Source organism: Bombus bifarius, unplaced genomic scaffold, assembly GCF_011952205.1.
Source record: "Bombus bifarius isolate JDL3187 unplaced genomic scaffold, Bbif_JDL3187 scf7180000009201, whole genome shotgun sequence".
NCBI lineage: Eukaryota > Metazoa > Arthropoda > Insecta > Hymenoptera > Apidae > Bombus > Bombus bifarius.
In genome coordinates, this window is record NW_022884966.1 from 283,666 (window position 1) to 355,754 (window position 72,089).

The following is a 72,089-nucleotide window of genomic DNA, read 5'->3' on the forward strand; positions in this document are numbered from 1 at the left end:
TGTTTGTCTAGCTAGTGTTTTGTATTTGTCCAATTGTTTTTGCCATAGTGCGAACATTTCTTCATACGTGTAGTTGGAGGTTCAGAATATTGAGGATCGGAGGTTAGCTTTTCGTCCAAAAGTTAGGTCAAATGTGAAAAACCGGTTGCATCGTGTATTGCTGTGTTATATCCTAAATATATGAAGTTTAATACTTCGTCCCATTCTTTGTCTGAGTCGTTCAGACTTGTTCGTATCATGTCTTTTACCGTTGTGTGTGTTTTATGTTTTATTTTATATGCTTCTTCGAACTTCGTCATGAGTTCGCTAATAATGTTCTGTCCTTGGTCTGTGTATAGTTTTAGGTGCTGAGAAGATGTAAATGTAATGATTCAATAAGACAAATATTATGGATTCGTTTCTTTGTGTCTTGAGAGGTGTTAATATCAGGTATTTGGTCAAATCATCATGAATAGAGAGTATATATTGGCTTTCTCGTTTAGTCTTTGGCATGGGACCAATTATATCCATTGCTACTTTTTCGTTTGGTTCAGTGGGGATTTGAGGTATTACGGGAATTTCCTTCGCGCGGATTCTGACAAGTTTCTGCTACACAATTGCACATGCTACACAATTTTTTATAAATTTCTCTACTTTTGAGAACGAATGTGGGATTTCAAAATCGTTCTTTGATTTTTGCGTAAGTTTGCTGTACACCTAAGTGTCCTAAAACGTCGTTATGATTTTCTTTTATAATCGCGTCAACTTGTTTGTCTGTTAAAATTTGAATCGGGTTGTATGCAAAGGTTATTTCTTCTATTTTGTCATTAACATACATCAAAAATGTTTTTATTCGTGCCTTTTCGATTTCATCGAAGTTTTTGTCTCCTGTGCCTAACTTTTTATGTTCTGTAGCTGATTCCATGATCCTCTTTAACCATTTCTCTTTGTCGTAGGGTCCTAAAGTTTCTTTTGTTATTTGGAAGATGGATTTTTCGTTGGGAACTATCTTGAGTCGTTTAGGAAGTGTGTCGGTGTCTTGTTGCCATTTGCTATACTCGTCAAGGAGATTGTCTTCAGTCGTCAAATTGTTAATAGTTTATCTCGAAAGTGCGTCAGCAGCCGTATTACCTTTACCTTTGTGGTATTGTATTTCGTAATCGTATTCTTCTAGCTTTGATCTCCATCTAATTAGTCGTGATGAGGGGTCTTTACAATTTTTAAGCCAAGTTAAAGCTCGATGGTCGGTTCTTATGAGATGGTGTACCTAGCAAATATTGTCTCAAACGTTTTACCGCCCATACGATTGCATATTTTTCAGTGGCTGAGTAATTTCTTTCGGGAGGATTTAGTGTTCTGGAGATGTAACAACAAGGATGGTCGTTTTGTGAAAGAACAGCGCCTATTCCTTCGTTAGAGGCGTCGGTTGTTAATGTAAATGTTTCGTTAAAGCTGGGATATATCAATACCGGGGCTTTGCATAATGCGTCTTTGAGAGTTTGAAAGCTATCTTGTTGTTCGCCTGTTCAATGAAAGGGTGTGTCTTTCTTTGTCAGGTCGGTTAGAGGTTTGGCTATCTTTGAAAAGTTACGTATGAATTTTCTATAATATCCTGCTAGTCCTAAGAATGTTTTTACATCGGTTGGGTTTTTGGGAATTTTGAATTCCTTGACAGCTTCTATCTTTTTGCAGTTTGGCTTTATTCCTTCGTGTGTGATAATGTGTCCAAGGTATTCTAATTCTGGTTTTAAGAATTCACATTTGTCTGGTTGAATCTTTAGTCCTGATTCTCTTAATCTCTGTAATACAATTGCAAGGTTGTTGTGTCTGTATCTAAATTGAATGCGTCAATGTAGTGTAAGAGGATTTTTTCGATAGGAATTCAGAAATTGTTTTCAATATGGCTCGTACTAATTATGTTTTTGAATTTTTGGATTTGCTCGAGATCCACTTCATTAGAGAGATCATTAGAAATTGGTATTGATTGCTCACCAGTATTGCAGAAGCATACTTGCGTTGGTTTGTTGTCCAGATAAGGTGTTTCGACTCTGGTTTGTCCTGGAGAAATTAGTTGTCGTGGCTGAAATAAGAATACATGATCGTTGAGTTGGATTTGGTCCTTTGTAATTTTGTATCGATAGTTTTCTAGCATTGGTAACACTATGATTCCGTCTTCAATTAGTGGGAAGTCGTCAGGTACTACGTAGAATTTGTTTCTTTTGTCACAGATTCTAAGGTAAACGTATTCCTCTGTCTCGTATTTGTCATTGCCCATAAAGAATGTTTTCTCGTCGTCTTTTAATGGGGTGGAAATGATTTTTGAGCGTTTGACTATGTTTATTCCGGCATCAGTGTCTACTAAATATCGCTTTAGTCCAAGTTTTGTTCCGATGGTAATTGTGAGGAGTCTTCCAGTGATGGCGTTAATTCTTATTGTTGGTTCTCTTCCATTTCTTCCTCGGGATTCATATTCTCTTCGTCCGTCGTTATATGATAATTTCTCGAAGGCGGTAAGTTTCTTTGGCTGGCTGATTGAAAATTTCGCTGTTGGGTACAAGCGTTGGCTAAATGTCCCGTTTGATTACATTTGAGACATTTGAGCGGTGGTCGTTCCGTTATCGTTCTTCTTTCCGTAGATGGATTTATTGGCTTTGGTCGTGCGGTGTTGACAAGCGTGATATTTCTTCTTGCATTTGGTGTTCCTTGGAATTGGGCGTTGGCTCTCGCAATTGGTTGATTCATTGTTCTTCCTCTCACTATGTTTTTGTTGCGTTCGATTTCCCCTATAAATAACTCTGCCTCGAAAGCTGTGTCTTGTGCTTCTTGGCGATTCTTCGGTCTTGTAGCCGATGTGCGTAATTCTATTTCGGCTTTCAAATTTACTGTAAAGATTTTGGTGGCTCGTTCATTTTCAAGATCTATAGCAACTGCTCGACGTATTGGATCGCGAATTTTGTGTTTGGAGTGCGTATATCAGTTCGTCGAGATTGTGTCGGAACCTCTTCACATAACTGTGTACCGATTCGTTAAAGTTTTGTCGCGTACGTTGCAGTTTATCGCGAGCTCCATTAGATGTAATACTCGCGGATACAAATTTTCTGACGTTTTCAAACAAGTCTTCGTAATTCTCGATTTCAATGTGGCGGATACTGCGTTCTGCCTCTCCTTCACTGTCCACATTCTCCGTTTCGTTAGGTTTTATTTCGGTCTTTTTAGAAACAGGTGGTTGCTTTTTCTGAATAGTGCTGGCACTAGCGTCTTCAGTTATAATGGAGTTAAATTCAGATGTGGAAACTGACTGAATTCCTACTCGTAGTTCAGCGAGAATTTTACCTAGGAGTTCAACTTCGCTAACGCGTTGTTCACTTTCGTTGTATATTAGTTTATGCAAGTTATTCAAAGCTAGTTCGTGTCTTTCGTTCTGTTTTTGCATAACGTCTAATATCGTCCGAATATTTGGATCCACATCTGTAGCCATAGAGCTAACAGAAGATGTGGCTCTGATCTTTTGCTCATAGTAGTTATTATACCGTCGTTGGAGTCTGTACTATTGAAGTTGTTACCACGAGTGCGATAGTGTTTAAAAGAATCCAGTTCTTTACCTGGGTATTCTTCTTTTCGTGAATGTTGCTCTGACCAGTTTCAGTTTTGGTGATGATCGTAGTCCGCTTTCCGTAGAAGTCGTTTTCACTAGCAAAGTGAGCTGATCTATACAGAGGCCCGCTGATCCTTCAATCTTCAATGATGCACGTATGCCGAAATCGTGATTTCGTTTACACTGAAGCGAATGGATCCTGGCAGGGTCGCCAAAAAACGTCACGTAATAAATGACGAGTGCTATAGAAAAATTGCTATGAGCAATAGCCCATTCGTATGCTTTGTTAGTACGACAATATTACAATTCAATTGTAGAATACAGACTGACTAACTGACTAAAGTACTACTCCTAAACCTAAACTAAGTGATTAAAGGATAGCTGCTAAACCTTCATTACTGGCGTCCGTTGTAACATAAATGTTTTCGTATAATCGGGATATTTTAATAGTGGCGCTTGGCATAGTTTTTCTTTTAATGTATCGGAGCTAAGTTGTGTTTTGTCAGTCCAGTGGAATTTTATGTCTTTCTTAGTTAGTTCTGTTAACGGCTTGGCAATTTTTGAGAAGTTTCTAATAAATTTTTTATAGTATCCAGCTAGCTCAAGGAATGAGTTTACATCTGTGGGACTTTTGGGTAATTTGAAATTCTTTACTACTTCTATCTTTTAAAGGTTAGGTTTTACTCCATCTGCTGTCACTACATGTCCTAGATATTCTGATTCGGGCTTTAAGAATTCACATTTATCTGGTTGTATTCTAAGACCTACTTCCCTGAGTCTTTGGAATATAATGGTAAGTTTTTATTATGTTCTTCCATCGATTGCCCGAATATAATGATATCATCGAGATAAACGACACGATGATTGTTAATCAAACCTCATAACGCGGTATCCATTATTCTTTGAAAGGTAGCAGGTGCGTTCTTGAGCCCGAATGGCATTCTATTGTAGTGAAAGTGTCCTTGTGGTGTGCTAAATGCAGTTTATTTCTTTGAATTCTTCTCGTCCATGGGTATTTGATGGAATCCTGAGGATAAGTCTAAAGCGGAGAAATATTTTGCGTTTCCTAGTTGTGAGAGTATATCGTTAATGTCAGGTAGTGGGTATACGTCTTGGTCTGTTAGTTCGTTTAACTTTCTAAAATCAATTACTATTCGCCACTTTTGTTTCCTTGATACGTCGATTTTCTTTGGAACGACCTAGACAGGAGAGTTATAGGGAGAGTCAGAGAGTTCTATAATCTTTTTGTTTAACATTTCAATCATCTGTTTATTTATTTCGGTTTTATGATGTTCGGTAGGACGGTAGAATTTTATGGTGATGATCTGATTTTCTTTTAACGTAATGGAATGTTTGGCAAGAGATGTACATGGTAATGTTTCGCTGTCTAAATTAAATACGTCCATGTAATAGAGAAGAATCTTCTCCGTAGGTTCTCTAACACGTTGACTGCCACGCGTGTTTTCAAAGAAATCTCTGTCAGGCCACGCGTACAGCAGTGCCAAGCGTTCTCTGCTATTTATTTTATTTATTTATGGTATGATATTTTTGTAATGCGAGTCGCTCATGTGGTGGTCTGAAGAATGATCTTTCGTTTCATTTATTCGCAACATTAAAACCACTAGCTGTTGTTGAATATAATCAAGGAAATAGGTTATTCCGACCAAATGGTTTCTTATGCCATCACAATTAGAAAAGGAATCAAATGGTACAGAAAACTTGGCATTCAACTCCTTCTGGGAATTTCTGTTGTAAACGCTTTGATGGTTTACAAAATTGCAACAAGGAAGAATATAAATATTAGCATATTTAGACAATTATTAGTTGCAAAATTATTAATGTTGTCTGAAAATACAAAAAGTCCTTGTCTTCGACGGAGTCAGCATATCAATCGCTGTTCGAAAAAACAATTCCGGAAGAAGTATTAGACGCGCATGCAAACTATTTATTTATGCAAATTTATTTGTGCAAATAAAAGACGTCGAATGGACTGAATAAAGGCACGAATGAATTTGAAGAAAACAACAACTTATTGTCCAAAATGTCCCGACCAACCTATAGAGTGCTTTAAAGTTTTACATTCTAAATAACTTTTTAAATAAACCATTTTCGTATTTTTATTTTATAACAATTCAACAGTTTTATTATTATGGAATATCTTTTTAAATACCTACGACGATCCTTCGCAAGTAGTCAAATAAACGACACCCGAATATGGGTTACGCGGCCTGACCAGAAACTTTGCTTAGCCGAATCAAAGATTTGAATTTTTCGATTTGATCTACAGTGTTTGTATTTTCACTAATGTTAGAAATTTGGACTGAGGACTTACCACCATTGATAAAGCATACTGGCGTTGGCTTTCCTTAGAGGTATACAATTTTTTGACCGGTTTCTCCTGGTGCGAGGGTTGGTTCTTGCTGCAGCAGAAGGGTGTTATTGTCTAATTTCAAAGTTTTATTGGAGAGTTCGAATCGATATTGATCTAAACCAGGTAAGCCTAATATGCCATCTTCTATAATAGGGAAATTATCGTCTACTAAGGAAAAGTCTATCTCTTTGTTGAATAAATTTAGTTTAATTTTGGAATTGGATTCCTATTTGGAATGTCCCATGGAGAATTTCTTTGTGTCTGGTATTATTGTTCTTCCTGGGTAGCATCCTCGTTTAAGCAAATTGATTCAAGCTCCCGAGTCAACGAGAAATCGCAATCCCGGTCGTCCTGGTAATTGTAGTCGTATTGTGGGTAACCTTCCTGAGGTAGCATTGTTAATTCTGATTGTTCTTGAATGTGGTTTATTCCTGGAGGGGCTTTTGTTTGAGACGGTATTCGAAAATTTTAGCATTGATTGGTAAGGTGTCCCAATCGATTGCATTTGAAACATTTCGTTAGTGTCCTTTCGTTTAATGGTCGGTTCTCAAGCTTTGTAAAATTATTTATACTTGGTTGAATGTTTTGTGTGCGTGGAGTTTTATTATTCATATTACTTGTAACAGCAAGGCGGTTACATACTGGACGAGACGTCTGGTTACGATAAGATGCTGGAGCGGTTGTTTGTCGTGTCATCCGTCTGCGAGCGCTGTGTTCGCGAAAGTATCTTTCCACGTCCATTGTTCTTTTTCTGATGATGTTTGGGGGGAATTAGCCAATAGCACTTGTCCTATTTCTAAACGAAGGCCTCTTACATATTCTGTCACAGAGTCCATGTATAGTCGATCGTTCATCGCTCGTCGAGTTAGTTTGTTTTTATATTCATTGGTAATGCTGTATCGAAATTTGTTAAAAGCACGTCGGAATCTAATGTTATAATTTTGCACGCTTTCGGTTAATCCTTGCCTTATTTCTATTAACTGATCTTGCTGTTCTCCTACTGATGCTTGAGTAGCTACGTTACGTCTTATTGCTTCGTACAGAGTTTCGAATTCGTTAACATGGATATTGCGGATTGTCATTGCGGCTTTTCCTACAGTTTTCTCTATTTTGATCATTTTTAATAATAACGTTTGTTCGCTACACATCATTCTCATTTCTTTTATTTCACGAATAAAATCTTCTACACCTATGTCATCTTCTCCGTTTAGTATCGGAATACATTTTAACGCAATTTCAGCTTTTAGATGCCCAGAGTTTGCAGCTGTTGGATGGGATGGTTGGACGTATGTTGGTGGTCTTTGTGGCATAGGCGGAGGTGGATTAGTATCGTGTTTTAATACAGATATATTATCGCCATCGTTAGTTATCATAGAACCGAATTCAGTTGATTCTACTATTCTATTTGTGATAGTTTAACACGAGAGATGTTTCTACCTAATATTTCTATTTCGTTAGCGCGTTTTCTATTTTCCTCGTTGGCTAATCTTAAAGCATTCTTTATTTCGTTGAATTGTTGTCGAAATTCTTCGTTCTGTCTCTGTACTAAGTCTAGAATTACTCTGGTAGAGGAATCGAGTGATCCCGTTTTATTTTGGGTTCCACTTGTAAAGGCTAAACTTGTCTCGGTTTTTGAGTCTTTCTTGTTGTTCATTGTGAGTGTTGTTTCTTCGCTAGAGTTGCTAGAGAAACTAACTTTTCGCGTTCTATATTGTTTAAAAGAATCTAGACTTTTCTCACCTTGATACCCAAGTTTGTAGAATGGGGTTCCTTTGCGGTGTTTTCCTCTGTGGCACTTTCAAAGGTGTTGTTTGAGTATCAAACTCGTTCTATGCTGATAGTAGTCTCGCTGATTTGATCCGCTGTGGTAAATTATTGGTAGCAGAGTTTACAACATAAGTGGTCCGAATCCTTCGATCTTCGATGATGTCCGTAGACTGAAATCGTAATTTCGTTTACACTGAAGCGATTGGATCCTGGCAGGATCGCCAAAATGTCATGTAAAAATAATGGGAAAGTAATAATTAAAAAAATGTTGGGTTCTTGAACCAGAGTTCGAGATACCTTTATTCTGTAATAGGATTACAAGTGTGCGATTAGACCATTACCGAAAAACTGAAGCCTCGATCAACATTCAGCCCTTCTAGATATTCGTTTATCTTATGCCTACGTACCGAATTTATATCGCTTTGTTTTGGGAGTCGGTGTCGTGTGCAAGGCGGTTCAGGTTTCCTGAGTCGGTTGGAGATATTTGTTGACGTTACAAAAGCATGGGGTAGTAGTGAAATTAAGAAATCACTGTTCGTTTCCTTGCGTCGTTCGAATGATTTCGCTTGGGTTTAAACGTTTTACGAGCGTGGTAAGAAAAATTCAGACTTTAGATGTGGTGGCAGAGTTTATTATGTGAATTCAACAGAGTGACGGTTAAGAACGTTAGGACAGAGTGTGATATAACGACTCTCGATTGACGGCTCTTGACTCTTCGGTGGCTAACTGAGGATCAACGGCTGCGGTGCCGAAATATATTGACGGCCGTCAGCCCCGAGGTGATTTTGGTGTAGGACGTGTAGGGTGCCAAAGAAATACTCGGTGGTGTTTAACAGTATATTTATTAACAATTCTCGCTTTCGACTCTTTAAGTATCATTCTCGATTTCGACTCTTTACGTACAACTCTCGATTCCAACTGACGATTCTCTCCTCTCGGTTACAACTTAACTGTTTTTTCAATCCGATTCGTTTCTTTTTGTCATCCGTCAATATCCCTACTACGCACGCGTTCATTACGCATCCGCCAGCATTGCCACCTACGCCTTCTTCCAAATATTCGGCGGAAGGACCGTACGGATATCGATGACTCATTAGGCCCGTCGGCACTTGCGCTTCGGTGATACCGTTGGAAAGTTTTGTTGTCGAGTGCTGCTAAGCCCTATTCAAGTTTTCCGACCCTTTCTGCTTGTCGGCATTTACGTTTTATCGCCGACATTGTCTGTATGTCGACGATCTTTTCCGCGTTACTACAATAAAGACCAAAGAAGCCGTTCTACAGTGTCACCTAGCTAGTACAGCCACGTCGTCCGTGAATGTTAGTATTTTGCTGTTGGTAGTTACACACAATCCAGCGAAACTAAATAGTTCCAAAATTGAACTAGGCTAGAAAATTAGAGTATTATGATGATACAAGTCGAAAGGGTCTGATTTCCTATACAAAAATAAGTCGAGGATGAAGTGACAATTTTTGACACAAGATTTGGTTTTCCAGAAAATCAATTATGAAGTTCCGTCCACTTGACTCGCTATTTTTTAAGTATTTTTTTTTTTTATAACGTTTATTGAACCATTAGATGAGTATTACGTTGGTACGTTGTTCACAATAAACAATGAACTTCGGTTGCGGAGTGGTTTAGGCAAAAGCCTAAGGCGACATAGCCATACAATGTTTTGTGTGTAGGAATTACATTTTTTTGTGTTTTAAATATACAACTTAAATTTAAGTCGCTGTAGAGTAGTGCTTATACATATACTATATTGTTTTTTTTCTTTCTATTTCGGTCCAGAAAGCCTGGTCGCAAAAACAGGACAGTTCGGTAGCCTACTTTTGGTTTCAGTGGGGCTGTGGGATTTTGGGAAGGGGCAGGAGAGGGCGGACGGAGAGGGGAAGGGAAGGGTGTCCTGTAGAATTATTTACAATATTTACAATGTTTACAATATTTACACTATTTTACACGGTAGGAGATTTGAACGTTGTCGCTTTGAGGCTCTTTCTCTTGTTATTTTTTTTTATTATGGTTCCGGTATCCACCAATATTTTTTAATGCTTTTTCTGTGATTGTCTTCTGTGTCTTTTTGGGGAAGGGCCATGTTGTATCTTCACCTAATGTCTACAGTCTGTCCATTTAAGCTTTTCTCGTAGAGTGTTGTTTTAATCGCTATTTTTCTTTTTATATGGTAGATTATTGGGATATTATTTTGGTCTTAGAGATAGTTTCTTTCGTCTAGGTATAAAAATGTTTCGTTTGGAAATAAGCAACCGAAGATTAAACTATTTTCTTTTATCTTTGCAGCTTGCGCGAACTGGTTTCTTGTTAGTTTTAAGATGTGGCAGTCGATGGCAGTTGGCTAAGTCGTAGATTCTTTTATTTTTAACGTATTTTTTGAATCCGTTGTGTTTGAATGTACTCAGGCAAGTACTCAGGCAAGTCCTGATGCATTTTCTTTCGAATATGCGAATTTTTTCCATTACGGAAGCTGATATGTTGTACCAGATGGGACCAGGTTATAATCGGTCTGATTAGTACTTGGTAGCACAGAATTTTTACTTTGCTGTTGAGGAGTTTGGAGTAGAATAATCTTTTTGTTTTCCAGAATGCTTTGCTGGCTTTGGAGAGTTGAATTTCGATGTGCTGCTTGTAGTTTAATTTTTCGTCTATATTTACGCCTAGATATTTTACGCAGTTTTTGTGTGGTATGAGCTCCTCTTCGTTTGCTTTTTCTCTTAGTTGAAATTTTTTACAGTGTTCTCTTTCTATTGGACCGATTTCACTTGATTTGAGTCTAAACAGTATGGTTTCGCATTTGCTTGCATTGATTTTTAGTTTCCATATATAATAGTAATCGTTAATTTTGCCAAAAAGTTCTTGGAGTTCTGTTCTTATTGTTTTGGTTTTGCGGCCTGTTACGTAGATGATTAGGTCATCTGCGAAGGATATGGCTACTTTTTAAGTATGCACGTACCTACATGATGGAACTTCACGATCCATTGTCTGGGAAACGAAGCCAGGAATAATTTTATATATCTGAATGGACGTCTCAAAATACTATTTATCCTCATGCATACATGTATGTTTTTTTAAATATTTGTAGAGGTTTATCTGTAGAGGGCGGTTGGTGAGGTTTAATGTGCGAGATTGCTCGTTGTTGAAACCGTCGAATATATTTAAAATGATAAATTAGTATACAGATAATGCTCGCAAAGACGCTCGTACTAACCGATTCGCTAAGGCAGTGTATAAGTCGTAAAATAGGATCGTTATTGACTCGTTAATTAGATCGCTGATGACTGGTTGATAACTGATCGACAACTGACTGTAACTTCTTTCCTTGCGATCGCGTCCGTTTATTTATACTGGTCGAGGGAAAACCGGAAAATTCGAATTCGTCTACGTTTGACGGTTGTATGTAGCGGCGACATTCTTTTGCCCGGAGTTTATTTGTTCTTACATTACTTGTAACCTAACGGTCTTGATACTTCGAGGCAAAACAACAACATGACTTGAATTGTTCTCTAAATCATGTGCCCCTATATCTTTTATCTATTGGATAACATGAAATAACAAAACTGATTACTTCAGCCAACGCCCATACCGCGTTGAAAATACTCGTTCTCGTCCGATCACGAAAGTCAAGCAGCGCTGGGCACGGTTAGTACTTAGATGGGTGACCGCTTGGGAATTCCGTGTGGTGTTGGCTCTCTTTTTACTTTTCTTAACATTTAGCCAAGCGAGCCATCGGATCTCCCCTCTGTGAAGAACATCGCTGTGTGACCGTACGGGGAGATCTCCCTTTTTGACTTTAGTAAAGCGTTTTCTTTTTCGTTGTTATTGTTATTATCAGTTATTGTTTACCTGGAATTATTCCCAATTAATTGCGACTCTTTTTCTGCTTTTATTAAGTGCAATATGTCATAAAATACACCAATTTAGTGGTCTTAAAATTAATTGAAAAGTTACACTATCAGTTATGACTAAATAAAGTTATAGTCGAACGATATCACACTATAAAAAATATTAAAATGCATTATGAATTTTTAACTTCACGTTCAAGTCGTGTCATTTATCTTTAGTCATCTTTAATGTTTTTAATTTTACCTATATCTTTTTATACTTTTAATATATACTTTTAATTTGATGTTTTGTATAAATAATATGTGAAATCGTTAAACAAAATCATTACTACAAAATATAATTGACCACTTAAATAATTTTAGACTTCTTTGTTTTTGAGATATTAGTGAATATTAGTCCTCGTTACTTAGAAAAACGCACGGTGGACAGCGTATAGCTGGCTCTGGCGCACGCGGTTGGCTAAATGTTAATAAGCTATGGTCGTATACATCAAGAAAATATCTTTTCAGCATTAAACGATTGTCACCATACGTTGTATCATTCTTGCATACACGCTTACTTATATATTGCTCTGTTTATATCATCCGGTAATGTTACATGTATTCAATATTCGAAATTAGAGAATGTACAAGTATTATATATACGTATGTCGTTTGAAAGAATGCAAAAATACATGTGCTGAAAATTATGATACAAACCGAAGGGCGATGATTCCCTGCGCGCGATGAAAATGAGGTCGAAAATGTAAAATGACATTTTTCGCTTTGTTTTCGCGAAAATCTACCTCATTGACGTCACCCAAAAGTCAGACATCTGCCGACCTCCGGATATGTCGATAACACTTAGTCATGCGATAGCGATAAAAATAAACAATAACCGAACTCCCACTCATAAGGTATGTGAATCATAATGAAGATATAAAACCCCCAGTCCTTTAGTCAGTTAGTCAGTCTGTATTCTACAATTGAATTGTATTAATAAAGCATACGAATGGGCTATTGCTCATTCGCCTTTTTTTTATAACACCTCGTCATTTATTACGTGACACTGACGCCCTATCCAGAGTACACGCGATGACACAAACTGACGTTTTATTAATACGATTCAGAGACTGGGAAGAATCGGAAGAGATACCAAAATTATTGAAACTAACATCTAACAAAGACAACTTTTTCCAATTGACAAAAACATATCTAGGCCCATATAACGAAACCGTATGGTTACAGAAAATATCAAACATACTTAAAACAAATAGAAAGATAGGAACAGGAGACAACAACTTAAACGCACAAGACAAAGCACACATAAAAAAAACTTCGTTTATTTTTCAATGACCAACACGACAACATAGAATTTGCTTACGAACCAATACAGAGTTTAAGAGAAGAAGAGATAGAATAAATACTAAAAGAAAATCATGACTTAATAGGACATCACGGAATACAAAAGACGTACGACAGAATCAGAGACAAATGTAAAATCCCTAATGGACAGAATAAAAACTAGAATAGAAACTTACGCCACATGTCAAACATCAAAGACTACTCGGATAAGAGGAAAGGAAGAACCACAAATAACTGACATCCCATTAGAACCTTACGACAAAATCGCTATGGATTTGATAGGTCCGTTGAAAAAGACCAAGATATTAAATCAATACATTCTCTCTATACATGATGAATCAACCAAATACCAAATTTAATACTTGTACCCTTAAAAACACAACAGACCTAATCAGTCTGGAATGCTTTACTGAAGCATTACATTTATATATTCTCCTCACCCAAACGTATATTAACTGACAGGGGACAAAATATTATTAGCGAACTAATGCAACGATACGAAGAAGCATTTAGAATCAAACACATAAAAACCACCTCATTCCATGCACAATCTAACGGAAGGCTAGAACGAACACATGCTGTAATATCCGACATGTTAAAAGCTATACAAAACGACAATGAAACAGAATAGGATCAAAACCTAAATTTTGTGTGTCTAGCATATAACACTATGATTCATGATGCCACTGGATGTACCCCTTTCGAACTAACATTTGGACATGAGGCCAATCTCTCCTCTACCATATCCCAAAATCCCCAAAGAACATACGCTGATGAAGTTAGCTTCAGGAAACGAGAATGGGATGCCAAACTACTTAAAGCCAGAGAAACCCTAATAAAGAGTAAACAAAGATATCAAACAGATCAAAGAAGAAAAATTATTAAACCTCAATCTATTTTTAGAGTAGGAGATTCAGTATTAGTTCATAACGATCATAAAGAACACAAGTTAGATACTGAATGGCTAGGGTCATACACCATTGAAAAACTAAAAACCCCTTATTATGAAATAATAGTAAATGACTCGATTAGGAAAATACATGGTAATCGTATTAAACCTTACTTTCCAGGACGGTCTTCACCTTCTTTATAGGTAGCCAAGTTAAACGTTATACTTCTTAACGATACTTCTATATATCAGGACAAATTAGCTTATGCATACTTATATAGCGAATCTGTAAACGCAATATTATAGGAGATAAAGCGACATTAAGGTATTTCCTTATGTGGTCACTTTATTTCTAAGAAAAGAAATGAAAATTTCGTGATCGATATCAAAGAATGCAGCACGATAGTGCTTACCAATTATTTGTTTACTGATTTTGCGATTAATATAATTATTGATCCTATTGTCCAAATTTATTTTTTTTCTCTTTCATTATACGATAACTATAGTAAGGATATATTGAGAATGTCTCACTCCAGCATGAAGCGTGCATTTTTACGACCAAATGTATTTTACTTCTTTTTTTATTTCCTACAGGTTTCTATTAATTTCTACGTGTATGTTTCAGCTCTTATAAATTTGTTTATAATTTTGTAATGATCACAGTTTCTCTAGTACTTTTGTAGATTGAGTTTATTATTCTATCTAAAATATATCAATTCAGTAGTGAATTGAAAAGACACCTTCCAACGAGTATAGAACCAGACGTCATGTTCACTTAAGCCCTAAAAGGAACGTAAGCGTGAAATATCACCGTTCACCTCCTGTACATTTCCTGTAAAATCGGTTACTTGTACGCATATAAGTAGTAGCTGTGTTATGTATTCTCTAGTTGTACATACCAGAGAGAACGGAATTTGTATGTGTATGTATGCGTGTATATCGCGATGAATTTTTTCAAGAACCCGATAAAAAAATTTTTTTTTCCATAAAGGATCAAGACAAAGAAGAAAAGTATACTTTTAACCAATTAGCGTCCATAAAACAATCTTGAAGAAACACTAAGATTTTGGAGGACCAAAATCAATCTAAGGAGGGGGGATGTAACGTCAATTCACATCAGAGACCATGTCACACATCGCGGGCAGGATGGCGCCCAGATGTCTGTACATCCTTGGCGCGTACCCTCAATAGTCTTAAGTACTCACCAGGGGTCTTGGAATTTTCATAGTTAAGGTCCTTCAGACCAAGCGAGTATCTCTTGTCCTAGGTTTCCTTTTACGTTTATTGTTTACTACGGATTAACACGGAAAGTTAGTTTTCCTCACGTCTGGTATGTTCCGTTAGCAACTTTCTCACGAGGGCGGCTAAAACCCTTCCTGGTCCACCAACCTTCTTATTATCCAATCGGAAGCGGTATCTACTGCCCTCACTTCCCTAACCAAAATTGTCATCAACAAATCCGATAGTCCCGTGTCCTTAGACACACCCACCCTAGCTTTCCTCAGACACAGTATCGTCAGTAAAACTTCACTTATTCTGTATCCTTAGATTAGTCAACATATCTTTTTACCGAGTTTCTACCCTTAAATCAGTTGCGTACTTAACGTATCAGTGTAACTAGGTTTTACATAACGTGGTTGTAGTGAATTGTGATTTATGTGTGTTAATTCAGTGTGTATTCCATTGTGATTGCTGAATTCATAGCAAAGTATAATTAAAACAAAATTAATAGTTGTGTTACAACTCAGCTGTTTTATTTTATCATCCAATCTTCAAGTTTACGTGACAGGCGATTGGTTGTCGCCTCGAGCCCAAGCTCATTATCACGAATCTCGAACAAATACAATCGGATTGAATGACGACAATTGCTTAATTACGGCTATGGTAGAATCTAAATTACAGTGTTAAGGGATTTTCCCAAAGTTCCAAAGGGAAGGCTCCGGTGTCCTTTCATCTCCGACATATATATTAAACAGCCGTAGGTTATGATCGGTCTAACTAATGCTTGGTAACAGAGGACTTTTACTCTGTTGTTCAGATGTTTGGGATAGAATAATCTTTTTGCTTTTCAGAACGCTTTGCTTGCTCTGGTAAGTTGAATTTCGATGTGCTGTTTGAAGTTTAGTTTGTCGTGTATATTTACGCCTAAGTATTTTACACAATTTTTGTGGGAAATGAAATCCCCTTCATTTGCTTGTTCTCTTAATTGAAATCTTTCGCCGCGTTCTCTTTCTAGTGCACCGAGCTCAATTAATTTACGTCTAAACAGTATAGTTTGATCTGGTCGGTTTTCGGAGACTTTGTTTCGGCTTATTCCTTGTCTTAGGATGTCTGAGAACTACGAGATGAATTTGCAACTTATTTCAGCAATGCGTTTGTTTTTAATTCTTTGCATTTGTTGATATTTTCGCAAAGTTTTTTTGCAAAGTTCAACGAGTTTTGGGTATCCTTTACACAAAGCAGGATATCCGTAGTTTTTACAATTCATGCAGTGCACTTTGTCTTTGTTTACCGCGTCTACCTTTTTGATTTTGCAATCGCTTGGTTCGTGCGGCTCCATGCAGTTTACATTTGTGACATTGCGTCGCGGAAAAAATTGCATTTTTTCTGACTTTTTCCCATTTTACCCTAAAGTCATTTAGACGGTTCATTTTTAGAGTAGGTTACTAATATAAAATTGCTTTGTGGGGATACTTCGATTATGTAAATTGGGAGCAATACATTGTTCTCTATTGATCTTTTTGTTGAGGAGCGCCAATCTTTTGTCAATTGGACGTCCGATATCTGTAGTGCTTGCAACTCTGCTACTATCTCTGTCTCGGAGAAGTTATTGTTTAAAACCTTTAGTGAGACCGTGTGGTGCTTCTCCGATTTGGGTGTATATACGTAAAATGCTGTTTTAACTGCAATTAGGATTTCTTTCGCTTTGTTAAAGTCTGATATACTTCGTAGGAATAGCACATGTTTATCTGCGTGTATTCGTTTAATGTGGAATAACTTTGTATTTAGAGTCTCTTCAATGAGTTCCACTGTCTCCTTCGTGTCTTGGTGGGTGATGTGTATTGGTGGTAAGCGGTTTGTCTTTTTTTGTGGGGGCTGTGGTGTCAGCGTTCTTCCTTGTAGAAGCTACTGGCCTGTCCGGGTTGTGTCTGGCTTCTCGGTAGCGTTATCGCTGGAGATTGGTTTAATTTCTATGTTTTTGTTCTTTTTCCTTATCAGTTCTAAAGTAGAGTTTGGTCTTGTGGATTCTTTTATTGTTTTTATTTGAGAGTGTTACTATGTCTAAGATATGCTGAATTCTTGTGATTGTAATACGTAGAATCTATTCTTCGTTGGTATTGCTGATAACAGGGAGCTTTCTGCCGAATTCATGAATTCGTTTCTTTTTGTTCGCGTCTCCTGTTGTGCTCTCTTCTTTGCTTTCTTCTTCCTGGAACGCTGTCTGCTCTTTCGTTTCTGTTCCACCAGGTTTGGCGGAGGGTTGAGTTTCCGCGTCTTTTGGGAGCCTTGTGTTGCTAAGAAAGTTTTTGGCCGATTTTTGCAGTAGTACTTTTCTCTAGATTGCTCTGTTTATGGGAGGTTTCGATTCACTGCCTTGAGCACTACGATTTAAGCGAAATGTTTATGTTTATAGCGGTATAATCGTTGGCTGAAATAGCTAGTTTTCTTATTCGTTTTTGATGTCCAAAAAAATAGAATATTTAAAGAAACATAAGTGTGTGCAAAAATCAGAATGATATAATGTGTGGTAATAGTCGTGTAATACCAAAACATTTCTTTTTCTCCATGCTTAGGTTATAGATTATTAAAAGTTGATTATTAAGGAAAGTAAAGGAGATTGGGTAAATAAAAAAAGCCAACACACACGGAGTTCCCAGGCGGTCACCCATCCAAGTACCTCTATCCGTGCCCGGCGCTGCTTAACTTTCGTGATCGGACGAGAACGAGTGCTTTTTTTTTTTTAAGATATTTATTAAACCCAAAATACAATTTTAAATACATTTTGGTATTCACAATAAACAGTGAATTTATGTAATGATGTTTTAGGCAAAGGTACCGATACGCAACGGTACGACGTAGCCATGCTATATGTGTCAGCGCTTTACATTTTTCGTGTTTAATATAATTTTTTGGTTTAAGCCGCTGGGGGAGCGGAGCTTCTATGTGATTTGTTTTTATTTGTTTTTACTGTCCTGAAAACTTGGTCGCAAAACAAGACGCTTCGGTAGTATATTTTTGGGTGCTGTGAAATTTTGGGGAGGGGCGGGATGAGGAGGAGGGGGAGGGGGATGTTAAATAGGTTTCTTTTAAAAGAAAGAGAATTACAATAATTACAATGTTTGCACCTGTGTTGTACGGGGGCAGAATTGAGTTTTATCGGTTTAATGGAATTTTCTCTATTATTTTATTAAGGATTCAGTATCCACCAATATTTTTTTGTGTTTTTTCTATGTTTGTCTTTAGTGTCTTTCAGAGGGAGTGCCATGTTGTATCTCCACCTAATGTCTGCGGTCTGTCCATTTAGGTTTTCTTCATAAAGTATAGTTTTGATCCCTATTTTTCTTTTTATGTGATAGATTATTGGAATATTATTTTGGTCCTGGAGGTAGTTTTTTTCGTCAAGGTATAGGAAAGCTTCTGGGGGGATGTAGCCTGTTGTCAGAGTGTTTTTGTAATATGCGTCGTTTGGAAATAAGCAACTGAAGATTAAACTATTTTCTTTTATCTTTGCCGCTTGCGCGAAATGGTTTCTTATTAGCTTTAGGATATGACGGTCTATGCGGTGAATGTTGGTTAGGTCGTAGATTTTTTTGTTTTTTACGTATTTTTTGAATCCGCTGTGTTCGGATCTGTATGTACTCAGGCAAACCCTGGTGCATTTTCTTTCGAATATGCGGATTTTTTCCATCTGGGAGGCTGATATGTTGTACCAGAGTGGGCAGCCGTAGGTAATGATCGGTCTGATTAGTGCTTTGTAGCATAGTATTTTTACTTTGCTGTCGAGATGTTTGGAGTAGAATAGTCTTTTTATTCTCCAGAATGCTTTATTGGCCTTAGCAAGTTGGGTTTCGGTGTGCTGCTTGAAGTTTAGTTTGTAGTCTATATTTACTCCTAGATATTTTACGCAGTTTTTGTGTGGTATGAGTGCCCCTTTGTTTGCTTTTTCTCTTAGTTGGAATTTTTTGCAGTATTCTCTTTCTATTGGGCCGATTTCACTTGACTTTGGTCTAAACAGTATTTTTGCATTTGCTTGTGTTGATTTTTAGTTTCCATGTGTGGTAGTAATTGTTAATTTTCTCAAAAAATTCTTGGAGTTCCGTTTTTATTGTTTTGGTTTTGCGGCCTGTTACGTAGATGATTAAGTCATCTGCGAAAGCTATGGAGCGTTTGTGAGTGGATGTATTGAGATTAAAGAGATTTAGTAAGTCACTGTTGTAAATACTGAAAAGTAGCGGGGAATTTATTGCAGACCGTTTGTTATGGAGAATTCTTTGCTTGATGTGTTTGAACCTTCGGTCATTACGAATGTTCTGCTTGTGATCATGTCCCAGGCTGTTTTAATTAGGTGTTTGGGAAAGGTTTTCTTGATCAATTTGTATATGAGACCTGGGATCCAGACTGTGTCGAAAGCTTTTTCGAGGTCTATTAAGCAGGCGGCTACTCGTTGTTTTGCGTTTAGGGCCCAGCAGATGTCCGACGTAAGTTTGTTTATTGCGTGAATTGTGGAGTGTTTGTGCCGGAAGCCAAATTGATTTTCTGAGATCATGTCATTTTTTGTGCAGAAGGAGGTTAGGAGGTTGTTTATGATTATTTCAAATTCTTTGCTTATGTTGGGGAAGAGACTTATGGGTCGTAGGTTTGCGGGTGATGAGCCGTCTTTATCTTTTTTTTGTTATAGCTATCAATTTGGCTTTTTTCCATTTTCTGGGGAAATATGTGTTGTTTAGAGCATTGTTGAAGAGTACTGTGTAGTACCATTTTATTTTGTTCGGTAGGCGCTTGAGTAAAATGTTTGGGATGCCGTCGAAGCCGGAGGATTTTTTGTTGTTTAGTTTGGAGAAGATTGTGTTTAGTTGGTTGTAATTTGTGAAGTAGTTTATTTCTGGATCTGGTTGTTTGGGGTTGTCTGCGGTCTTTTCGTTTGAGAATGTGCAGATAGTTTTGTTTAGCGTTTTGTCTTGTTCCATTTCATTTTTGAGTTTGTTTGTTTCGGCGATGATAATTCTGTTTAGTTGTTCTCGGCCCATGTGTTCGTTTTGTGTGTGTATTTTGGAAAAGTGGGTGCCGATAATGTCTAGTTTTTCTGTTGTTTTAGATATTATGAAGTTACCCTCGGTGTCTTTGATGGTGTTGTGTATCGTTATATCTGCTTCTTGAATGAGGGAGGCATTTTCTGGAGGCGATTTGAGAGGTGGGATGGGGTTTTGTTCTTTTGGTCTAAAGATTTGATTTATTTGTGGGAACATATTGGCTGAGTCGTTTTTGGAGATGTTTTTTATTTTGTTTGTCCAGTAATGGTTTACAGAGTTTGCGAATTCTTGTTTCAGTTGTGCTTTTATTTTGTATAGTTGTTATGAGAGTTGTTATAGTTGTTATTTTGTATAGTTGTTATGAGAGTATGTAGCTTTTATCTCGATGCAGATCTTTTATTTTATTGTTGATATAGGGCTCGCATGAATTTTTTTGTTTTATGTTTGGCACGGATTTTTGGGGAGCGATTTGTGTATGTTTTTCTATTTCGTCTATGAATGAGTCGATTTGTCTATTTGTTAGGTTGACGTTGTTGTAGATCTTTAGGTCGCAATTTTGTTCGAGTATGTTTTGGAACTTTTTCCAGTCTGTCTTTTTGTAATTGTACCTGGGTGTCTCGGTCTGAGTTTCGAGTGTTAGGAAGTCAGATGTATTTTTGTTTACGTGAAATATTAGGGCGTTATGGTCACTGTCATAGGCTAAGGTTTTGAGAGTGTTATTTGGACGTAGGTTTTGAAATTTTAGTCGCGCATCTTCTAGGCATATGTCCAGGTATGAGCCTCCTTTTGGGTAAGAGGGTAGCTCGGAACTGTATAAGTTTGTTTTGTAATGGATGCTTTTATTGTCTAGCCAGTTTCTAATGAAGTTGCCTCTCGTGTTGTTTGTTTCGTTTTTCCAGCTTGTATGTTTTGCGTTAAGGTCTCCTGCTATTAGTAGGATTATATAGTAGTTCCCCGGTTTGTTGTGCTGTAAGAGTTCGAAAAGATTATTGAATTCGTAGTTAAATTCTTTCTGGTTTCCGTAGGTTGCGTAGGCTGCAGTGATGAATAAATTTTCCTTATTGCTTATTTTTATTTTTATGGTCGTTGTTTCTAAGGTTTTGAAACTTGTTATTTTGTCAATTAGAATTGTTTTGTATTTTATAGGGTTTTTTATGAGGATCGCTGTTCCTCCTCCTTGGCTGGCGTTCGGTCTGTCGTGTCTTATCATGGAGTAGTTTTTGAAGTGTACATTGTGTCTTTTGTTTAGTTTTGTTTCTGAGATGAGTACCATATCGGGGGTTTCTTTATTTATTAGGGTTAGCATACTGTATCTTTTTTGGTTTGAAATTAAAGAGTTAGCATTTATTGCAATTATTTTCAGATGCTTTAGGTTAAATTTATGTGTTTTTTGCTGTAATTGTTGGTTTAGTGGATTTTGGTTATTCGTCATCTGTACTATTGAAAGTGCTGAAGATGGTCGAACCTTTCTTCGTGCGTTGATAGTGTATTTGTTATTTTATTTAATTGTATTTGTTGTTCTTTTAACGCTTGGAGAATACCTTTTTTAAAGTCTTCAATAACGTTTATAATGTTTAGATGGGGGGAGTTATCGATTGTAATTGAGCTTTGGCTTGAGCACGGATCTAAGTTTGTTAATTGTGATGTGTTTTCGATTATTTGATTTAATTTTGTTTGTTGTTTCACTACATCAGAGGACTTTAGTTCTGGGACGTATTCACGGCTTATTTGGGCAATTCGTTTTATCTTTGTTTCTTTGTCTTTTTTTATTTTATCGGCCATCTTTTTACGAAGCTCTACGAGTTTGGGGCAACCTTTGTATGACGCGGTGTGTCCGTAGTTTTGGCAGTTAACGCAGAATATTTTGTCTATGGTTACTGCGTTTTCTTTTTTTATTTTGCAGTCGCCTGGACCATGGGGCTCAATGCATTTAACACAGCGGTAGTTTAGGTTACAGTTTTGTGCTGCGTGATATAGTCGCTGGCATTTGTGGCATTGAGTTATGTTATCATTTTTTTTTATTATTTTTTCCCATTTTATCCTGAAGTAGTTAAAATGGTTAATTTTTAACAGGTTACTTATATTGCTGTCGGGGGATAATTGTATTATGTAAATTGGGAGCAATATATTGTTCTCCCTTGATCTTTTTGTCGTAAATCGTGAGACTTTTGTAAATTGGACGTCGTCTATTTGTAAAGCTTGTAGGTCTGTGAGTATTTCTGTTTCAGTGTAACTATTGTCTAAACCTTTTAACAAGTATGTATGGTGTTTCTCTGTTTTGGGTGTGTACGTGTAAAAGGTTATGTTAGCTGAGAGGAGTATTTGTTTTGCTTTGTGGAAATCAGGTAGGTTTTGGAGGTAGAGTGCATGTTTACCTGAGTGTATTCTTTTAATGTGGAACTGTTTGATGCCCGCTACTTTCTCTATAAGCGTTATCGTGTCCTTTGGGTTTTGTAGCGTTATGTTGATAGGCGGCGGTTTGGTTTCCCTTGTAGTGGATGGGGCGTTCGTACGCTCCTCTGCGGTGTATCTGGTGGGGCGTCCGTCCGGTGCTCGGTCCCCCCTTGGTGATGCTGGTGGCGCTGGGCATCCTGGGTTGTACGATGAGGTCTGTCGCCCCTGCGGTGTTGATTGTTTTGGTGGTATGGTGGGACTGTGTTTGCCCATTTTGCCAACGAGAACGAGTGCTTTCAACGCGGTTTGAGCGTTGGCTGAAACAAGTAGTTTTGTTATTCAATATTAATATACAGAAAACTATTTAAAAGGACATACGAATGTGTGTGGAGATGAACGTATTTGAATCCAGATGTCTAAAATTTTACCTGCCTCCGTTTTCAAATACTAGGTTTTGTCAAAAACAAAACACGCTTCTTGTTCACAACTGATCTCTGAGAACTCTTCATTTCTTTTTATCACCTCTCAATATCCCCACTACGGACGCGTTCATTAGACGTCCGCGACCATGGTCACGTACGCCTTCTTCAGAAGATTTGGTGGAAAAACCGTAGGGATATCGATGAGTCATTAGACCTGTCGGCACTTACGTTTCGTCAGTCTCTCGTAAACAGTCTATCAACGGTGGTATACTACGTACCGACGAAACCATTAGAAAGTTCCTTGCTGTTGGGTGTGTAACGTTAATCCACATCAGAGACCAGGCCACACATCGCGGGCAAGATGGCAGCCAGATGTCTGCACATCCTTGGCGCGTATCCTCAATAGTCTTAGGGACCCACCATGGGTCTTGGCATTTTCATAGTTAAGGTCCTTCAGACCATGCAAATATCTTTTGTTTCAGGTTTCCTTTCACATTTATTGTTTACTACGGGTCAACACCGGAAAGTTGGTTGGAAAGTTCGGTATCTTCCGTTAGCAACTTTCTCTCGAGGGCGCCTAAAACCCTTCCTCGACCACCAACCCTCTTATTATCCAATCGGAAGCGGTGTCTACTGCCCTCACTTCCCTAACCAAAATTGTCATCAACAAATCCGATAGTCCCGTGTCCTTAGACACACCCACCCTAGCTTTCCTCAGAAGCTATCTTTTTACCAAGTTTCTACCCTTAGATCAGTCGCGTACTTAACGTATCAGTGTAACTAGGTTTTACATAAAGTTGTTGAGTAAATTGTGATTTATGTGTGTTAATTCAGTGTGTATTCCATTGTGATTGCTGAATTCATAATAAAGTTTAATTAAAACAAAATTGATAGTTGTGTTACGACTCAGCTATTTTATTTTATCATCCAACCCTCAAGTTTACGTGACAAGTGCCGCTACAACATTTTTAATCTCGTTTTACATGGCGAATCACTCCAGTTCGACCTTTATCACGATTTTCAGTGCACTCTGTATATCGTACATTATACTGGTTGTTTCATGATAAGCAGAAAATATTTAAGGAATGAATTTAACTCCAAAGAAAAAAAAAAAAAGGTTGATACCGACATATATGCTATTTGATCTCGTTTAGGAGGTTTAACGGCTTCTATAGCCTATTATTTCGTGTCTGATTACCTTCACACGAGTTGCTCCAAATGACTTTCTTGTATTTCGACACATACATGGAGACATCCTGCCATCGATGTAATGACTCTTTCAATACTTTTTCATATTTCTTGAACTTGTTAAAAACGTTTATTCAATTTTCTTTTTTATTTTATTTATTAAAATTACAATCAATTCTCGCGTTGAGAATTTTCAGTAATTTTCATTCAATTTTCTGACGAAGTATTCCGATAATCGGTAGGAGTCTTGTATACAATAAATTTCAAGTAATTCCGCAAGAAAAAATCTAATTCATTTTCAGCATCCTTTATGAAAATAGTCAGAGACGAGATGGTAGAACACAGAATTCGCTACATCTCGTAAACGAGATAAAACAGAATATATGTTGATCTAAACTGTTTTTATTGTTTTCGGATACCAAATTTGTCTTTTAAATACTGATCACTTATTATAAAACACCCTGTATATTGCAAAAAGGTTTCTGCAAGTGTCTAAATATTTTCGTGAGCCGTTATGCATACACGAACAAAAACAGAGGTCTGTTAAATCGGCTTTCACAGGTAGTATATCAAATGAATATTTAAAACCATTTTCTCAAAACAAAGCGTTATACGCTAAAATTTTATTTTTCACTTATGATCTATTTTTTCACGACAAATAACCTTCATCCTGATCATATCGTGGCATTACGATTGCAGAAATACCTTCTATAAAGACAAATACGTTTTATTCATATTTGTGCGTACCTCCATTTTTCTGGCAAGCTGGAATTCATGTGCGCATATATACGTTTCGTAACTGCAACGGGTTTATCGCAAGCCCAGCTGGCGTGGTTCCATAAACTACGCTCGTAAAAACTATGCTGGTTTCCCCTGGTGAGCTTAAAACTGCTGCTGCAACGAGAAAGTATAAGCTTGGTCGGAAGGAATGGAATTAAGTTCTTCGATGTATACGTACGCATAGGTTAACTCAATCGGAAACGGTCCAGGATTCCTCCTCCCAGTAGCGCGTATGTGTATGTAGGTCAAAGGGGAATCATTCCTTTACATACTTTCCTCTCGAGGATACTTAATCGTGCTCCATCGATCCAGCCCGGTTCTCCTGCGAAAGCGACTCCAATAACTTCTTGAGTAGCTCATCTTTTGCCCGACATAATTATGTAGAGCTACATAGAATGGAGAGCTAGTGCGCCAATCCTTGTATCGTGCGAACTTTTAAAAGTTTGACACCCTTATTTCAGAGATTAAGATAAAGATCCTTTATAATTTGACTTTTCCTATTCGATCGCTGTTAATAATGTCCTTGATATTATACGTAGGTCAGTCAATAAATAACTTACTTCTTCCTTTAATTTCTAAAAAAGACTATTGGCTTCTGTACATTAACACTGGGTAGCACAGCGGTGCCTGGCGAAAGCCTGCGCGTGACGTCATCGGTAGTTGCAAGATGGCCATCGGTATTCGTGCACGTGCTTGACGTTTCCATGGTAAATATAGTTTATATAATTATTTGTAAGTGATTCAGCCTAAACAAAGGACAAACGTTAACACATTTTGTTATACGTTACCTGATGTGTGTGAGACCCAACAAAGACATTTAATTGTTACTAGATGATTGCATAGATGCAATATTGTTATTGGTAGTAGTACGTGCTAACTTGATCTATCTGATATTATACGTTAGATACGAAGCATTAAATAACAAATGCGTTCAAGTTTGAGATACGTGTTGTTGTATGATCCTTGTGGACAAATTCTATTGCCCAAAGTTCAGTAGCAATAATGGGGAAACTTATCTTACAATCCACGCTTATCACCATGTTATTTTCATGTTTGCTTGAATGAAGCAACACGTTTTTTTTTATTTATTTAATTTGTACTTTACAATTTATCCAGCTGGACATTTGGTAAATTTTTTTAACTTTATTACTAAATAACACGTGGATGACTACCTCCAGCAGGATATCATCTTTGAGTTTGTCTATTTTATTTCTTCAGTGAGGTTAATGGCATGTTTCCTTTTTAGTCTTCTTTTTATATGAGTTTTGTTTGCTTCAGCAGCCAGCTGGTTTGGATGTGTTGTCATTCTTTCCTTGTATTTTTCTGCGTATCTGCCGATTTCTTTTTTGATCATTGGTATTTTTAGATCTTTGCGTATATCCTTGTTTCTAACATACCATGGAATGTTGTCTCTTGTTTTGAGTATCTTCGGTTGTAATGACTCTAATTTATTTATGTGACTCATTGCTGCTGTCCCCCATAGTGGTATTCTGTATGCACAAATTGGTTTTATTATCGTTTTGTAAATATTTAGTTTATTTTCCATGCTGAGTTTATAGTTTCGACTAGTTAGCCAATACATCCATCTTGTTTTTACCTGTATTTTGTCTATAAGTGATTTAGTATATTGCTTCCATATAAGTTGTGTGTCTAAGTGGAGTCTTAGGTATTTAACGTACTTTGTTTGTGTTAAGTGCGTGCCCATTAGATATTTGATAGTTTCTGTTTTCATAGTGTAAATATGGTTGCATTTATTGAGGTTTGCTTTTATTTGTTTACCTTGCAGTCACTTTTATATTTGTGTGATATGTTCTTGTAGTAATGTGACTGGTGTTTATGGATTAGTGTGCCTGAGTAGTACAGCTGTGTCGTCCGCGAATGTCAGTATTTTGCTGTTGGTAATTGTTGGTATGTTGGCCGTGTATAGTATGTATAGTATTGGTCCTAAGATGCTTCCTTGCGGGACCCCTGCCTTGATGTCTTTAACTTCAGAGTATGTGTCCTTAATTTTTACTACGAAGGTTCTGCTGCTTAAGTAAGATTTTAATAAATGGTGTATCTGCTCCGGGTATTGTTTTCTGATTGATTGAAGTAAGCTTTCGTGGTTTATTTTGTCAAATGCTTTCTCGATGTCCATAAAGAGGGCTGTGCAGTATTGTTTGTTTTCTAATGCTAGTATTATTTCATTTGTGAGTCTATGCATTTGCTCTATCGTGGAGTGTTTGTTTCTGAATCCAAATTGGTGATCTGGTAATAATTTTTCCTTCTCTATTATTGGTTTTAAGCGGGCGTAAATTATTTTTTCTAGTATTTTTGAAAACACAGGAAGTAATGATATTGGCCTGTAAGATGTAATTTGATGTGGCCTGGTCTTTGCTTGGCTTAGGTAACATTATGATCTGTGCTAGTTTTCATAAATTAGGGAAGTATTGAATTCTTAAAATTGCATTGGATATTATTGTCATTAATCGTATTGCTTTTGGGGGAAGGTTTTTTAAGATTTTATTATCGATTAGGTTAATTTCTGGTGCTTTATTGTTTTTTGTTTTCTTGATTATGATTCTAATTTCTTGTGCTGCTGTATTAGGTATGGAGTAGTGCTTGTCAGTTGAGGTACTAGTATTTTATGCATCTATGTCTGAATGACATTTGGAGTTAATGTTGTTAACATTATATGGAGTAAATGTGTTACAAAGGTGGTTGGAAAATTCTTCAGCTCGCTCTTTGTTGCTTCTGGCACATGTGTTGTCTGTTTTTCTGATTGCTGGGATCAGTTTTATTGGCTTCTTTATTTTGTTTGTGGCTTTCCATAGAGAGTAGTTGGCATTTTCATTCGCAAAGAGTGTTTCTATGTATTTTGGGAATTCGTTATTATTATGATCTTTTATTTTACTCTTTATTTCCTTTGCGAGTTTGTTTAGATGTTTTCTGTTTTCATGTGTTCTATGTTTTTGCCATTTTGCTTTCGCTTTCCTTTTTTATCTGATCTTGTCAAGGATGTCTGTTGGAATTATTTTTGTTTGCCTGTTGTTTGGTTCATAATTAGTAGTTGCCCATACTGCTTTTTCTATAATTTCTGTCAGTGTTGTTACTGCCTGTTTGATGTGTTCAGGTGTTTAGTGAAATATTGTAGTTGATTTTGCCCTCGATTAGTTCTTTAAATGTTTATCATTTGGTGGTTTTATTGCAAAGCGACTTTGATTTGCTATAAAGTATTGGTTTGGTTGTGTATTCTATTATTACCGGTGTATGGTTGGAGCTAAGCTGAAGACTGAGCGTTGTCTTTAATGTGTTCGCGTTTAGTCCTTTTATAACTGCAAAATAAAGCAAGTCAGGTATTTTGTTTAGATCTGTTGGCCAGTATATTGGCCTACCTGTGGATAATATGCAGAGATTACTAGTTCTAATATATCTTGCTAGTGTTCTACCTCAAGGTGTGTTAATTCTTAAGCCCCATAACGTGTGCTTTGCATTGAAGTCTTCTGCTGTGATATATTTGTCACCTAAGGATTAAAAATACTGTTCCCATTTTTATAATGTCATTTTGTGTTGCGGTGGTGCATATACTGCTGACATCTGGAAGTAATTGCTGTTAGTTTGTATTGTAACGGTAGTTGCTTGAACGTGTTCCTGACCAATTTGACTATGTAAGTGGTGTTTGATATCGTTTCTTATTATCACTGCTACCTTTTTGTGTGCTTTTCCTAAGGGTGTCTGGTATCATAGATGGTGTAATATTGTATTTTCATATAGCTTTTTGGTGTAAAATGTGTTTCTGAAACAAGTAATATATCAATATTATTGTTATACAGAAATGTTTTAGTTTTAAGGGCCCGTTGTTGTTTAGACCATTGGAGTTCCAAGCTGCCATTTTCAGTGTGTCCATTTTTATCTTTTACTTAACATGTTTGTAAGTAGTTGTAGCATGACTGTAATTTGTTGTGTTTGTTGTCTGAGTACTGCATTTTGCTCACTTATCATTTTTGTTAGCATTTCAGTGTTTTTGATGGATTGCTTGAGCAGTTCCTTGATTTCTGTAGCATTGTTATTGTTGTTTTGGTTGTTTAAGGGTAGAGTTTTGTTAGTTACATCCTCTATCAGTGAACTGAAAGAATTTTGGAGTGGGATGTCTTGTAACCACTGTTGCTTTTCTGTATCTGAAATTTTCATAGCACTTGTGCCTGGTATTATTTTATGCTTTTTGTGAGCTGTTGCTACCTTCCAGTTTTCATCATTTCCTTTTGCAATGTTTCCACTTCTTTTATAGCTGAACTTTCCTGTTCTCTGTTGACTGGTTTAATAAAGTTTTTCTCGTTATGTTATTTCTATCGCATATTTTTATTGCTTTCATTATTTTTATATTTCATCTTCTTACTACATGTTTGCTTTTCATAGTATTCACAACTTTTGATTATTTAAATTGCATAAATATGAAGGTAAGTTAGGGACAAAAATGTAAGGCATTGTACTATTTTGTCAATTTATATTTAATATATAACATAAATAAAGTTTATTCTATATACATATATCGTTTTACACTGTTATTGTTTGTGGTCCAGTTGATTAGACTAAAATATTGATATTTAACATAATTTATCAATACAAACTTATCTCAGAAAATGTAAATATTTAAGAAAGTTGGTGAAAGAAAATCAGAGAACATATCTTTAAAACAGGGAAGGTACAAAAGATTTAGTAGCTTTGTTTAATTTTCAGTACTTTGTTGCATCTGTTATTATTTATCCGCCTTGGTAAAGATTTATATAACTTCTTAATCGTTTCTTGGATCTATTGGTGCCATTCATGTTCAATGCATTGTTTTATCTCGTCGATAGTTAGAAATTGTCGGTCGTTGGCATATACCGCAAGATATCCCCAAATATTTTCGATAATGTTGAGAGCCAGAGATCTTGCTGAGTAATTTAGAATTTGAACTTCTTTATTTGCGAAAAATGTTTTTGCTACTTTGGTCGTGTGAACGGAGGTATTGTCATGTTGAAATATGAAATTATTTCCAGCAATTCTTTACCCTCTTAACCCCTTGGCCTATAACCACGAGCGAGACTCGTGGTAAAGAATTTGTGCCATAAACGGAACCTACGAGTCTGACTCGTGGTAATTTACAAATTGCTAGTGATTCATTATCCACTTTGAAATAATAAATTGTTTTTGTTAACTGATCAATTGATCATGATTACGCCTTAGACGTCTTAAAACACTATTTGTCCTCAAACGTTGTTTATTATTTCACAATTCCTTTTGTAGCCCCTAAATATACATGTCATAAGTATACATTTTGCGTCAGTTCGGGCACACGGCTGAACAGATGAATGGGACGGCGCGCGACCGAACTTCTTGCTTACTATGGCCAAGGGGTTAATTAAGTTTGAATTTTTTTGACAACGCCCTAATAATTGAGTATTATAGAATATGATGAGCATACTTAACATAGTTGTGCAAAAGGACTGGATTGCACTAAGAGGAACGCTGAGCAGCCGCTGTGCCTTTGAGTACTACTATCGGCACTTCAGCATCTGTGGAGCTATTTTGCTTTCTAATATGATGAAGAAATATGTGATGCAACTTTTCTTGAGCGTTTCTTCAAGATAAAAGTCTGCTTTATCGTGTGGTATGATTTCACTTAACGCTAGACTCTTATGTTCTAAGATAAATTGAAAAATATCTGAACATTGGTGCAAAATCGGTATTCTTCCACTTTTAATCATAGTTTAAACATACATTCATAACGTATCGAAAACCGATAGCAGTGTATTCAGGAAAGTGTACAGAATCTTCCGACGTAAACAGAAATTGAACAACTGTTACAGCTATGCCACAAAATTTGTTTAAAGCTGAAAACTATGAATGGTTTTCAAAATCTCCAGAAACTAGATTTACTAGAGAAAAACGATCTGTAGATTTAAAATTAGCGCAAAAAACATTATGAAAACACTTAATAGCAATGGGAACATCGAGAAAAGTTGAAATTTGTTGGACAGTGTTATATTATACCTATACATGGCTAACAAATTGATTCTCCCATCTCAAGTGTCTTACATTTGCACCCATCACTCTTTAAAGAATTTTCTGATCGGCATATTCTGTATAAAGAATATCATCATTTAAAGAATAATGTCACCTAAAATCTCTCTCTCTCTCTCTCTCTCTCTCTTCATAATATTATTTATTAATATTTCTCTCTCTTTACTTTAAACTACCAGTATGATTACATATGAAATATGCCATCTAAACTTACTGTATTGAATTAACGATATCTTTGTATTCAAATCTATTTTTCCTAAAAACTAGGACAGTAATTGAAAAATTATAATTATAAAATTATACTTATATTTTTTATTTATAGGTATTAGTTTTGCAAGCAATCTATGTTTTACCATGTTTTACCGGACACCCTATGTAAGAATTATTCAATAAAATAATAAAATAACTTCCAGAAATAAAATAACATATACATGTCATTGAATCACGATAAATAATTATTAACTGAGAATATCGGTAATAGCTGAATAAATTTCTTATAAATTTCTTAATTTTGATGACTAACAATTACATTGTCATAGAAAACTATGATCACCGAGCTATTTATCATTTCACCAAAAATTGTTTATACATATAACACAATCTTACCCTATATGCAATTGGTAATTATTTAGTGGTTAGGCCTCCTCGCAGATTTCGATTCCCTTAAAATTTTAAAAACGTTGCAATTGATCAGAATCGCGAAGAGAAAATTTAAGATTGCGTTTTACGACTTTCTTTATCTGGGCCTGTTATGAAAATTTAAACACAGTTTGAAAATTTATGTCAGGTGTATACATATATGCTGAAAATTTTATCGAAATCGATTGTTCGATAAGTGGCGAAAATCTGCGATTTTTACCACTTTTAACCATTTGTAGCTTATAGCAACGTTAATCGATTTCGATGAAATTTTTAATGTATATATAACTGGCATAAATCTTCAAAATGTGTTGTTTAAATTTCCATTACACATCCAGATGAAAAAATAGATCTTTGAAATAGTTGATGAGAGATTTGATAAAAAGTGCTTTTTTTTGACTGATATTGTTCTTAGCAATTGCGACCAATTGCGACTTGAAAAATTTTTTTTATACGTCATCTAGTAAACTATTTCTTCTAATTTCTTAAAAAAAAGCTCAAATTGTTTGGTTCAATTTTAAAAAAGCTACCCTTAGGTGTCCGAATATCAATAGGAATAACTGTATCTTGGAAATTAAAGCAGGGCGGCTATTATTTGCACTGGAAAAAGTTGTTCAAAATGATTACATTGACAATGTATTTCAAGGGCATCGAAATCAGCGAGAAGACAGAACTTCTAAACGATTAACATGTAATTTTGTTTACTAGAAAAGATAAGTGCATATTGCAAATAATTTAAACAAAATTGCATCAAGCAGATGAAATCGCACGAAAAGTTGTTCACCGCATTTACATAACATTGGAACAGAAATAGGGATCGGAATTATTGAGCGAAGGCAGTCATTGATGTTGGGATAGAGAAATTTCCTGAGCGTACGATACGCAAACGAAAATAATCGACACGGTTGAAATCATTGGTGATTATCGTTTCCAACCGAGATACAGCTGCGTTTCTATGGAGCGGCAATCAGGAAGATTAAACAGTGAAACGAGAACTGTCGGCTTCACCGAAATGCAAATTTGGTCACATCAAATTAAACTGACCACCACGAAGGCGCCAGTCGTGCACTCTCGCAGTGGAAATGTCAATCGAAATGCTCGAAACATGTTTTCAGAGACAATTAAACGTTGAAAGGATGAACTATGACATCGAGAATTATTTGCCATTTTGTATTGTATATTGTATATACATACACAGATATGTTATATATACACTACGGATCATAAATATTGTGATATCTGTTAATTTTACATAAAATGTGATAATCGACTGACATTACCAGAAAAATGGTTAATCGGACAGAATTAAAAACAGAGTAAGAAGCGTAAACATTGCCTCTATAATTTCCTGCTTTTTAAAGCTAATCAGTATACGATAAAAAGATTTGTACGATCATTTTGAGACCACAGTTATGAGGTCCTGTAATCAATTTTTCATACAAATTCTTTCCAGTTGCTCTAATTCACGAAATTTTACTTCTGTATATAAAAATCCAGAAGCAAATTGCAAATAACATAGAAATAAATCATAGATTGGTAGCCGTAGAGCACCATGGAATGCAATGCATGGAATCCATTTAAAATATAATGCAAAAAGGAGAAGTATACTTCCTTTATTTTAATCTTAAATATTCGGTATTTCCATACATTTTTGGAACTTGAAATAAATGAAATAAATAAAATGAGTAAATACACAAATCAGATAATAATTTTCCCACGATTCTCAGGTTTACCTCACTTTTCATAAATATTCTAATATTTAGGAACAGTGTAAGTATCTAAGTAATAAAAGCAAAACGGCACAAAATAAATAAAGTTTATAGATTTGTATGAAATACGTTTAATGTGCGAGCGCGTCTTTAGGAAGAGTTACAGCAGCACGCTTTGTATTACTGAAGTATGGTTGAACATTGAACAGGGATCACATTGTCAGAGACACGTTCCCACGTGTCTGCTACTACAATTAAACGTGCGCAACCGCCTATTTATTTAGTCCCTCCGAAAACCACAACACAGGATCACGCAAAATCAAAAGAAATTTTAAATCGACCACTGCCTCAGATTAACGACATTACGACGCTGAAAGCAGTGAAAGACAAATTTAATACGTACTTTTTGCAAAACAAGAATATTCGAAAGAGAATTTTCGAAAGATTTAACTCAAGAGTATACCGATGGACAAAAATGTTGATTCATCTGTTACGGCGAATTCGTCTGACACGTTAGACGAAACGTGCGATTACGGCACTCGTTAAAAGTAAATCTAATTTGTGCTCGTATTATCATTAGCGTGAGCAATATAGAAACGTCAGAGCGTTCAAATCTAACACTCGATTTGATCGCGGAGAAAACGACACGCTTGCTATGCAAGGAGATAATAAATCACAATTAGACCAACCGTGTGTATAAACAAATTGAGACTTCTTAAAGCATTTCCAAGAATAAGAAGCCGCAAAAGAAAAGGACCTGTACGCAGAAAAGAAAGAACAGTGCGCAATGCAACCGATGTGATCTTCATAGACGTTCGGATTCGAATAGCTGCCCTGCGCTTCGACGAACTTGTCACAAATGCAAGAAAATCGGATATTGGGATCGAGTGTGTAAATCGAATAGCGTTCAACGATTGGAGAAAGATGTTCGCGACGCGGTGTTTTTAGGATCGATAAGTGGAGATGCGTCAGCTGGAAAATGCGATTTTTTAATTAACTTGGGAATATTGGATTTTGCCGAAAATGCATATTCTTCTATGGATATTTTATAGATATTTTACAGATATAGATTGACGTAGAGTTATTTACGGGGCAAATGGTAAGAAACTATTAGTTGATGTTTCCCCAACCTTAATTTTGCGAGAAATTCTGTCGTTGGTAAATTCAAAGTTTGTCTCTTGCAAAATCTACTCGAAAACCCCGAAATGCGAAAATTGAAGTTAGAAAAGGAGGTAAATAATCTTTGAACAGTTGATTCTGCAAGTGCGAAAATAATTCGCGAGTTTGATCAAGGTCTTAGTGGTCTTGATCAATTCAAAGAAGAACTAAATCTATTTAAGAGAGAGTATTGAATCTTTTTCTTAATCCACTCCGCATGCCAGTAAAGTAGCCATATATACCGTTATTTCCGAAACTAAAAGAAGAACTAGATGTTATTAAATAGGTTTGGGAGTTTGATATTTAATTGATCCACACAGATTCAGTTTTTACGTTCTGTATTTCACCTTCCCTTTGAAACTTTGGGAAAATCCCTTAACACTGTAATCTAGATTTTACCATAGCCGTAATTAAGCAATTGTCGTCATTCATGTTGTTAAATATAGGTTTGGGGTTGATATTTAATAGATTCACACAGATTGAATTTTACTTTCTATATTTCACCACCTCGTACAACCGTCTGAACACACCGGATACACTTAGATAATTAACACGTGGTCGACGCCTAAGCAAAGAAGCGTCGTTAGGAGTTGTACCAACTTATCTTGTAGGAACTAGTGATCATACCAACTTAATATTTCTCAACACTAGATAAGTTTATTAGGCAGAGGGTGATAAAACTGGCAAGTTGTCCGGCGGATGATGTAACCCGATGGCAGTCGTAAAAAGAACACCGACGAAATTCATTCCTGCGATTACACAAAGCTTAATAGTAACGCGATTCACCCGTTACCTAAGGTAGATGACATTAACACTAAACCTATCAACACATCGTGTATACCTATTCATACCATGTGCGGTCAAAATGACCGTTGACTAAAGAAGTAATAGTTTTTATGATTTAACTTAGATAATGGTTAATCTATAACTAAATATATGTCGGGTTTACGTTAGAATTAGGGTTAGGGGCGTGAAACGAATCTTCGTTTGGGTTACACGTTGTCGTTATGCAATAGAGAAGACATTGACTAGTGCAAATACGATTATTATAGAACCGGACAAGTAACCGCGGTAGTTAGGTACTCGAGAAACTTAATGACAATGATCCTAGGTTCAATAACGAATCCGCGGTCGACGGGATGATAGATGAACGTACTCACAAAATCTAAGTCGGACGCGTAATATTCACTGATCGTAAAGAGTTACTCCTTTCATCAATGAGATCGCGAGCGAGAATGCCTTTCCCGTCCCGATGATGCCACAGAGGAAAACTATAATGGGGTGTGTCTAAGGATACGAGATCATCGGATTCGTAGAGAAAAGCCTTCGTTCAGAAAGTAAGGGAAATTGACGTTGCTGCTAATTGGTCAATCTCCATATCGGTGGTTAGAAAAAAATGCTAGCCGCCCTCGAGGGAAAGTTGCTAGTGGGAGACGCCGCTCGTTGAAAAATATGTCTCCCCTATCTTCCCGTAGTTGGGACAAAGACTGTTTGTCTGTTTGAAGGACTTTAGTTAACTAAACCTTAAGATTTATAACGGGCCCTCGGGCTAGCCGAACATGTACTGCGGAGACGCATCGACATCTGGCAATCATCTTACTCGAAGAATAGGGTCTGCGTGTGGCGAGCCAGGGGACAGAAACCGTTGGAATGTTTACTGTCGCGTGTCGCCACGAATATTTCTTTTAAGGAGAGCTATAGAATTACTCCATACCTTTGTTAGGCAAAGCGTTCATCCCGTGACCGCGGCTACGTTCGGCGACTGACTGTCGCCTCGAGCCCAAGCTCATTATCACAACTCTCGAACAATTACAATCGGATTGAATAACTACAATTGTTCGATTACAGCTATAGTAGACTCTAGGTTACAATGTTGCGGGATTATCCAAAATTCCAAAGGCTCCGGTGTTCTTTCATCTCCGACATATATATAAAATAATTAATTTTCATAAAATTTTGTCCAAATTTATTTTTGTTTAATTTCAATTATAGACTTAAATAGAATTTTTTTACATTTTTATTTATATAGAGATATATCTTATTCAACTTCGCTGCATTTTTTACAAATTATCTTATTAGCAAACGTACATTTGCCGCATAAATATTTCCCGAGTCTTAAACAAATTTTCATAATATTGTAACCTTTACAATTTTTTACTTGACAAGATTTTTGCAGTAATAAATCTGAACTTGTTGATAGTTTTATTGCATGGTTTTTTCCCGTGATTCTTTATATAAAAGTAATGTATGCACCAGGTTTATAACAATTTTGTGAATTCTCTGTAAATTGGCCCCGTACTGTAGATACTATTACAAATTTATTGGCTCGTAAACGTTGGCTTCTTTCGCTCTTCTTATCAAATCGTATAAATCTCATAATTTCAGCAAAGTCATTCCTGCTCATTGTTTTTGAAAAAAAATGCAGGTCTCCAAATTTTATTCCACAAATATGAGGCATCTAAATTTTTTTCCTGATATGCATCGCGGGCATATAGCAGAGCAATGAATGCATCTAGTTTTGTTGCATCTTTTATAGTTCCCTGTTAGTCCCAAATACTCTAAATGCTTCTTCTTCCGTACATTTTATTATATGATCCCTTATACGGTGATCAATGAGGAAGTAAAATGTGTATTATGTATGTATGATGTCCTGGCAGGTTTGGAACTTGCATCTATTTCTTTCCAAACTGTCCCATCGGGCGCAGTTTCGATACATTGTTTCTTTAAATCAGTCTCACTCTCTGCTGTCAACAATTTCTTTCTTTTTTGCTCTGGACGTGAACGCTTATTTATAAATAATATTCAACTCTGTTTAGGTTGTAAATAGCTTTTTATGTGTTTCCATGCCGTTTTCAGTTGCTGAAGTTTCTTGTTCATCGCACACTGAACAATCTTCTATGTCTATAATTTTATTTTTAATTTTTTTTTAAAAGTCTTGATATTTCTCACGGAACTTTCCAACGGTTTCGCGACACAAAGCGCTATACCTTCAAAGCGTAAGGCCGACATGCCTAATGTACCATTGATATCCCTACGGTTCTTTCGCCGAATATTCGGAAGAATGCATACGCGGCAACTGTCGCGGACATCTAATAAACGCGTGCGTAGTAGGGATATCGAAGGGCAACAAAGAAAAGAATCCGTTTGGTTTCGAACAATAGATTCTGCCTCGAGCTGCAAAGTACGAAAGGTTTAGCGTCATAGCGAAGCAAACACAATTCGAGATACGTGATTATTAACTCTTGATTATTAATCGTTGATCGTTAATTGTTGATTGTTGATTGTTAATAGTTTAATAAACTTTTTTTGTTGAACATCGAGAGTAGTTATTGTTGGCACCTTCACCAACAACCACCTCATAAATATTTGTCACAGAATACTATGTACGGAATATAAAATTATTGTCAAATTTGATATGCTTTACTTTTCCTTTTATAACAATTTTACACAAAACGCTCTGATATGCTTTCTGTCTCAGTTTTAGAGATAACAAGTTTAGATGTCGACTGATTGACTAACAAACTGAGATGTATTCTAGTCGAAAGGACAATAACAAGTAAGAATATGGTCTGTGACTGCGATGTTTACACGAAAATATTGATGAGTATTGGCTGTTCTCCACCGACGGTTATTCGAGGGTGGAGTTGGGAAAGTTTCTCCCGTGTTTTATTGCAATGAGCAATAACCCTAAGAAACTTGTCGATTTTTAAAATGTTTGCAGCAATGGGCTGAAAACAATGCTAAATTTTATGGTGATTCCTTAGGATTATTATAGACCTGAGTTATGTTTTATGAGAAGATTACGGATGTAACAGCTGTTATTATTTGTTATTATTGATTTTGTTTGTCATTTGACCTTGAGATATCCTTTCTTTGTATTGATTGCATTTATTTTAAGAATAACGAAAATATTTTGTCGGGCTGTCAAATTGGTAGCTCGCGGTAGGCAAGGCAGAATACAAATTTTTCTTAGAAAATAAAAGAGCAAATTAAAAGTAAATACCGAAAAATACATTGTGTACATGTTTTAGGAAAAGTCAAAAATTATGAAGCGATATGATAACGTTTAAATATGGTTAAATTTTTAGGTTAAATAAGTTCGAGAGCGGTCAATTTGACCGGCGCTAGTAGGTTTAGTGTTAAAAGAGGCGAAAATATTTTCTAGATTGGATGCAAATGCGGGGCACCACCACATTAAGCTAGATAAGAAAAGTCAACTTTTAAGTATGTTCGTAACTTTCCTTTGCAGGTACATGTTTACCGTTTGGCAGAAGCTGCCTATCACATTATTTTTCAAAAATGTGTTCAGGTTTGTCTTCAACCATATTGAATGTAGACAACAAGACCTTAAAAATCGTTTTCGCACGTTTGCAAAAAGGAGTCATTCTAAACAAAAATAAATTTTCGCTTGTGAAATCGATCGAATGGTCGAACATTATCGATATTCTGCCGGAGCGCGTGTCACGCAGGAGACACAAGAAATCACGAAAATGATAGATCGTCAGTGATCTCTTTGCGTCGCAATATGATTGATAATAATTTTCCGGCCTGGATTCTCCGTTGTTTGGTTTACTCGAGGTGGGGTCGTTCCTTGGTTGCCGAATGGGAAATTTCGAGAGTAGCACATCTCGGCTGTGTGTCCGATTCGTGAGCACTTGGAACAATTTAATTTCATTCGGTCACTTGATGGTTGGCTAAAAGTTTGTGGCTGTAGATTGGTAGTACTCCGTTTAAATACGTGCGTAGTGTTATTAGATTGATTTTTTGGGCGGTGGGAGACACGATTTGCTTCTCGTAACCATTGTTCTTTATCGGCTGCTAATTGTTGGGCGAGGTTCAGGTTATTCGGATCGCTAGCTAATAACACCTGTCCTATTTCGTATCGTAAATTGAGCAAATATGTCTTTACTGCTTCGCGTTCTTCAATATCCAAAGCTACGCGTCGTTCAGTCGGCTCGCGGTTTTCGTGTTGAACTGCATAATTTAATTCATTGAGCTGTCGTCGAAATCTGGAGTTGAAAGATTGTACGCTTTCTGTTGTTCCTTGTTTTAAATTTTTCAATTTGTTCCTGCAGTAGTTGGTACTAATTGCTAGTGGTTGGTACTAATACGTATTGTCTTAGACATGAATATGTCTTCAAACGAATTAATCTTTATACTTAATTCTTATATTCCTTTTCGCGTTATCGGTCATCTTTTCAGTAAGTATAAGATCTAATAGGAAGTCTCTAGCACTTGCCTTTGCACTTGGCTCTTGCTTTGGGGAGTGATAAAATCTTCAACACCTACGTCGTCTCGACCCCGTAGTGTCTCAATAGTACGTATGGCCTCTCCTGCTTGGAGGCCTTGTTGTTTGCCGCAGTCGTTTCTTTGTCTAATCGTGACGTGACTAATTCGTGGTCTTTGTAAAGCGTCTGGTCCGTCGGTTCCGTCGTCTGTCACGTTCTCGGCACCGGTTTTTAAGTGGGTGCTGATCTGTGGCTGGTGGGTTTCAGTGTCGTATTTCACTCCTATAGTTTTTGCAAGGTTACGTATGAGGTGGATAGGAGGATGATAGTTGTTAGATGATAGTACTAATGCTCGTGTAGAGGCCGAGATAGGTTCTGCTGCGGGTGTAGATGTCGCTGCTGGGGTACTTTGTATTTTCTTCTTATTTAGATATCGTGGAAGAAAAATCGGACTACGAGCGCCAGGACTTGAATCTGGGTCCCGAACATTCGTAACCTAAGGCGCTAACCACTGCGCTGCCGTTGTCCGGTGTTAGCTGGTGTCGAGTGGTGGTAATTGTGCTGTCGTATGCCGCCACACGTATTTCCTTGGCCCGGTTTTTATCACTAGTTTCCGTAAATTCTTTTATTTTGTTAATGTTTTGCTCAATATTGCTTCTAAAGTTTCTAAATTCGTGAGCTAGACTTTGAAGTTGTTCGAAAATAGTAGCAATTAGTTCGTTTTGCTTTGCCGTACTCTTGTCAGTTGGATTCATGTTGATAGATACGATACTTTCAGCAGAAGAAGAGTTACTATCTTCAGAACGTATTTCGGGTCTACTGATTCGATAATGTTTGAAAGCCAGCTTACCGGGATTCTTTGTGGATCCTTCTTTTGATCAAGGAGGTGGCCGTGGTCCTTCGCTGTAGAATCCGTAGAGTTCCCGTTGAAGTTTCCTCTTGATGCGTTGAATGGATCCTGGCAAGGATCGCTAATTTTGTCACGTAGGAGACACAAGAAATTACGAAAATGATAGATCGCTGGTGATCTTGTGATATCAACCACATCTTAATCTACACCAGAGATAAGGCACACCTTATCGTCATAGCCTACACCGAGGCTGTGACACACTTTAATCCACATCAGAGGTAAAACATCGACCCCCGAGCTTCGGACTCTTTTGTACACGTCACCACCCTATCCTCATAGCCTACACCGAGGCTATGACACTCTTTAGTCTACATCATAGATAAGACATCGACCTCCTACCTTCGGACACTTTTGCACATCATAACCTACACCGAGCCCCTCAACATCCCCAAACCAAAACTATATAAGCCGAGACTTCAGCTAGCTCGAGCAGTTCTTGTTCAGCCTTTGTCTGATTTAGTATTATTCTACCTCTGTAAAACCATTGTATTTATAATAAAGTTTGATAAAAGAAAGTTAATAATTGGGTTGCGGCTCAACCTTCTTTTTTTTATAATCTAAGTCTCAAGTTTACGTGACAATCTCCTCGCGTCGCAGTTCGAACGTTTCACAAGTAAGATGAAGAAATTGAACTTTGTATATGGTAATAGAATTTATTATGCAAATCCAACAGAGTGACGGTTCAAAATCTTACAATAGAATGATGTCGAGCGCATATTTTCCGGTACTATTTGGTTATTGTTTCGCTGGCTGTGGCATGGATGTTTAGCCTATCCTATTACTGTTTCTGAGCGTGTGACTTTCTTGAGCGTATCAGCAAATACATCGGCAACTACATCGGCAAATAGAATACCGAATAAATCGTAAATCCTCAAACAGCTTATTTCTTCCCTAACAGATAACGTTCGTTTCGTGTGGCCTGAAGTTCAAAAACGAGTGTTCGAAGAGATACAGAATTGTGTAAAAAGAACATTAACTCTAGCACATTTTGACTTTTCCAGAAATATTATAATTTAAGCAGATGCATCGAGTTATATTGTAGGCAAAGCTCTGCTGCAAGAAGACGAAAACAAAAGTCGGAAGGTTGTGATGTATGCTTCAAAAACGTTGATCTCGCGCGAGGGAAAATACAGCCAAATTGAAAAAGAAACTCTGACTTCCATTTGCTATCGAGCGTTTTAAAGAATATATGAGTACTTTAACCGTTTGAGTCCTAAGCAACGCGATCGCGCTGTTTAGATTTTGTGTCGAAAAGTTTCAGTACATTTGAACGCTACGGGCGATTAATGATATTTTGTATTTCATTGTTGTCTTTTCAATAATTTTTGTTGAACAAAACTTGAAATATTTATAAACTAATAGTACGCATATAAAATAATATAAATGTATTTCATAAAGTAACAAATATCATGAGCCGAAAATATTGTGCGGTTTGTTTCTCTTCGCAATCGATTGCGACAAGCGCTATCGCGCTGTTCGGGATTTTTCGACCCTGTTTTTTCAGTGACCCCTGGGACTCAAACGGTTAACGTTACATTGTAAACCGCTGTTGCAGACAGTTTCAGACGAAACCGTCAGCCATCGTTCATACCCAAATCGCGTAGATTACGCATACGTTTAATACGGTGCTGTTATAAAGTGACCTATATTCTGAGGCAACAGTTAGTTCTCGTGGACTCTTTGCCCAGTATAAAACTCTCTAAACTCTAGGCCAAAGTGAGAATAATGCCGATAGTTGGCGTAAGAAAAAGAGTTTGTTAAGTAGAATCAACAGCGAGCAAGAAGCTGTACATTGTACACAAGGTGTATCGTGTAGATGCTTTCTCAGCAGAAAGCGTTCGTACCGAAACTTCATACTAATGTTCTGTCATTGCGAAAGAAGGTCTTTTGAATGTTCTCTATGGAGTCTTTTAGGTAGATTAACTGTGTACACATACTTGGCCGAGTTATTGGGATGATTCGCTAGTCTGGATTTATATCTTCTTCTTGGGCTATTTCTTCGGCTATTGTTGGCATTTCTAAGTCCTTTATAAGCTCGTTATTGCGTACGTATCGCGGTGCGTTACTTATATTTGTTAGGATTATGGATCATAGTGCTTCGAACTTAGCAATGTGATCTTTTGCAGCCATAAACAACTTGTTTTCTATATTTAGTTTAGGGTATGAAGGGATTGCAAGGGCTTGTTGCTATTACACAATAATTCTGTGATATGTCTTTACTTCGATAGCGGATAACATATTTTCTTCCGGGCATACACGATCGTAATTTCTTACTAATTATCGCCTCGCAGTTTTTCGCTTTCTTCAAGATTCGAAGGCACTCCTTTTTTTATTTAATTGACTAACTCCCATTCTGGCTCAGCTAATTAGGTATTTGTTTATCACTCTTATCACACTTTTTTCTTAGTACGTTTCAAAATCAGAGTGCTGCTTGGCGGGAAATTTGCAGATGTACACTCGGTGACGCCGTGGGATTTCTTCCGGGCTCGAGCCACTTGACGTAGTTTGCTCTGGTCAGCGGACCAGTAGGGTCCTTAGGGTCATCGACAAGTAGGGTCTTTAGAAACTCGGAATTTATGACTCTTGCAAACACTATCGAGGCTAGTAACAAAACTTGATCGGAAAAATGCATACGCGCAAAAGTAATGAAAGCGACAGATAAAAAATAGCTCCCTCGAAAATAGCTTTGCTGGCGCCTGTGTCATAAATTGTACCGATCATTGGTACACAAAAGATATTTGCTTGTGCATGTCCTTGGTCATCACAGGTATTTCCCAAAGAGTCAGTATAAATTTTTTCTTTTGATAGTTTGATCTGCAGGTTGATCTATAAAGCAATGTTCACTAGATTTGATATTCCAGAAGTCTCGAAAACCGACAGCAGTAAGCAATTTTTAACCGATCTTGGTCGGTTTGCGAGTGATTTAGACTTTGAACAAGTTTATCAACAACGTAGCAAGTTTCCAAGATTCTCGTAGAGCAATGGCGTTGCCAAAGCAGCGGCGGAGATTGCTAAAAGCATCATAAAAAATGCGAAGGTATTAGGGTAGGACTTTTATCTTCCATAAAAACGCCACTAGAACTCTTATTCGTCTGCACAGTTAATAATTCGAGAAGAAGTCGGTCTCATATTCCTATTTTTCCGAAAAACTCGGGCTCTTTCGTAGAACACGATAAAGTAGCTCTCAAAGAAAATATGAGAAAAGAGGTGCAGGGGAAATTGTACGATAAGCGACACCGTTTGAAGAAGCTACCCGAATCGAGTAAAGACGACAAAGACTGAGTGGTAGACATGAGATTGTATGGCGAAGATGTATATCAGGATAATAATCCTAATCCGTATATAACCAGAACGGAAGAAAGTAACACAGTTCGACGAAATGGATGACTCGTTGTTCTTGCTGCTTACCAACACGATCTGGAGCAATGTGATTGTGCACGAATAATTCGTAATCTTATGCAAACCAGCGCACCGTGCAAAATGGAAAGCAATGTAAATCGTCTGCAGTCAGGCATCTCCAGACATTGCGAATCAGCGATCAGCGGAAGCTGAGCCAACTCCACCGAGTATAAACAATGCATCGATCGTAACCGACAACCGAGCTAAGAACAGCGAAACCCATCGCGAGTGCAGCGATGATGTTGCAGGTGATAAGCTCAATGGCGAAGAAAAATTTACTTCTTTTGTATAATCGTGCAACTCCTATTTATATACCTTCAAATAAACGAAAGAAACTGCGCTCTGGCTGATTAGCCTATGGCTGAATCACGATCATATAAGCAGGTCTCGATATTCATATACCGAAGCTTAGGGAAAACCATTAAAAAATTGAGTCGTGGCTAGTTGTGAAAAATCAACATGGAAGACAAAGATGTCTCAGACAGAGACACTCTACTCTGTCTATATCGCAAGAACGCAAAATTTGTTGTCTTCCAGGTTGATTTTTTACAATTAGTGACGACCCAATTTCTGGACGGCTTTTCCTAGCGAGTATTGAGACCTGTTTATACAGGGTGGTTGGTAACTGGTGGTACAAGCGGAAAGGGGGTGATTCTACGCGAAAAAAGAACCCGAAAATATAGAATAAAAAATTTTTTTTCTAATTTTTTTTTTAATTTTTTCATCGAGACAACGTTCTACAGTGAAATCCGTTATAACGTACCGCACGCGTACCGAGCGAAAATTCAAAGTCAATTTTCTTGAAAACAAAGCCTCAAACGAAAAATTGTTATTCTATATTTTCGATTTCTTTTTTCGTATAGAATCACCCCCTTTCCGCTTGTATCACCAGTTACCAACCACCCTGTATAATCGCCAGCTGAACACTGGACACGAGTCGCTTCGTTAGAGACGCATCCCTATGTGCCTGTGGCTGCAGTTAAATATGCGTAACTGCCTATTTACTTATTCCCCTTCGAAAATCACAACAAGCTTGTATAGCAACTGAGCGACAATGCGACAACACTGCGTGGCAGAGAGGGGACGATTTGTTGTTGTTCTGGCTTCAATTATGTTTGTTATTTTATTATGGTAGATGAATCACTGGCAAATAACAACGAGGCATACCAAAAGCAATTTTAATAACGAATCTCTAAAGATTATAAAAACAAACCTCTCAAAATATGGAAAAAAGTGGGGAAACAGTGTAATTGTACGGACGACATAATGTTTATTTTATTTCCATATTGTTACATAATTAAATTAGCAACATGAGTATTAACGTTTTGAAAATACTTAAAGTATTTTAAACGCGTTTGTACGGAAAAATTAATGTTCAAAATCATAAAAAAAGGAAGAAAATTATACTAAATGGCACCGATGGCCGCTAATCGGGACGAAAATGGATATGATTCTTCGAGACAGCAGACGTGAGATATAGAATATTAGCTTCGGGAAATGCATTTCAAAGATACGTCTCTATATGACGTTCTTTTTCGAGAAAATTAACCTTTAAAATTTGACAAATTTGACGCTTAAACTTAATTAAGTACCGACGAAAATCATCGCTAGGAGATTATTCAACGTGCAAAAATAACTCAAAGCATCAAAAACGTAAAATAAAATTTGTCCGTTTAAGGCCTTGTGGTGGATGATTTAAACGTGTTGTTTTATATAATAACGAGACTAGTTGATATTTGATATTGTCAAATATATTTAAAATTATTCTAAGTATAGAATACCGAGTTAATTGTCGTTCGCTCAATGTCACTCGATATACTCGCTATAAGAATGCTCGATACTCGTATACTAGGTAATGCTTACGTTCCTTCGATGCTAACTAGCGTTGGCAACGCCAAAAATATTTATTATATGTATTCACGGATCTTACTCAGCAAGCTCCGTTCCTGGAAAATTTACAGATTAACTCTGTAAATGGTTTGATGAACCAGATCTCGCGAAAGTCTATAAACACCTTTGACCAGAAATCAATCGGTAGTCTAAATCTTGACCGTGATCTGCGACGTCTCGAACTCGATCGCCGACGGCGACGAATATCGAGGGTCAGAGCGTTAATTTGTACCTCTAATCGGCACAGCCTCATTTTCAAGAAAATAAAGTTTAGACATGCTTAAATTTATTCTTCACGCACGTTTTTGTAGTGGCACATGAGTCAATGGAAGATTCGAATCCGAAGAGACTCGTATTGTTGTGCCTTGGAGTGCCAACGTTGTTACATGTGAACTTTGTGTAATACCACCGGTCGATAAAAATAGACGAACGTGCTCTCTAGGACAATCATTATAGCGTGTCATATAGTCGAATAGCGAGCGTAGAGTTGAACAGTAGCATACACCATCTCTGTACTTGTATTTAAAGAGATTTTAATTTACCACTGACTGTTACAATTTTCTCATTCGTCTCTTTAATCCTTTCGCTTCGAGCGCCGCTTACAGGCGGCATCCACGAGATGACCTGTGGGTACGAGCACCGCATATAGGCGGTGACCACGCGATGACTCCTGGGTCCGGCACCCTATATATCCGGCATCCAAATGATGCATATACAAGTGCTATCTGTAGTCAATAATATATTTTTTCGTTATCAACAGAACATTTTCTGTTGACATATTGGATTGACATATTGACATATTGGATTAATTACTTTTTAAAGTTACTTATTATTGAAACAACATTAAAACGTTTCACGCAATATATTTTAAACATTCAAATGATCGTATAGTGTTTCATGCTAAAAAATCTAGTAAATCCATTGACAGTGAAACGATATTTTCTTACAAGAATTATTATTATTTAAGACTTAGGAAAACGTATATATAGCAACCACGCACACTGTGCGTATCTCTGGCGTGCGTTTCCGTTCAATGACAGTATTTCGGAGGACTGGGCTGCCGAAGCGAAAGGGTTAATAAACTAACACGTATAATAGCCCACCTCATTTTCAAATTTATTTTCCTCGAAAAGAAAATATCTTATGAAATGTTAAAGTGATTCTCACTTCTAGGGAAGAACCAGCCATTGAGTATTGCTGAAATGCTCTAAATCAATTTGAAGGGCCTCTCAGCCGCACAGCCTTTTCTAGGAACATGCCATGCACAGATGGTGCAACGGGGAGTACATTTTTTTTTATTATTATTTAAATTTTACAATTTGTCCAATAGGACATTTGGTAAAATATTATAGCTTAGTGGTATAATAATATAACATGTGGATGGTTACCCCTAGCGGGGTTCCATCTTCCAAGTTGTTTATTTTATTTCTTTTCTGAGGTCTGCGGGATGCTTCTTCTTCAGTCTTCTTTCTATTATGATTTTATTCGTTTCAGCAACCAGGTGGTTTGGGTGTGTTACAAGTCTTTTTTTATACTTTTTTGCATATCTAGCGATTTCCTCTTTGACTGTTGGAATTTTTAAATCTTTTCGTAAGTCTTCATTTCTGACGTACCATAGAGCGTTAACTATTGTCCTTAAAATTTTTGCTTGTTCTGTTTCTATTTTATTTGTGTGACTCATTGCTGCCCTCCCCCATAGTGGGACTCCATATGTCCAGATTGGTTTGATTATTGTTTTGTATATATTTAGTTTATTTATTATGCTTAATTTAGATTTTCTATTGGTTAACCAGTACATCTGCTTCCTTTTTTCACGTATTCTGTTTATTATTGATTTTATGTGATGCTTCCTTGTAAGGTATGTGTCTAAATGTATTCCTAGATATTTGACTTGATTTGTTTGTGCTATGCAGGCGCCGTTCAGTTGGATATCTGATTGCACTTACTGGTGTTCGCTTTTATTTGTTTGTTTTGCGGCCACTTTTCTATTTTTGTAATGTGTTCTTGTAGTAGTGCGGCTGCCGTTTCTGGATTTGCGTGCCTCACTAGTATGGCCGTATCGACCGCGAACGTTAGTATTTTGCTGTTGACAGTTGTTAGTATGTCTGCCGTATATAGTGTGTATAGTATTGGCCCTAGGACGCTTCCTTGCGGTACTCCTACCTTGATATCCTTAATTTCAGAATATGCATCATTTATTTTTACTACAAAGGTTCTATTGCTTAAGTAAGATTTGGGTAGTTTGTAGATTTGTTCTGGAAATTACTTTTTGAATGTTTGAAGAAGTTTTTCATGGTTAACTTTATCAAATGCTTTTTCGATGTCCATAAAGAGTGCCATGCAATATTGTTTTGCTTCCAGCGTCTGTAAGATTCCGATTGTAAAATTGACGAGTCTGTGCATTTGTTCTATTGTGGAGTGTTTATTCCTGAATCCAAATTGTTGGTCCGGTATTAGCTTTTTTCTATTGTTGGTTTTAGGCGGTTATATATTATTTTTTCTAGTAATTTGGAGAACGCAGGTAGTAATGATATTGGCCTGTAGGATGCAGTTAGATGTGGGTTTTTGTTTGGTTTGGGTAACATTACGATCTGCGCTATTTTCCATACTGCAGTAAAGTACTGTATTCTTAGAATTGCGTTGAATATTATCGTTGTTAGTCTTATTGCTTTGGGGGAAGGTTTTTTAAGATTTTTCCATTGATCAAGTCGAATTCTGGTGCTTTACTTGTCTTTTTTGCCTTAATTAAGTTTGTAATTTCTTGCGCTGTTGTGCTGAGTATGGTGTAGCGTTTATCAGTTGTGTTGCTGGCATTTTCCACTTCTTCATTTGTTTGCCATCTGGGGATGCTGTTATTAATTTCGTACGGTGAAAATATATTTTGTAGGTGCTTCGAAAATTCTTCTGCCTGCTCTTCATTGCTTTTGGTCCATGTGTTATCCATTTTTCTGATTGCTGGGATTGATTTTATTGTTTTCTTAACTTTGTTAGTGACTTTCCATAGGGAGTAGTTGGTATTCTCATGCGCGGATAGTGATTTGATGAATTTTGAGAATTCGTTATTATGATGTTCCCTTATTTTATTCTTTAATTCCTTTGTTAAGTTTATCCCTTTGTTTAAGTTTATTTAGGTTTTTCTTGTTTTCTCGTGTTCTCTATTTTGGCTTTCGCTTTTCTTTTTTCCCTGATTTTATCTAGGATGTCCTGTGGAATAATTTTTGATTGCCTGCTATGATTCATGGGTGGTGCTTGCCCACGCTGCTTCCTGTATTATTTCTGTCATTGTTGCTACTGCCTGCTCAATATGTTCAAGTGTTTTCAATGGATATTGCAGTTAATTTTTTTTTTCGATTAGCTCTTTAAAAGTTTGCTAATTGATGCTTTTATTGCAAAGCGACTCTGACTTGTTATAAAGTAGTGGTTTGCTTGTATATTCTAATATAATTGGTGTATGGTCGGAGTTAAGCTCAAGGCTGGTTGTTATTTTTAATTTGCTTACGTTTAGTCCTTTTGTTACTGCAAAATCCAACAGGTCAGGTGTTTTATCGAGGTCTGTCGGCCAGTACGTTGGTTTTCCTGTAGATAGTACATTGAGGTTGCTGCTTCTAATGTATTTTTCTAATGTTCTACCTCTCGGCGTGTTAATTCTCGAACCCTATAATGTGCGCTTTGCATTAAAGTCTCCTGCTGCTATATATTTGTCGCCTAAGGATTGGAAGTACTCTTCCCATTTTTTAAATGTCATTTTGTGTCTCGGAGGTACATATACTGCTGATATCTGGAAGTAATTGTCATTGGTTTGTGTTGTGACAGTGGTTGCTCGTAAGTGTTCTTGATTTGTTTGACTATGTAGATGATGCTTGATGTCATTTTTTATTATTACTGCAGTTCCTTCATGTGCTTTACCTGAGGGGTGTTTGGTATCGTAGATGGTGTAGTACGGTATTTTCATGTAACTTTTTAGAGTGAAATGTGTTTCTGAGACAAGTAGTATATCAATATTATTTTTATACAAAAATTTTAGTTTCACGGGGTCGCTGTTGCAAGCCATTGGAGTTCCAGGCTGCTATTTTCAACATGTCCATCTCTATTTTTTACTTAGCAAGTTTGTGAGTAGTTGTAACATGACTGTTGTTTGTTGTATTTGTTGCCTTAGTATTGTGTTTAGCTCACTTACGATTTTTCTATATCTCCGTAATATCTCCGTACTTTTAATGGATTGTTTGAGCATTCCTTTAATTTCTGTAACGTCTTCGATGTTGTTGCTTCGATTCTGATTGTTTGTGAGCGTTGCTTGGCTAATGTTTTGGGTTACTTGCGCATAGCTTCGGTTACCTTGGGGATCTATGTTTCTGTTTATAGCATTTGGTTCATATTGTGCTTTCAATGTTGTTTCATTATCCGTTATACTTTGTTGTGGTTGGTAGTTATTGATTGATCTATTGCGAAGTGGTGGAAACAGTTTACGTTGTAATTGTTTCCTGATTTCACATCCTTTATAGCTGGATGGGTGGTTTCCGTTACAATTATAACATCTAACTTCTTCTATTTTTCCTGTGTATAGGCAGTGTATTGTTAAGTGATTTTTTGCACATTTAACACACGCCGGGCTTCTGTTACAATAATTTGTTGTGTGACCGTATTGTTGGCACCGCATGCATTGTGGTATATCTTTTTTGTAGCGTGGTGGTTCCACTGTTACTATTGTGTTTAGAATTTTTTTGATTTCATAAATTTCCTTGTTATTGGTTCTGGGTTCAAGTTCTATTAAGAATAATGGTAATGGTTGCTTCGTATCGTATCTTGTCATATTGTTTATTGCTCTTGTTTAGTGGCCAAGTTTTTCTAATTCGTTACTTAGTTTTTTTGTGTTAGTTTTTGGATGTAGTCCTCTTATAACTACTTTATAGCTCCTTTCCGTTTTGAGCTGGTACGTGTTGTATATATCATTTTTTTCCTTTAATTCGTTTATCACTTTCCTATAAATTTCTGGGGTGTTTGTTTGAATTTTTACTTGTTCTAATTTTGTTTGTTTTCTTGTGTAATTATCCTTCTCGACTGTATTGTTTAGTCGATCAATAAGCGGGTCTATTATTTGGGCCTCAACAAATATTGGTGGTGGTTTTTTAATGTAAGTTGATTGAGTTGTGGTTTTGCTTGCTGGGTCATCGTCTATTTCTTCCGTTAGTGAGCTGAAGGAGTTTTTTAATGGTAATTCTTGCAGCCATCGCTGCTTTTCTGTATCTAGATTTGCTGCGGCACTTGTGCCTGGAATTATTTTACGTTTTTTGCTAGTCTTTGTTAGCTTCCAGTTTTCGTCCTGGTAACATCTTTCGTTATCGTGGCTGCGCTCCTCCTGTCTCCACTGCTCTTTCATTTCTTCTGTAGCCATATCGTTTTGATTGTTGTTATTTTGCTGCTGTTGCTTTAAGCCTGGTAAATCTACCGACCCGTTTATGTAATACTTTTCTCCTTTGGTTGCAATCTTGATTGTTAGTATCTGTGGCTGCATTGTTTTACTTCCCCTCACTATCACTATCCGTAACACTTCTCTGAATCACTTCACTGGAGCGCACGATTGCTTACACACCAGGGTGTACATGGACCAGTTTTCGTAATTATATAAATACCCATAGGTCCATGGCTTCGAAGCTCTGTTGTAATGCAACGCTGCCAGCGTGTAGATCTGGATTAGCATACATTGTGCTTGTACTTATACTTATATTTACTTAAGTATATTTCTATTACACATACATATATTTACCTCTCAACTATATACATTATTTCCACTCATATTGTTATACTAATCGCCGCACATTACATCTAATAGCAGTAAAGATCTATAGGGACCTATATCTTTTGGTGCATGATTTCCCAAAGCTAAGATTGTACGTTTCAGATCTGCTATCTCATGCCATAGTTGCTATCAAATACACGTTCAATGCATTTTCCTATTATATGGAATCGCTTACTTGAGTTTTCTCTCTGCGGAGTTACAGCTCGTGAATACGATCACAGTTAAATATTCTCGCAGGAATGCGTGCACGGTCACGCACGTACAATAGTGCTTCCATACACACAGAATTTTTTGCTGTGCAACAACGATTCACTTGTCGGATTGCTGTATCGCGTGGTGCTCTAGCATTTGTTTAAATTAAGAGAATCAAGAATTTGTGTTCCTCTTAATCGAAAATAGAAGACGGCGAGTTTCTTATCTTAGCTTTTGAATGACGACGGTGGGTATCTTTCTATTGTTGTTAATAATTGCTTTGATTATGCAATACGCTTGTTTAGTATCGAATATTTTTATTTTTTTGCGCCCCCATAATGTTAAAAAGAAAGGCGGAAGAAAAGGTAAGTTGTGAGGAAAAAGAAAGCCTGCACAAACTTTAAGAGGCTTTAAGAATGGCTATTCCACATTGTAGAAACTGAATTATCATTTTTGTTTTAGAAGAAAAATTTAAGATAACTGTATTTCGAGATCAGTTGATAGTACTCCTTCCCTGCCACACATTTAAAGCAAATTAAAAATAAAAAATCGCGCTCTGCCTGTGCCGCCAGCGTCGTCGCTCGCCTATCATTTCTTGTTTTCATATCGGGTGAACCACACGGGTTTCGAAATGTCAGGAAAAGGTAATATTATCTGAATCAGAGCATTTAAGCAGCAGCATAGAAAGAATAATCAGAAATTGCGTTAAAAGCAAGATAAATTGAAAGCGATGTAAACGAGTTTACAAGTTACGACGGATTCTTTATCGGTCTAATTTATTAGAAATCCAAAGATGCTCTTTCGGGTTCTAGCCTCATTGAGATTATATTTATTACTATAAGAAATCAAAATCATTACTTTCGTTTTCTAAAGAAGTGAAAGTTATTACTTTCCTTGCCCGCCTTATCGGAAGTTAGTACTTATCAAACGAGTTGTTTAGCTGTCTATCTATCAAGGAATCCCTTCGATTTAATTAGGGCGGTACAGTCCACCTAACTCAAGATCGTGTTTAACATATTCGCGATCAAGTGCGGATAGTGCAAAGTTAAAATTAAAAGTGTTTTTCCCAGCAACGAAACCGGGGCCACAATCAGGAAACCAGAATTTCCATAATACGAGAACGACGAGTAGAACGTTGCCGATGGATATACCGGGGAGCTGAACCGTAGTAACAGCAGGCAGCAGACTATACTAATGGAGGAGACAAGGCTGAAACAAAAGACATTAGAACACAACCAGAACGATACTACTGTTCAATCTAACCATAATCAATTTGGCGTAACAATCTCGGCAAAGTATGCAATGCTCTGGTAGTTTAAATGAGATTGTTCTTAACCGTTTGAGTCCTAAGCAGCGCGATCGCGCTGTTTAGATTTTGTGTCAAAAAGTCTCAGTACATTTGAACGCTACGGATGATTAATGATATTTTGTATTTCATTGTTATCTTTTCAACAATTTTTATTGAACAAAACTTGAAATATTTATAAACTAATAGTACGCATATATAATAATATAGATGTATTTTATAAAGTAAAATAAGCGCCGCTTGACTCTCTTCGCAATCGATTAAGACAAGCGCTGTCGCACAATTCGAGATGTTTCGACCCTGTTTTTTCAATGACCCCTGGGACTCAAGCGGTTAAGGCAACTGGTCATCGATGCATAAATAAAAGACAATTGGCAGATGCCATAAGAGTCAATATTGCATTATGATGGGAGGATATTATAAAACAATATCTTCCTAAAGAAGACATGAACGTCGTTATAAAGAAATATCCTCCTCCTAAAAATTGTTTGTTCGCTTACTTGTCAAAGTTGAATTTGGATATAAGGGATTCTCTTCAGTCAACTGGTGTCAAGAGAGACGCGAGAATTGTCGGAAAACAAGAGAAAATAATTGCTGCAGCAACAGCCGTCGGTGCTTTGCTAAATGAACTGTTCGCCGATTCATGGCGCGACGAACGTGTAATTAAAAGAAATTTGACTTTGGCCAATTTAAATAGCAATTTCAGAGATACTTTGAGAGAGGCGTTGTTGAATGAATTTCTATTTGGAAAGGGGTTCCAGGAGAGGTTAAAATATTAAGGAAAAAGACTTAAAATTCCTGTCGAATGTCAAAATACCTTTTCATTCTCAGGTTTTTTAAATTTATGGACCGTTAAATAGAAATTGGTTAATTGAAGAATTTACTATAATTATACGTATGATTAGTCAATTAGTAAGCAAATGTGCTAGAGAAAGTTAAATGAGTTCGTTCATGCCGGACATTTTAAATTAGAGTATTAGCGGACGACGTCAAAATTAATAAGTCCCGAGTGTTTTATTAGTATAACCGACTTAAAAGACGCCTAATATTTAATTTCCATAGCAAATTTCGATTCGAATAGAAAACCCTTCAGATTTAATTTCGATAACCTTTTGTGTGAATTCAACCGTTTATCGTTTAGATTAAGCGTGACATTTTTCTTATTTACGAAAATCGCGAGACCCTTAGGCCCACGCTTAAGAAATGAGGCTATTTGTTGTAAAATATATTTAAATGATTTTTTAATTTAGGCTAATTCGTTCGAGGAATGCAAAAGATTCGTTAAGTTACACGTAATAGTTTAAAGCGATTAGATTTTACCGTATATTTAGAGAAGAGTGTATTAACTCCGAGTACAATTTATAAATGTTTAGGTTTTATATCCAATTCCAACAAATTAAATATAAAATGAGCGCTACCTAAGAAGCTCAAAGTACAAAAATTGGCAAAGTACGAAAAGTACAAAAGAAAGAAAGATGTAGCTCTAGAATTGGTCGATAATAACTATGATTGAAATATGAAATTGTCAAATGAATCGAATTCGGATGTGCAATGGTGGCGCCAAAATATCTCTAATGCATGCGGATCCCTGAAATCGGCAAAATTTTTACTGAAAATTTTTTCCGATTCCTGGGAATGAGAGATTTCATGGTGTTTAGATTAACCCTTTGAGCGCTATGAACGCATATATGCGTTCTCACACAACCATTCAATTTAGGCTATGAAGGGATATATGCGTTCTCACATAACCATTCAATTTAGGCTTTGAACGGATATATGCGTTCTCACATAACCATTCAATTTAGGCCAAAAGTGGCGTTAAAGTGACGTGATAAAAGAGACGTATGGATTAATATCCACCTCACATTCTGATGATTTCGTTGAAACAAAAAAAAAAAAAAAATAAAAAAAGAATGAATTATCGAACTGACAAACCAAAGTGAAAACCAAAGTGTGTAGCAGACTACAATGCCTTGATGGGCGCCGTCGATAAAATCAATATGATTTTGAGTTCACTTCACTGCGTTCGAAAAAGCACAAAATGGTATAACAAATATTTTTTCCACCTCTTAGACCTCGCTATATATAATGCATATATTATTTACAAAAATGCTAATAATGAAACTAGAACATTTGAAAATTTTCATCTGCTTCTCATAAAAGATATTTTGCAAAGATCCCCACCACGCGGAGTAAAGGCTAAAGGAGAAGCATTTCCCTACATCCTGCATAACCGAAGAAAATAATAAACATTCTTCACGACGAAGATACGCTGTTTACACTAATCATAATCGCAGGACTGATTTGCGTTACGAATGCAAAAAATGTAACATTGGCTTATGTATTGAACCCTGCTTTGAGATTTACCATATAATACAAAATTATTAAATTTTCAATTTAAAAAATATAATTTAAAACTTTTATATTGTTCATGTTATTATTGCTTAATGAAATAAATGGTTATTAATGCTTTTGAGGTCACTGCATAATTTATTTTAGTTACAATCAATATATTTTGCAATGAAGATTCAGTCTGCTCAATTTGCGCTCTTTCGTAAAAAATACACAGTCCACGGTATGCTTCTTCGTAAAGAATGGGCAGTCCACGGCGCACGCTCAACGTCGGACAACGCAGGGTTTAACGCTCAAAGGGTTAAAGAGGAACATGAATTAGCAATAAGTGTTGTCGAGTTAAAGGCAGCCTATTTTGGATTACGTTGTTTCACCAAAGAGTCGAGAGATTGCGATACTTTACTACGATTTGATAATATAGTAGCCATCTCTTATGTTAGCGGAATGAGAGAAGTACGTTTCAGAATCTCAATAATCAATCGCGTTAAATTTCATAATCAAATCTTGACGCGAAGAGAGAAATATTTGGCTTTATGCCTCATATATAAAATCCAAAGAACATACAGAAGCTGATAGAGAATCTCGTAGACTAGAACCCGAGACAGAATAATCCTTACGCAATAAAGTCTTTAGAACTATCGTAAATTATCTCGGTAAGCCCGAGATCGACCTATTTACTAGTCGTATAAACACGGAATGTGAGCGCTATGTCTCCTGGTTTAAACACCCCAATATTAGTACAATAGACGCACTCACGTTAAATTGGAGCAATTATTTCTTTTACGCGTTTCCTCCATTTTCTATAATTTCAAGAGTTCTTTGAAAGATTAAGAGCCATTGTGTGACAGGAATAATAGTAAACCTAGACTGGTCGTCGCAGGCGTCGTATCCATTGTACCGATCAATGCTTGTAAAAGAGCCGTTAGTTATTAGGCCAAATAGTAATTTATTAATTTCTCCTAATAGAGACCCTCATCCACTATGGCGGAAATTATCCCTGGTCTTGACGATGTTGTTCGCAAACCGTTTGGGGTATGGAGTACTCCCGAAGAATAACCAGAAATTACATCTTCTTTCGATTAAGCAGTACGATAGAGCCTTAATGGTGGAGCTTTTGCCAGAGAAATCTATAGATTGGGACGTTCTTGCGTGTCTGTCTCAGGAGTTTGGAAAAGGAACTAAATACTGTTCACTCACTAGTCTTTAGTCGACGATCTCTCGTTTACTAGAACCAAAAGTATAGGGCAGGATAACAACATAAGGAGATTTTTCAAAGGTGTAGCAGAGATAAGATTACATAATCCAAAATACAACGAAACGTTGAATCCTAGAGTAGTCCTTGTCTTTTTATCTGATGAAGGTTCTAATGATTTTTTATTCTTCGAAAGGTTGACCTTCGAGACAATTACTTGCCTTGATCACTAGCCACAGCATTCACACTTTAACATTTATGAGGCTCGAGAATAGTCGAATAAAACTCGATTAGTTCGAAATAAGAATACCTGATAGGATAAAGAATTCTGCATTAAATAGAAAAAGATCTTTATTTATTGTAGCTCAATATAAGTAGAAGATAAATATTTGCTCTATGTTAACATTCAACAAAGAACTTCTTTATCTCTTTTAAAAAATAACAAATTATGATTATTAACGCATAAAACAGTACGCTGAATCGATGGGTCAAACGCGGCTTAAAGAATAGTTGTATTGATATAAACACACACACACACAACGCAACATATGCGTCGACTTCTGTTGCCAAGAAAGAAGGTGTTAATATCGATGTTATTCGTAGAGCAGCGGGATGGACGGAATGAAGCTCGCCAAATTTTATGATCTATCGATTATGCATGACGTAAATGTGTTTGCAAATGCGATTTTGGAATCTTAATTCATATAAGATAACTTTAGGATGATAAGTTAGAATGGTTTTCTCAGATATTTATTTTTAAATCTTCTCTTTGTGTAATCGCTATCTTTGTTTTAATATGTTTAGGTATAATAATAAATCTTCATTCTTCTCCTCTTGTAATAGTTGAATTTACACACTTTTTCTCGAATCTCTGGTTGCCGTTAGATGCTTTAAACATCTCTCAAATCATTTTGAGGAAGAGAATTACAATTATATAATTAAACGAACCTAAGTGAAACTTAGTTATAATTGTTTCTCGTTTTTCAATCGAATACCCAAGCCCAAATAATAACGGCAACATTTTAAACTAGTGACAGCCGTGAACCGGTGGACGAATGGCAACGCTGAAAACACGAGCAGAGCGCGATTTTCGCTTTTTAATTTGCTTTAAACGTCTGGCAATTATTGCAGGCAAAGGGCATTACTAATTTATATTCTCGGAGGAGGCGCTACAATTATAATTGAACTCCAATTAAATAAGTTCCTTTAATTATTTAATTAATCATTTAGGACAGGGACGATCTCAATTTCAATGACCTTGAAATATGTCAACTTTTTCCTATACGTGTAACCACCTCCTGGTTTAGTTTCCAAGATATTTGCAAAAAACTATCGGTATCACTACAATGAATTATGATCATATGTGTGTGTATTTGTGACTCAGTCACGAGCATAGTTAACACGTTTGTCGCTTACTTGGCCGCTTAACGATCTATTTACATCCATCAGCTATTAAACTCTATATCTTCGTATCATATTTTACGGATCTAAATAAACAACCTAGTTTACTTCAATACTAACTTTACTTCAATACTTCACATGCTGCTTAGACGTAAAAAATTAGTTCAACCGAATAACACCATGCGAATGAAGAAATATTTTTCTTAAAAATTCCTCGATAACTTGTGTGTAGTTCGTATTGGAACGAATTAGGTCTTTACGAGAGAGCAACGAGTGCGGTGTTGAAGTAAAATTTTCAAAAACACTTCTTACTGCCACGCATACGCAATTATGAACGAGGTTTCCGGTGAAGCTGTTTATGTAGATTTGCGACAACATAACTTCGACGACAGAATAACTGCATTTTTCGATATAATAACAGACATACGTCCAGTTATAACGTTAATAATAACGAGTATTAAATTGAATCAACTACAACTTAAAATGAATTTCAATTTAATTGAAATCTAACCCAAACTCCAAAAAGCTACATACCATTAAATATATAATATTAAAAATATTTTTGCGTGTATCTCGGAAACTAAGGCCGAGCGGCGATAACATGGCAAGAAAAAGTTGTTCAGGGTGATTATCTTGACAACATGTTTCAAAGTCATGGAAATCGGCGAGGTCGCTCCTGTTGCACATGATTACCAAAAATGACATTATGCGACAACTTTAAATATCAAGATAGGGGGTTGTTTGCACCATTTGTAAGAAATGGAAGAGGAAAGAGGAAGAAATGGAAAAGGAAAAGTGTGGCAAGAATGGAATTTAGATTATTTAACAGGGAATCTAAACCATAGAATGTATAACGACAGGATAAGGAAGTAATGGAAAAGGTGATCCCTGAGAATTCCAACTCTAAAATGTTTAAGATACTTATTGATAATATTATATTAGCAATAAAAATAAATGCATCGATGATTCTGTGCAAGAAATTCATGCGCATATAGGCAAATATATAGGGTATTCGGCTACAGGTGCCAGGGAATTTAGGAGGCTATTCTTGAAGCCGAAATAAGACGAAAGTTAAGCATAAAAAATTGCGTTTTCGGCTTTGTTTTGTTATTGACAATTAAAAATCGGTTAAAATACCCCTGCACGCGAGCAAACTTCCTTACACGAACGAAAGGAGGTCAGCCTAAGCAGCCGGGCTAGACGGCGATACTCAATCCGAACGATACATAAGATAGAAGTCGTAGAGAAGAAGGCCGTGATATTTAAAGACGTAAACTGCGATTGTCCCGTCTGCAAGTGTCCACAAAAAATGCAACAAATTATTGTACGATAGCTGTTCGAGATGTTCCCCGTTTCCTTGTAAATAGAGTCTGATGCTTCTCTTAAAATTTTGCTGTATTGTGTCTTCAGGTGTCCCACTCAGACCCGATAATTGCCTCCTCAACTCTCCAGCGAGGTCTCGACTCTATGGAGAAGTGGTTCCACAAATGGCGCTCCAAAATAAATGAAAATAAATTCAGTCATATAACCTTCACGCTGTGAAAACAATCCTGCCCACAGGTGACCATAAATAATATTCCAATTCCAAACAAAGATTCATTGGAGATTCATTCAAAGATTACATCTTTGTTCTTCATTTTTCATAGAAATGTTATTTCCTTTTTTAAAAAATAAACTATAAACGGATAATTGTTAAATTGCTAAACATTTTATAATAATATTCACAAATTGCTTCCTGGAATATGCCCACTTATATAATGTTCATAGTCTCTTTGCAACCTCGAGATTTCGTTTCTTTTTAATAATAACCTTTCTGTAGAAATCACAACTTTTCAAACATAAAGGAGGTCATTTCTTATCTCAACATTTTGACATAAGTTTAGTACGAGACAGCATCGTTGTCTAGTCGTAAATTATATATAGGACATATAGGACAGCCCATATTATGAACAGATAAACGTAGGAATTTATGCTAGACGATCTCTATTTCAATACATGGATATCGGTAATAAGGTAATCAACCGAACAATATTCCAAATGTGGGCAAATTAAGGCAAAATAAGTTCTGTAAAACTGTATAATCATAGCTTATCTCATTACAGTGCTCGTAAAGCTTCAAGAAGTTTCATATATTCATATTGAATATTCACAAAATATTCATAAAAATGTTATACAGTATGCGTTCTAAATAATTTCGTGCCTCATTTTACACGCTCCGCGTAAATTAATTTTGTTTATTCGATCGATTGTTGGTCAACAGACACTTAACAATATGTAGATATCAATCTCTTGCAAATTATATTCAACGATCTGTAATCGTTCAACGATTCAAAGATATATCGAAAAATACATATCTGTACAATCAATCAGCCACGTACAACGTATAGTTCTGTAAACGCTGGAGATATTCGTAATATGTTTGGAGAAGGATATCGAATGAGAATATAATACCTAAGCTACGAATATTTTATTATCGAAGGACATAAGATAGGATTATCGACAGCGTAATTATATAATGGATTACTTTTTAAGAGCGAAAAACAGATAACAGATCATTTCGAAATATCGAGAGATAGCTTATTTTGTTCACACCAAGACTCAAGATTGAAAAGCTCGCGTTGAATAAGAAGTGGGCCAGCGTATTCCTCGATTGCATTAAACAGTTTTAATCATCTGCAAGTAAAAGAGAAAGGCAGTAATCAATTAATGAAGAAATTAAAAATTAGAAATTTGAGGTGAGCACCTTGAGGAACACGCGATTTAACGATTATAATATTGAAATATGAGCCATAGAATTGTAGCGGTACTCGGCAGCAAACCTTCCAACGGTTTCTGTCCCGTGGCTTGTGTAACATCAATCCGCATCAGAGACCATGTTATTAAATATAGGTTTGGGGTTGATATTTAATAGATTCACACAGATTGAGTTTTACTTTCTATATTTCACCATCTCGTACAAAACGTCTGAACACACCGGATACACTTAGGTAATTAACACGTGGTCGACTCCTAGGACAAAACAGCGTCGTTAGACGTCGTACCAACTTAGCTTGTAGGAGCTAGCGATCATACCAATTTAACGTTGCTCAACGGACCAGGCCACACACCGCGGGCAGGATGGTAGCCTGATGTCTACACATCCTTGACGCGTACCCTCAATAGTCTTAAGGATCCACCATGGATCTTGGCTTTTTTCATAGTTAAGGTCCTTCAGACCAAACAAGTATCTTTTATTTTAAGTGCCCCATTTACATTTATTGTTTACTACGCGTTGACACGGGAAAGTTAGTTTTTCTCACGTTCGGTGTCTTCCGTTAGCAACTTTCTCTCGAGGGCGGCAAAAGCCCTTCCTGGTACACCAGCCTTCTTATTATTCAATCGGACGCGGTATCTACTGCCCTCACTTTCCTAACCAAAATTGTCATCAACAAATCCGATGGTCCCGTGTCCTTAGACACACCCACCCCTAGCTTTCCTCAGACACAGTATCGTCACTAAAACTTCACTTATTCTGTATCCTTAGAATAATCAACACATCTTTACCGGTTTCTACCCTTAGACCAGTCGCGTACTTGATCAGTGTATACTCAATTGTGAATATTAAGTGCAAAAAATAAAGTTTAATAAAAAAGAAAGTTAATAGTTGTGTTATGGCTCAGTTATCTTGTTTTTTTTTTTGATATATATAACCCTCAATTTTACGTGACACTTGCTACACAAAGACCCTATCCTTCGGATAAGATGATTGCCAGATATCGAAACATTTTCGTAGCATATTTGCAACTAGCCTAAGGATCCGCTATAAATTATAGGATTTCTCCAGCTAAGATTCTTCAAACGAACAAATAGCCTTTGTCTTAGCATTCCCTAAATTTATTACCTACTACGGAAAGATACGGGAAATCTGGTTTTCCTCACGTATGATGATTCTTTCGCTAGCAACTTTCTCTCAAGAGCGGTTAGCATTCTTCCTCAATCACCAACCCAGAGATTAACCAATTAACGGTAACGTCTATTTCCCTCACTTTCCTAACGAAAGCTTTCTTCGACCAATACGATGATCTCGTATCCTTAGACATACCCCATCATAGTTTTCCTCTGCAGCATCATCGTAACGGGAAGTCAGTTGGTAGTCGGTAATTGATAGTTGACTAGAGTTTCTCGGCGCATCTTGAGCAATCATCATCCGAGCTTGCACCGCGCATTCAGCTGAATCGCTATCATAACGCATCATCAAGAAGTCGAACTTGTAACCGCTAAGTACGAACCGCTAAGTGTAATCGCGAGCTCCCCGTAAAGTGTACATCGAGAGTATTCTTAATAAATATACTGTTAATTATACTCTAGTTTTACTACAGCACCTGTCACGACCTATCCACCTCAGAATTGAACAATTTGTGAGCTGCCAGATATAAAGTTGCTGATCCAAAGTAGAAAAATATCAGATTTGCCATACCCTTTTAGTTTGGATAGAAGAATGGAATGACAAACAGTGACCGGACAGGTAATTATGGTAAAATGACAAATTAGGGCTAGTTAGTGGCCTGCGAGCACCTCAAATTGCGGGTACTCGGGCTTCAGGTCGGATTATGTAATGATCGGTTCGATTTACAATTCGAGTCCCGACTTTCGATTCAGCGTTGGACACTCGATTTAGAATATAATCTTTCTATCATTTTGTACTTAAACTAACAGTTAATTACAATTATAAGATGAAGTAAACATACGTTTATTGACTAAAACATTTTTCAAATTTTTAACAAATGTCCTTCTAATCTTCTAAATTTTTGTCATCTGTTAAACACAGGTTTAAAAAGATTAAATATATAGGTACTTTTCAGGTTATATTGATAGCAATTTATTATACCTTAACAACAGTTACATCTGTATAAATGGGTATACTTTTCATTCATCAGAAATGTTGAGAAATAGATGAAATTGTGTAATAAAATAACTTTTGTTGAAGATTTCTTAATAATGCATATTTGGTTATAAGTAATAATATAATAACATCAAAGTATATTTTTTTAAAAATATAGTATATTATATATTAAATAAATTCATAAAATAAGTCAAAAGCATTTGTTTTATATTGCCTATATAAAAATGCGTGATAAAGTAGAATGTTGAAACCATGATAGTGTTGTATACTATACTTAAGAACAAACTCAAAATCAAATATTTTCCAAAAATCTTCGCTCAAGGAACAGAAGAAATTAATGCGCTAGCATGAAATACATAAATATATATTTCGTTTACATAACTGAAAATGCAGATTTTTCAATACACATGTAGTAACTTAAATTAGATGCTGTACATATACGGTATGTTAAAAACTATTAAAAAAGTTAAATTGTATCATATTTGCACGACGGAGAAAGTTTGTAACTTGTAATTTGGTCGGCAAATTATGGAAAACTATCAATTTAATTTGTTTATATCAAAAAATTTACCTTTTATACGTGAAATTCTCAGTCCTCTGCCATGTCATAACTATACATTTTTCTTTACAATCCGTGCTCATTGTCAGTAAATGAATTTGAAGTTATTTACTAATTTTCCTTTTTATATGTCGGAGATGAAAGGAAAACCGGAGCCTTCCCTTTGCAATTTTGAGGAAGCCTTCTAATGCTTTAGCCTAGATTTTATCATAACTGTAATTAAGCAATTGTCATTTGTAATTGTTTGATATTTGTGAAAGCGAAAGTGGGTTCGATGTGACAACTGGTCGCCGAACGTAGCCACGGTCACGGGATAAACGTTTTGCCTGACAAAGGTGTGGATCGGTTGTATTGTTCTCCCTAGAAATCACATAGAATTGTACTTCAGAGATGTCGATATAATGGGACACACGTTGTATTAGGAATCAATCTCCAGACAGAAACTGCCTAGTAACGGCGTTTGGATCTTTCTCGATGTTTCCAAAGAGTATACAACAAACTTTTGACAGAAATTGCCTAGCAACAACGATTGGAACCTTCTCGATGCCTCCAGCGAGCATATAACAAACAAATGCAGTGTATAGCGAAAAAGATTTTCATCAGATATTCTTTCGTATGATCGCCTTGGAAAGTGATACATCGAGCAATTTACCGAGTGTCTCAGCAATCGTATTTTTGTGTTTAAAATTATTCTACGCATAGTAAAGAGTTATCCCGTTGACCGTGGATTCGTTTGAACCTAGGAACATTGTTAATAGTGTTAATTAAATTCATTATTCGTAAAACCTATTAATCGTTAATCTCATTTTTTTCGTTAAATTTATTATTCGTAAGACATATTATTCGTTACTCTTATTATTCGTTAAACTTATTATTCTTTAATCTAATTATTAGTTAAACTTATCGTCTGTTAATCTTATCATTCATTAAACTCAATATTCATAATATTTTGTAAAATCTTGTATATTCGCGTAAATATAATCTCTGTCTCGTAAAACGATGGCTAACTCAAACGAAGAATCGTTACGCGCCTTAAATCCTAATGATAACCCGACATATATATACTTTACAGTAGTCCTATTTATCTTACCTTAATCGAGTTCACTTTATTGACAAAAAAACATTTACAATCTTTGTCACCACTTTTACATCTCGGTCCCCTATCTGTGAAATTATTTCTAAAAAAACGGGTACTAAGAAAGAAGTCACGTTGAAGCAAGTAAAAAATAATCAGGTGAATTTGGTGCATCTCTTACGTTTTGTAACAAGTGATCACTTTTGATTAGCTAAAATTGTAGAATCGCTGACAATCACCTGTTGCAGTCAATCAGCTTTTCAGTCCGCTGGTTCGTATTATATTCTAAATTTATCATCTTTGCTAAGTTTTATTTAATGTAACGTAAATATAACATTGGCATTCAATTTTCTGTTTAATATCAGAACTGTATAATAATTCGCTTGAGAAATTTTAACATTTAATTCCCTGATCTCAGTCCTCTGTCGTGCAATATGATAGGAACTGTGTGTTGATTGTATTTATATGTCGGAGACGGAAGGACAGCGGGACTTTCCGTCGGGAATGCTGGGAAAAACCTCCCATTACCATAGTCAAGATTTTAATGTTTAAGCCATAAAAATAAGGAAAACAACTTTTAATGTTGCAACCTGGCGTTACGACGGTGGGTTCAGGTTTAAGGTGACATAACGGGTCACCAGACGTAGCCACGGTCACGGGAGGCCCGCGTACCTGACAGAGGTACGGAATGATTTTATGACTCTCCTTAAAAGCAAGGATTGACCCGAGAAGCGGGGACAGGAGTATATAAGGGGTAGATTCATCTGGATTCGGGGAGTTTTTAGTTAGTTAGTCGTTGAGCGAATTGCCGAGTAAGTCACGCTGATACTGGTCATTCCGTGGACCGTGGATTCGTTATCGAACCTGGATTCGTTGTCATCATCATCTCGGACATCCTATTGCCGTTACTCATAGCCTCTTGTAGTGCCCACATTCGCACTGATAAACACTAATCACATCCGCGACGGTAAAGTAAGTAAAGGTTCATAGAACGCCCCAAAGTGCCAACCTGACTCCGATATATATTACATAGATACTTATAGAATGTCTTTCATTGTTAGGTGAAATTGTAATGTAGTCTTGAACGTTAGAAAATAAAGTCTACAATTTATTTATTTTAGTTCATAATAAAGGAAGCAAGATTGACAAGCTGATGAGCTTGTTTACATAAGGAATAAATATTCATTAGTTTTAAAAATTCAATGATTCTTGTATCTAAGTTTAATTGGCAATTGTCAAGATTGCTAGCTAGTTCAGTTATAATTAATAAGAATTGATTGTTGTTAAAATTTAATTATTTCTGTCTTTATTTTCAAGTTTCGGTAACAATTATCAAGAGTGGTTAGTTAATTCGTTTATAAACTAGATAATTACAAATTAATGTTGATGTTGGATGTTTAAATTTTGTAAATAATCCTTGAGCTATCTAAAACTAATATTAAATTATCTTGTTTGTTCAAGTAAAAAGTTTTAAATACAGTTGGTTATATGAGACTTTTGTTGAGATCTCAGTCCCCTGAGTACTTTCTCAGTCTCCTGCAGATGGTTTTTAAGCGAATTCTGATAAAATGACATATAGTTACTTATTCGTCTGGCCGCTTTTGTAGCATGTCCTCCGTCATACCTGAAGCTTGTCACAATTCATAAATTAAATAAAAAGGTATGTGGAAAAATCACTGTTAAGTAATTCTCAATTTTGTAGAATAATCATAATTTGTGTACGAAGTTTTTCTGATATAAAATATTTCAGGTTTCTGTACTACATTTTATCGTTATTTTCTACGAATAGGGACAAAAAAGAAACATTATATGAACTCGATCTGTTCAAAATTGCATTAACAAATTATAACAACACTATAAAACATAAAAGAAAACATAATGACTTCAAAATTTATGTAGTAGTAAATTCAATTCTCCATCAATATCAACCTTTCATTGGTAGGAATGGGTGCTTGAAGTGAAGTATCTATAGTAAATAATTTCATTAATCATTGATGAATTTCTCCTTTTACTGTACAATGTATGCAGTACGCTATCGTTTCTTCTATTTATTTCATATACGTGTGCTCTCATCGTACGATTTCATCGCATACCAGCGAAAGTAAGTAAAGATGTTTAAATATGTTTATAAATTTGTAGTCTATTAAAATGTTATGATGCGAATATGAAATAATGAATTGATTCTCCGTTCGATACAGCGTGGAAAACAAATTAGCAGTGTATACCTTGGTGTCGTTAATGAAAGTTTCTTGCTGATTTTTCTTCATTTCTTCATACTTATTTCTTCGCGTGTTAATATTTATTTATAAAATATTTTTCTTTAAAGTTTCATACAGTTAAACATTAAACGTCCAATAGCATAGTACTTGGTGATCTCAGGCACAAAGAACCGATCCTTCTTGGCTTTTGCATTATTGAGGTCAACCTTCGCTAAACTACCGCTTTAAAACTTCGAACAAAACATCCGTCAGTTGCTTTTTCGTATTTTTGTCGTACTTTTTTTAACGGAATGTTTGTGTGCTTATATTTATATTGTATAACGTTAGTCTCGTACTTTTATCCGTAGAACATGCTAGCATCGTTTGGTGAGAAAAAACTGAGATATTGTGTAGGTATATATATTTATTAAAATTCTTTAATTTACCAATAATCGACAAATTTTTAAACAATATTATTTTGAGACCGATTTATCGAGCATTTGGACGAATGTCGATTGGACAGTTCTGAATAAATCGTATATTTTGAATCGACTCTTCGAATCGATAACTTTTTCATAAGTATTAACAACATTAAAATTTTATTGACATTTCAATGTATCGGTAATACTTTTAAGCTAAATTTAATTAAAAATACAAAATCCATAGTGTATCCATATTGATGAGACTTGTTTTATGTCTGAAATCTCGTTTATGATTTAATAACGTGGTGGAATATAGAAGGTATTACGAGTTTCCCTAAACTTAGGATTATGTCTGTTACTAAAATTTGTTTAACATTTGTTCCGAGAGAAAAGTTATTTTTGTACAATAGGAACAATTCTTTGGAATAAATTTTTAGAGCAAAGTATTTATTTATTACCGTGCTTTTCCGTAAATTTATCGTGTAAATTCCGTAAATTTTATCTCATTGATACTTTGATAACTTACCGGTGGCCACTAATAATATTTCTATCCATAAGAAGGAAGGAAAGAAAAAATAAACATTTAAAAGTTCCTTTGTTCCCTCTAAATAGTCATTAATTGAATTTCAAATGCATCATGCGTCATGAGAAGTAAAGAAATGTATTTCGAGTGAAGTGCAACCGTAAGGGAAAAGAAATAGCAAGTTTTCATTCATTGAATACGATGATTCAATGTTATAAACGGAGCGACGTGATTCGAATGGCACACGAACAGGTGAAAAGGTATTAATTTCCTTCAAACCAGATAATCGTTGGCTGTCCACGTTTCTCCAATACAATTCCGGCACGGCCCATTATAAATCGATCAATTACCTTGGTCGAGTCGTACTCGACGAATTCTCCGGATGCCGTAGGAGGTTTCTCGAGTGTGCCAGAACTCGCGTCTGTCATCGGCTAGTTCACGAACATGCCCGATTGACGCGTGTGTGTGGCGAATAGTGCGCCAGACGAGCGGCGCCACGAGGAATCCCCGCATACACCTGAACCAAGCCCAGACCGAGCGACCGCTTGCGTAATAGCACGTCGAACGACGGTCGACGCAGTCTGTACTATTTCTGTGGCGTTCCGCTTACGTTCCACTCCACTCGACTCCACTCGGCCTCCAACCTCCAACTAAGCGCACGACTCAAACAGACCATCGGTGACGAAACACGCCGCACTCTTGCTATGGTCCCTTTCGTCTGCTTCATCAGTTTCTCGCGCCAGTTACGATTTCACCGAGGGCGTATGATGCCTAGTTCGAAATCTTATGCCTGGAGGGGTTGCAACGATGTTGTTCCGAATTGCCGAAGAGTCATAGTTTTCGAGATATTAACAAAAATATGTTGGTCTTACTACGTTGCTTTCTGTATATATTTATACACACATGTGTATATGTACCGCGTACACAGATGCAACCGACGCGATAGCCGTTCCGTTCGATGCTCGCCAGTCACTTTACACTGGCAATCAACTCATCTCTGCGTAACCTATCGCTTCACGAAGAATAATCCAAACCTAATCCAATACTATATACTACAAATAGATCGTGGAGCGGCGAGCGAGCTATCGCGTCGGTTGCGTCTATGTACGTAGTCGTATATAGTATTAGTATATTTTTGTTAATATCTTGAATGTATCTTGAATCTATGATTTTGCGGCAATACAGAACACCACCGTTGTAATCTTTCAGGCATAAGCTTCCGATTAAGGTATCATACGCCTTCCTACGCATTGTACCAACAATTACAGTCGTGGTCACGTTTGCTTCCACGAACTTACTTGCCTTTCATTCTCTCACTTTTCTCCTGTTGTTTTTACAGTATAAGTTATCACTCCTGTTGAGAATGATTGTACCATGCACTCACTCATCGAGCGTTTTGAATTTTTGCGCCATCGATCACTGCGATCGACGATCGACGAATGACACGTGACTCAGCGGAAGCATCGCCATATTCCTTTCTTACTTTCTTCCGGCTATACGGTCGGTCCTAGAGAGAAGATGGAATCGTTTTGTTTTATTAGGTGTATAAAGAAACTATTCAAACAATTTAAAATTGAAACAGCTCCTTTAATGATATATAAATATAATAAGCTGTATACGTGACAGTCTGTATAATGATCTCTGATTGACCTTAAATCTGTTGCGTTTATTAATCAAAAATTAGCATTACTACCTCTAATCAAATATTAAATGTAGTCGTACGGATGCAAATAAATTCTGAAAATATCTGTGATAAAATTTTCTATAAAAAAAATTAATACTAGTAAAAATAGCCATAGCGATTTCACCACTTCTCACCCATAAAAACATTATAATCTTTCTGGAGATCGTAAGAATCCATGTTTTAATTTTTAGTATAGGTGACAGTCAATGATAGATAAATTTATGTCGAAATATATTCGTGCTTTGTAATAAGAAATTTATATTTTCTAGTTATCTAGATATGAAATGAATTAAAATACTAAAATATTTAGCGAAATGAACAAAAGATAATCCGAACATTATCTGTTAAAAGTTGTAACTTTTATTTATTTTATTTATTGCAATAAGGTTTTTTATGAAATATTAATTTAATTTACTGCCATTTAATAATTACTTCGAAAATATAATTGCTATTAATTTAAACATTTTGTCATAATAAATAACAGATGGTTGTAAAATTATAAGATCATTTTTAACCGAATTATTTCCTTTTCTAACAAGAATTGTTTTACGCCGCATATGAAATCTAGATAAATTTGATTTTTGTTTTATTTTTATGACAAGTCCGCTTAAGAATTAATATAAGGAATTCTTTGTAATCTCCATGATTCAACTATTAAGTAAAACAGAGAAATTTGACAAGCCTAGTCCTTGCAGTACATCTCCCGCATGCAGTTAATTAAATTTCTGGCTCGGTTTAAGATGTCTAAAATTATGTCTGGTCCATTTACTATATTTCACTGTCAATTGCAAAACATTGAAAATCCCTGTATCGTAGATGATATGACTAACACAAGTAAATTAATGTAGTCTGTTTTGTGTACAGATATTCACATAACTTGATTGTATATTATATGATGCAATATCAATATACTAATTTTATGTTACACAATTAAAATTTGATGACATATTGTAATGCGTCATTGTATACGTGATATAATACAATTTAGTTCGTGTCACAAATTAATTTTTAAAGTTAATGTGCATCATTTTGGCTATTTACTGACGTAAATAAAGCAATTTTACAATCGTCTACACCCGATTTAGAACTCACTCAATGTAACTAAAAGGAAAGTTTTTGATAGATCGTGTACAAGGATTGAATTTGATGAAATTTACATGCAATATATTGTTTAAACTTTTTTGACAGATACAATATCGAAAATGATGCATTTGTATTGAATTTCATTTGATTGAATAAAAAGCAAATTATGTGAATAAGCTAGAATAAGTAATTACATAATTGGAAATAATATAAAAAGTAGTGATTATTTGGATCAAATTTTCAGTTCTCGCTTCAAACTTCAAGATCAATAAAATATATATCACAGTAAGTTTTAACAGGGATTGTAAATGGTACAGAGACTCGAAAGATTTAGAATGAAAATTTTTATTGACATGTTTGTGTTACATGATTGTGTAGTGAATTAATATTCGACAAATTAATAAAAAACGACTGATCTTAAGAAAATATAAATTCAAACTATCATTTTTCCTTACAGTTTTAGTCCGTAAATTAACGTAATTAACTTGCAACTTAACTTACAATTAAATGTGTTTAATGCTCTTTGTTAATTATAGAGTCTAAGTCACTACTTGTTTTCTTACGCTTTAATTGCGCCTTGTCTACTGTTGATCATAATTTAATTATTGCTAGGAATTATTGAAAATATGCTTGCATGTGGCATTTCATCGTACACATTTATTGTATGTATTTTACTTGGATATTTTCTACTTAGTATGCGTTACTTAAATGAAATTCTTTTTGTAAGATAAATTATGCAGCTTGTGCACAGAATAAGAATAACCATGAGAAAGCAGTCAGAATGATAAACTTAAGTGTTTCTAATTTAAATTTTGAAATATATTTTCTCGATATCAGTATTACAACTTTTTACACTAATTTTCAGGATTTTGGCATTTTGAGCGCATGCCAATTGAATGGCGCCAAGGCGAATTCTTACGTATACATAAATACTACTTGACCTCTTGCATAACTAGACACATAACAAATGTCTCTGTCAGGCAATTTGATAGCATTTTCTTGGCGCATTTTAAATGGACCTTGATGATGAGTTCATGCAAAATTGAAAATTGTTAACGATCTATTTGGATCGATAAAATATAATAAAAGTATCCAGTTAAAGAATCAATGACCTCAGTTTCACTTTAAATTGCGAAATAGATTTATTCGGTTATTAATTAGATGTCATTCTTTAAAGTTTTAAGTTGTTTAAATTGCATTGTATTAAAAAGTGAACGCAGTAAATAAGTAAGCCTACGATAAATAGAGAAATAAATAATACATGAATTCATCAGAATTTTTTAGACAATAGTACGAAAGAGAAAGGAAAACCTGCGAGAGATATAATTCAAGATTAAGTACGTATGTGTACAGTAGCTACTAAAAGTATTCCTGCATACCCTTATTTTTCAGCGAAGCATTTTTTAGCCGATCATATATTTCATTTTCATAATCTGAAATTTTTGTAGTCATATGAAAGTACTACTAAATGATATGAAATTTAATACACTTAAATCTATTTAATTAGTATATAAACGCTATAATACAAATAATGGAATTATCTTCTGTAACAACTCTATGTATTGTATATGTTACGCTATTTGCAAAATTTAGCGACTCCATCGTTAGGATGC

At 36.1% G+C, this 72,089-nt stretch overlaps 1 protein-coding gene and 1 non-coding gene across 2 annotated transcripts; one reads left to right on the forward strand and one right to left on the reverse strand.

The window, feature by feature from the left end:
• The first annotated feature begins 11,294 nt into the window (after window positions 1–11,294).
• On the forward strand, window positions 11,295–11,413 carry LOC117214593. The gene has a single exon (XR_004488902.1). It is a non-coding gene; the product is annotated as a 5S ribosomal RNA (ribosomal RNA).
• An 8,996-nt stretch (window positions 11,414–20,409) lies between these two features.
• On the reverse strand, window positions 20,410–21,483 carry LOC117214565. Its single transcript, XM_033460753.1, has one exon. It carries the CDS (start codon window positions 21,481–21,483, stop codon window positions 20,410–20,412), a length of 1,074 nt encoding a protein of 357 aa, XP_033316644.1.
• Between the last annotated feature and the right edge of the window lie 50,606 nt (window positions 21,484–72,089).

Excerpts from the sequence above, each read along its gene's own strand:
- LOC117214565 (XM_033460753.1), bottom strand. The coding sequence starts at position 21,483 with ATGACGAATAACCAAAATCCACTAAACCAACAATTACAGCAAAAAACA.